This window comes from Musca domestica, unplaced genomic scaffold (assembly GCF_030504385.1).
Source record: "Musca domestica strain aabys unplaced genomic scaffold, Musca_domestica.polishedcontigs.V.1.1 20, whole genome shotgun sequence".
NCBI classification, from domain to species: Eukaryota; Metazoa; Arthropoda; class Insecta; order Diptera; family Muscidae; genus Musca; species Musca domestica.
In genome coordinates this window covers 13,888,914-13,961,002 of record NW_026712250.1, presented here as the reverse complement: position 1 = coordinate 13,961,002, position 72,089 = coordinate 13,888,914, and the positions used below count along the sequence as shown (strand labels likewise).

Sequence of the window (72,089 nt, the reverse complement as noted above, 5' to 3'; positions counted from 1 at the left end):
TTTGAATGGTAGTGTGACAATTCACAATAGTGTATTGTTGGATTGCTTGTTTAGTATTTTTATGCCATGTTCGTATTGGCAGTTAAATAATGTTTCGTAAATATGCAATTTACATATTTATAATATAATTTGCATCCGGTGGCCAAAGCGTTATAAATCGAACACACACCTTATGCAAGGTGACTTTAGGGAAAATAAATACTTGCATAGCCGGAAGGCTATAAAAATATAAGGGTGGAAATACATAAAACGCATATTTGGCTGGCTTCTTCGTAGATGAACAAAGGAGTTTTAGGTTGACTTAGTTCGACTTTGGCCCTAGGCTCCTTTGTTCATTTTCGAAGAAGCCAGCCAGATAAGCGCTTTAGGTATTCCCACCTTAAGGCAAGAAACATATTACATCTATTTCTACACCATTTTGGTTTTATTTTCAGAACTGAGCACCCTTATAAAATAAATAATACGCCATGGCCGATAAACGTGATGAAATTTTACAAAAAATCCAAACGGGCGCCTACAAATTAGTACGCAATCTACGCGGTAGGAGTGATGTATGGGCTCTCTATGACCTTATATTGCATGCAGATAATAATACTATTGTCGAGGGATTTGTCTATTGTCGGATCTGTAAAAAAGTTCTAAAATACATTGGACGAACCTCATCGAATTTACGTCGTCATATATGTTTTATGCAATGGTCGCGTAGACATGATTTAAAAACTAACATTTCAAAGCGAAGGAAAAAAGAGGAAAATACCGATGGTGAAGATGATGATGAAACAATGGGCAATGATAGCGATCTATTCAGTGATGATATGGAAAATTATGATATGAAAGAGTTCATAGCCGAAGAGAACAATATTGAAGAACCAGATGATGATATGATGAAACAATTGGTAAATAAGGGTATTGCATTGCATAAAATTAAACAGGAGGAAATATTCTTGGAGGACACTGAACTATCGACGCATAACGAATTCTATGTTGAGAATAATTTACAAAGAAAAGATGAAAGGCGATTTAATGCAACCGCGAACAATGAAAATTACAATAGTTTTATAATGGGTCCCCGTAAAAAGGCAAACTTCTATGGACCCGGTACCAGTAGCTTTGTGGTCCATGAAATCAAAGAGTTCTTGGCTGAGGATAAAACTGAAATATTAAAAAGATGCCTAAATTGGCTCATAGAAGACTCACAGCCCCTTGACACAATAGATGGCAGTGGATTTAAGAAATTCTTTAACTTTACCCTGAAAATGGGTTCAAAATATGGTGAGCGTTTGGCAATTGAAAATGCTTTGCCAACACCATTGGATCTCAAAACACATCTACAACAAATGGCTGAAATGGAAACCCATAAAATGGCAAATTTGATGACTAACAAAAATTATGGTTTCAGTATTTCATTATATATTTGGAGCGATTTAAATACTAAAAGGTATTTTATAAAAATCTCCTTGCACTACATAAAAGATATTCAATTATGCAAAATAGTTTTGGGTGTCATAAGTTTACGTTTCGATGAATACAACTCGGAGACTTTAAGAGATCATCTGGATAGATATTGGAAAAAATTCAATTTAAATTCAATTGGAAATGTGAACACAGTATGGGTTACAAATAAACAAGAAGATGTGTTAAACGAGCCACAGGGCAAACAAACAATACTGTCATGTTCCACGACCTTATTTCGGCAAGTATTGGATGCTGCCATGGGTCCCTGTCCAAAGGTTGTTGACATTATTAAAATCTTACCCAAAACTAAGGAACATTTAAAATTATCCTCCGCCGGTAGCAGTCATTATGATTTACTAAATTTAATCAATGAAAATTGGAAAATTATTGAAAACATGACTCAGAATGAATTGGATACTCTTGGCATAACCCCGAAGATCTTTGAAATAATTCAATCTCTAAATGATTTAATTGAAAAATTCGAGATTATTTTCAAAGCCCTGCAGGATCATAATATGCCTTCCTTGTATTTTGTTCTTCCCTCGATAAATCGTTTAAAGGCCCTGTGTGAAACGTCTCAAAATGATTCCATTGAAATTGGCGATTTTAAATCACAAGTTTTGAAATTTGTAACAGAAATTTGGCTACCCAGTCTCAGCATTTATCATAAAGCGGCATTCTTTCTCTATCCCCCTGCCAATCGAGAACAGGCAAATGATTTAGACGACATCAAAGAATTTTGTCTACAAAAGATGAAAGATATCAAAGAAAATTCCGAACAGACTTCAAACACTGCGGATACTGAAATTGTGGAGACCAAGACTTCCAAAGAAATTGATTTCTTCTTTTCGGATCTATTAAAATGCTCTAGCACCCTCGACCCACTTGAGGAGGAATTTCGCCTATATTGTCTGGAGAATGTAATAATCCATGATAGCTTCAATGTTTGCCAATGGTGGCATAATAATTCTTCCAAATATCCCATACTCTCACAACTGGCCCTGCAGCTAATGACAATACCTGCGAGTTCACGGGGAAGTGAATGTTTGAGAAAATTAAACAGTCAAATAATCGAAAATCCCGAAATTTGTAGTGATTTATTGTTCTTAAAATCCATGTACAAAAATAAAATGTGAAAGTAAACCAAATGTATTATTAAAGGAGATTTATTCGTTGTATTTAGTTTTATAATGTAAAAAAGATATTTTTATTGATTAAATTTATTTTTTTACTTATTAAAAGTACATTTAAAGATATAAAATTTCATGTAAATTAAACGTGACTCATAAATTTCTTCTGTGGTAAAATTAACTGTGATTGGTATTTATCGCGGTTAACTTGATTAAATGTTTGCATGTCCACTATAAATGGTGTTGAAATGATTTTTTCTATATATGTAGTTATTAAATTTGGAAAAATCTCAGTTTTATCAATTACTCGAATAAAATTATTATCATGAACGATAGTCTGTACTCTACTTTACAAAATAAATCTTTAGTGTTATTGTGAATGATGTGGTCTAAAGAAAGCAGCTGTTTTCTTAACGGCGATGGCTTGCCAGCAACGATCCTTGTACACTGCATTCAAGCAAACATAAAATTATTAAACATTAGTAAAATTAACAAATAACACAATAACAAAATAAATAAATACAATAATAATAGGAATATTTATTAACGTTTTTGCATACAAATGATGATTCCCAAATGAAGGTTCCCGTAGCTTCCGTATTAATTGCATTAAAGGCGGGAACCGATGAAGGTGGTTAGCAAGGGGTAAACTCAAACTTTGCTGAAAAACGTATTTAAATATTTTAAAATTCAATATTAAAAACCGTTTTCAACATTAGTTTCTCTTTTATACTTTTAAGAACAATCCCTGTAACTTAGACGCAAGAAAATTGTTTCCGCAATTGGAAAAGGGTTATCGGAACTGCAACACAATTTTTCTTTTAAAAAAATTAGAAATATTTTAAAAATCTGACTGCTTTCAATATTGTTTTGTTTTCCTATAGCTTTCCAGAACAGAGTACATGACTAAATACATGTTGCTGTAGCAACTGTGTCTGTTTCGTTGATAGCTGAAGGCGTCTCGGAAACCGCGATAAAACCTTCCTCCTGAAAAAGCATGACAAAGAAAATGTCTAACAAATCAAGTACATACATTTCATTTTGAAGCAACTCTATCTACCTAGATTGTCTTTACCCTGGACTTTCGGATCAAAAATCTGGTGTCCTGGTCCCGTCCCACAAGAAAAAACATAGTTTCCCGGGATCAGGGTAAAACTACCTACCACTGGAAACAATTTCAATTGAAACAATTGAAGATTTTTTTATTAAACTGGTGTTAAGCCTAATTTCTTTATTTTTAAAGACAATCGCGGTGTTAAAATATCGAGTAACTATTCCCAATTGTCATGGAAGCCAAAAACGAAATACTGCTGAGGACTATAAAACACCACATCTAAGCATTATTTTGATTTATACAAATTACGGGTATTGAAATTAACCCTGCGAAATGAATTTCTCAATTGCAATTGTATCCTTTGTATGTATAATAATTATCAATGGATTATTTAGTAGCAAGCTCGTTCCTTTTTAGGGTTCAAACCACAAGCAACGTCTAATGATGCATATTGCGATATGGTACGATATAGAAACATAACTAGCATCAGGTGTATGCAATATACACTACGAATTACCCTATATTCCGTCAAACCTTACCATCGAGACTTTTCGGCTGTATTTTTAAAGGCTCATCTAAAATTGTTGATGACTATTGTTCGATATTGCTCAAGGATTTTAATGTTCGAGTGAATTCAAATCGTGATAAGGAGGCATTTGCTAGTTTTTGCAAGCAGAGAATCGGCACAAAAAATATATACATTGGCTAATATAAATAGGCGAATGTAACTGATTCATTGCCGAAAATGTATGGAAATTTTTACATATGTTACAAAACGGAAATCAGTTTTAAAAATGAACGTCAATGGGTGTTACATTACCCGGAAGAAGATGATAAGGAGCTGGCCGTGGCTGTGTCGTGGAGAAAGAGAAAATGTACCTTAGGGAGTGAGTGGGATACAAAAGGCCTGTCTCTGTATGAAGATTCGAAAGTGAATGTCAAAGGAAAATACCCCTTCCATGAGTGTTTTTCTCATATTTCATCAAATGGCGGCTTTTCTGTATACAGTTTCGAATCGCCATACAAAGATAAGCCCTTTGCTGTTGCTTAGTTCATTTTTTATTTCAGCTTTTGGATATATATACTTTAAAACGACCGAAAAGTTTTGCCCAAATTGTGAGTAGTTATGAAAAATCAGACGAGCGCAAATCAACCCATAAAACAGAAATTACACTGTCTTTACACGGTGCAATTTTTAGCTGGCATTTTTATCAATTCTCTTTTAAAATTTCTGCGTAAATCTTCGCGCCTTTACACGGTGGCATTTTACGATAATAGTGCTTGCCATTTTTTCTGACATTTTATTTTATTCAGTATTTCGTATAGAGCTAATTGTTTGTAACAGATATTTATAAAGAAGTGATTTAAAATTAAATGTGTGAAACTAAAGAAGAAATGATGGAAAAAGTTATTGAGGTGTTAAATATAGCATTATTAACTTTTATTTTAACTTTCTTTTTTTACTTTTTAATACTTCCGATTAATTTTCATATAATTCACTATACAATTCAATCACTAAAAACATCACATCACAATAAAAGAGAGGCATCAAAAATATGAAATGTCAAAATCATAAAAAATTCAGAAGAAGCAAAAAGAGAAATGCAAAGAAAATGGCATGTAACCCTGTGCGGTGGCTTATCGTGCCATTTTTTCTTCTATCCTTGTCTCTCTACACCTTTTACCAACAAAAAAAAAATGGCATGGTTAAAAAATGTCACCGTGTAAAGGCAGTGTTAGAAGTATAAAATGGTTAAAAGGGGGGATACATACGCAGCCTGGCATTGTTTCATGTCATTAACATTGAATACCCTCCACCATTTGGAACGAATTTGGCAATTTTCAAAAAATAAAATCCGTTAAAAATTCTGTTAAAATCTTGAAAATACCGAATATAGCCATTATATTCTACACGACGACGTGGACCTGCAAAAGCAACTTTTGTCATAAGCCATTACAATATTCTATTGCGAAATTTGAAAAAAAAAACTAATGAATAATGTAGCTAAAATCGTCAAGATACCAAATATAGGGAGGTACTATTATATCGGGGCTATATGAAGACGTCTATCACAAGCTGTTGTATCCATTACGAACTTCAAATACCAAATTTAAAACATTTCCAGTAAAAAATGTCGCTAAAATCATGAAAATACCTAACATTGGAAAGTACCGTTATATGGGGTCTATACGAAGGCGAGGACCTGCATGGACAATTTTCTGTCTCAGGCTGTATTATCCATTACGAACTTCAAATACCAAATTTGAAACAATTCCGGTGAATATTGTCGTCAAAATACCGAATATAGGGAAGTACCATTATATAGGGTCTATACGAAGACGTGAACCTGCACAGAGAATTTTCTGTCTTAGGATGTAGAGTCCATTTCGAACTTCAAATACCAAGTTTGAAACAAATCCGGTGAATAATGTCGCTAAAATCATCAAAATATCGAATATCGGTAGGTACCGTTATATGGGGGCTATACCAAAACATGAAATTACATGGCCAATTTTCAATACCAAAAGGCCTGCAGACATAATATATTTTTGAGCAAAATTTTATCAACCTACTTCATTTCGTTCGGAGGCTAGAGTGATTTCCACAGACGGACGGACATCGCTAATTCGACATAGAATTTTATGCTTATCAAGAGTGTATATACTATGTGGGGTCAAAAACGTATATTTCGAGGTATGACAAACTTAATATACCCTCCATACTATGGTGCATAGGGTATAAAAAAAGCCCACAGATCATAGATGGGCACGCTAGCGTTGCCATCTCTTATTCTCTTCATGAGTAAAACATCAACAAACAGACATATACGAATAATTTCCTACAATTGTTGTTATAAAATAATTGTTGAACTTATTTTAATTATATTTTTGCTAAAAAAAATATTCAATGAATTAAATTTCAATGCAGGAAAATTATTTTAAAATTCTCTTAAAAATACCGCTTTCATTATTTGCCCATCTGTGTCACAGATGAAATGCACACACTCACACATACGCAGCCGTATGTGAGTATGCCACCCAATATGCATCGTTTCGGATACTCGAACGTAATGAATACATTCAGTATCCGCAAACTACTCTTAGGGTAAATAAGTAGAAATTTGTTTTGCGCTTGAGTGTGTTTATGTTCATCGCACAAAGAGTAATAAATTGGCATCATCATTTCTTGAGCAGACGGACACTACAATAATTGACAAAGTAAAAGAAAAGAAAACGACAAATTTCATTTGTGGTAAGTAGTATTCCAATCCTACATAGGAGTATTAATTTTGTTAAATTTACTGTACAATGAGTATTTGGGTTTCTAGTTGTAGTAATGACAATTCACAATATGTGCAAAAGATGTTGCTATAGTTTAAGTGGGGTATACACATAGGAACACATTTTAGCAAACAATCGTTTAGGCATTCTCTTTGAATGGTAACAGTGACAATTCACAATAATTAACATATTTTTTGGGTAAAGGGTTTTCCATGATAGAAAAATAGAGGTAGACGCGTCGACACACCTGCTGGGACACTGAACTATCAAATCAATTAAAAAATGGAAATATTTGAAAGGAAAAATTATTAAAATTTGTAAAAATTGTTAAAAAAATCCCTATCACAACGACTTTCGATTGGCCTCGTGTAATAAAACATATACAAAATCTACTTATTTTTGAAGAAATTTAAATTTTTTTTGACTATTCTTCTACCATGGTTTTGTTCAAATATCTTATACTTGGGCCATTACCTAGTTATTGCGCCATGGTTTTGATTTTGAATTTTCCAATAACATTTCTGAAACATTTTATATATTTTTTAAATATTTCTAGATTAACTGGCAGGAAATTATACATCAAATAATACACCATGAGCGATAAACGAGGTGAAATTTTGTACAAGATCCATACGGGCGAATATAAATTAGTACGCAATAACCACCGAAAGAGTACTATATGGGTTATGTTTGACGTTATATTGGAAAAAGACAATAAAACTTTGGTCGAGGGATTTGTTCACTGTAGCAGCTGTCGGAAAGTTCTGGCATACTATGGCAAATCCTCATCGAACTTACGGCGTCATACATGTTTTGCGCGATGGTTGCGAAAAAATGATTTAGAAAATAGCAGTATGAGGAGGAGGAAGAAAGAAAAGAACCAGTCTTTATTAAATACCGATTATGAGGATGTCGATGATGAAACCATGGGCAACGATAGCGATCTATTGAATGAAGTGACTATGGAAAATGATGATATGGAAGAGTTTGTTACGGAAGAGAACAATGCTGAAGACGTAGATCATGATGTGATGAAACAGTTGATGAATAAAGGAATTGTTTTGCAAAAAATTAAACAGGAGGAAATATTCTTGGAGGATACGGCATTAACGACGAATAACGAATTCCAGGTTGACAATAATTTAGAAGAGAAGGATGAAACACAATTTAATGCAACCGCAAACAATACTTTAATAGTGGATCCCCGTAAAAATTCGAATTACAATGGACCCAGTACCAGTGGTTTTGTGGTCCATGAAGTCAAAGATATGAAGGGCGAAAATAAAAATGAAATATTAAAAATGTGCCTTAATTGGCTCATAGAAGACTCACAACCCCTTGACACAATAGATGGCAGTGGATTTTAGAAATTCTTCGCCTTTATTCTGAAAATGGGTTCAAAATATGGTGAGCGTTTGGCAATTGAAAATGCTTTGCCAACACCGTTGGATCTCAAAACACATCTACAACAAATGGCTGAAATGGAAACCCGTGAAATGGCAAATTTGAAGACTAACAAAAATTATGGTTTCAGTATTTCGCTATATATTTGGAGCGATTTAAATACTAAAATGTATTTTATAAAAATCTCATTGCACTACATAAAAGATATTCAATTATGTAAAATAGTTTTGGGTGTCATAAGTTTACGTTTCGATGAGTACAAATCGGAGACTTTAAGAGAACATCTGGATGGATATTTGAAAAAAGTTAATTTAAATCCAACTGGAAATGTGAACATAATATGGGTTACAAATAAACAAGAAGATGTGTTAAACGAGCCACAGAGCAAACAAACAATACTGCCATGTTCCACGACATTATTTCGCCAAGTATTGGATGCTGCCATAGGTCTCTGTCCAAAGCTTGTTGATATTATTAAAATCTTACGCAAAATCAAGGAACATTTAAAATTATACTCTGCCGATAGCAGCGATTATGATTTACTGAAATCAATTAATGAAAATTGGAAAGTTATTGAAAACATGACTCAAAATGAATTGGATACTCTTGGCATAACCACGAAGATCTTTGAAATAATGCAATCTCTAAATGACTTAATTGAAAAATTTGAAATTATTTTTAAAGCCCTGCAGGATCATAATATGCCTTCCTTGTATTTTGTCCTTCCTTCGATAAATCGTTTAAAGGCCCTGTGTGAAATGTCTCAAAATGATTCCAATGAAATTGGCGATTTTAAATCACAAGTTTTGAAATTTGTAACAGAAATTTGGCTACCCAGTCTCAGCATTTATCATAAAGCGGCATTCTTTCTCTATCCCCCTGCCAATCGAGAACAGGCAAATGATTTAGACGACATCAAAGAATTTTGTCTACAAAAGATGAGAGATATCAAAGCAATTTCTCAACAGACCTCAACCACTGCGGATTCTGAAATTGTGGAAACCAAGACTTCCAAAGAAATTGATTTCTTCTTTTCGGATCTATTAAAATGCTCTAGCTCGCTCGACCCACTTGAGGAGGAATTTCGCCTGTATTGTCTGGAGAATGTAATAATCCGTGATAACTTCAATGTCTGCCAATGGTGGCATAATAATTCTTCCAAATATCCCATACTCTCACAACTGGCCCTGCAACTAATGACAATACCAGCGAGTTCACGGGGAAGTGAATGTTTGAGTAAATTACACAGTCAAATAATCGAAAATCCCGAAATTTGTAGTAATATATTATTTTTAAATTCCTTGCAAAGAAATAAAATGTGAAATTAAACAAAAAGTATTATTATTTATTTATTATCAATTTGTACAGTAACAGGCGGTTCCAAAACTTCTTACATGACTACTCTAATGTAGATATTATATTTATTCATTGTATTTAGTTTGGTAATGTAAAAAAGTTTTATTATTGTATCAGTTAAAGGTAATTTAATAATCAAATAAAGGGCTTCTAGTTTATTACAAGTACTTATAAAAATATAAAATTTTAAATAAATTAAGCATGACTCATAAATTTAGCGTTTGACTTGTATGGTAAAATTCAGTGTGATTGGTAATTATCTGTGCCATTATGGGTTTTGATGCAAGCTTTTTAATCAGAGTACCAAGAGTTTATTATATCTAAGGTTTGTATGTCGACTATCAATGGTGTTGAAATGAATTTTCCTATATATGTATCAATTAAATTTCAGTAAACTCAGATTTACTAATAACAGTAATCAAATTACTTTCATCAATGATAATCTGTACTCTACTTTACAAAATAAATCTTTAGTGTTATTGTGAATTATGTGGAAAGCAGCTGTTTTCTGAACGGCGATGGCTTGCCAACAACGATCCTTGTAAATTGCGTTGAAGCAAACATTAAAATATAAAACTTTAGTAAAATTAACAAATAACACAATAAATAAATACAATAATACTAAGTATAATTATTGACGTTTATACATACAAATTATGGTTACCAAATGAAGGTTTCCGTACCTTCCATACCAATTGCATTAAAGACGGGAACAGATAAAGGTGATTAGAAAAAATCAGACTTTACTGAAAAACGTATTTAAATATTTTAAAATTTATTATTAAAAACCGTTTTCAATATTAGTGTCTCTTTTATACTTTTAAAAACAATCCCTGTGACTTAAACTCAAGAAAATGTTTCGGCGATTGATAAAGGTGCACAAGAACCGGCAACACAATTTTTCTTTTACCAAGAAATATTTTAAAAATTGAATGTTTTCAACATTATTATTTATTATTTATTTTTTTTTATTTATATATTTATATTTTTCAATTTTTAGTTTAAGATGCGAAATCGAATTTACATAATTTTGCTCCCCAGCCCCTTTATTTGGTTTGATGTCACTTGATGATAATCTGGGACCCATAATTAATGACGCTCACTTTTTTAAACCCTTATTTGAGGGTTTGTCTGGTAAACTAACGTATGGCCACTTGAACTGCCAAAGTATTCGCCCATCGAGATTCAATAATAAAATTGATGAGCTTCGATCCTTGCTGGTTGGTAGTGGTATCAGCATTTTTGGTGTCACTGAATCTTGGCTTAATTCTGCAGTCTCATCGAAATCGTTGGTTGTTCCAGGATATAAGCTGGTGCGGAGTGATCGTGTTGGTCGTGTTGGTGGTGGGGTATGTCTCTATATTGGTAGTGGCATTCCTTATAAGGTAGTTTTTCGTTCAAATAATTTTGGTGTTTGTGAGTCGGTGTGTGTTGAGTTGAATATTGGGGCATTGGTTTTGCTTGTGGCGGTAGTATATCTTCCCCATGGCGATGTTCAGTCTTTCTGTGATGTACATGAGAGTTTGTTTGATCGCTTCTCTAATATCATTGTCCTTGGCGATTTTAACTGTAATTTATTTGTGTCTTCGAACTCTGTTTCGATGAGAGGATTATGCAGATCATTGGGGCTAACTATTGTGCATAACATGAAACCTACCCATTATGATTTGGCCCATAACTCTACCTCGTTAATTGATTTTTGCCTTACTAGTGATAATTTGTCCTTGGGTTTCTCATCTCAGGGTCGATGTCCTGGTATATCGCACCATGCCTTTGTTTTTGGTTCGCTTAACCTGCCTGTATTTTCAGAGGAGAGATTTATTGAGTATCGTAACTTTGGCCGAGCGGATTGGTTGGGCATTTTAAATTTCATATCCGATTTTGACTTCAACCCCTTATATTCCACTTCTGATGTGAATTGTCAACTTTCACTATTTGATTTGTTGTTTAACGCGCTATTGTCTTTCGTTCCTGTTTCTGTTCGTAAGGTCAACCCCAGGAATGATGCATGGTTGGAATCTGATGTGGTAAAATCGGCACGGATGTTTAGAGATCTTGCGTACTTTGAGTGGCGCAAGCGACCTATGGAGGGTAATAGAATAATATATTGTATGTATAGGAATCGTTGTAAGGCTGTGATGAGGAATGAGAGGCGTAAGTACTATAATGATCTCTTTGGTCGTATGAATAATAATCAGCTGTGGAAATCTCTAAAGTCGTTTGGTGTTTTGGGTAGTGATAATGAAGCTCCACCAATTGATGTCAATGCTGCTAATCATTATTTTTCCAGTGGGAATCCTGGTTTTGTGGGTGAGCGTGGTCAGTCTCTTTATAGTGAGGGTCATGTGGGAGATGATGTTTTTCGGTTTTATTGCATATTTTATTCTGATGTTGTAAGGTCATTAAATAAAGTTAAGTCGGGAGCTGTGGGGGTTGATGGCGTGCCAGTAAAGTTTTTTAAACTTATATTTCCATACATTTCCTGTCATTTCCTGCATTTTGTTAACTCGATTTTTATGACATCTACTTTTCCTCGGGCGTGGAAGGTTGCACGAATTGTTCCTGTGCCGAAAACTGGTGAATCATTTGATTTGCCGAATCTGCGTCCCATTAGCATTCTACCTGCTATGTCAAAAATCGTTGAGCATATTATTAAAGAAGCGATTGTTGACTTCCTTGATGATCGTAGGCTATTGAGTAGTTCTCAGTTTGGTTTTCGGCGGCGATGTAGTACGACCACGCACTTATTATATCTTACTGACATGATCAGAGATGTATTTAATTCATCTGATGTTGGGTTATTATTGGGCCTTGACTTGTCAAAGGCTTTTGATTCGATAAACCATTCCCTTTTACTTGACAAGCTGAGGTTTAAGTTTGGTTTTTCATCTTCTGCGTGTCGTTTAATGGCTTCATATTTGGAAGGTAGGTCTCAGTTTGTTGTTCATTTGGGTGTTTCGTCTGAAGTTTGTAGTGTCCAATGTGGAGTCCTGCAAGGTTCTGTACTGGGACCGTTGTTATTTATTATGTTCATTAATGACATTGTGCACTCAGTTGTTGATGACAGGTGTTGTCTGTTTTTGTATGCAGATGATATTCATGTTTTCTTCAGAGAGGCTGATATTGCTGGGTTGGAAGGGTTGGTTAATTCTATTGTTTTGTCTCTTTCGTCGTGGATTTCGCTAAATGGCCTTATGATTAATTGGAATAAAACTAAAGCTATGCTGTTCAATGATCATGGTAATGGTGGTTCTCTTAATATTACTGTGGGTTCTGTGTTAGTGAAATTTGTTGATGAAATGAAATGTCTTGGTGTTATAATTGATCGGAAGTTGGACTTTAAGAGACACATTGATTCCTTGCTTTGTCGTATAAGGTTTCAGCTGCGGAGGCTGTATTGTCTTAATGCTTATTTGCCTTGTCATGTTAGGAAGAGAGTGGTTGTATCCTTGCTGCTATCGCAGGTAAATTATTGTCTAGAGGTAGTCTCCGGTACTACTTCTTCTCAAATGCAACGTATCCGTAGGGCGGTAAATTCGATTGTTCGTTATGTGTATGGCTTGCGTCGTGGTGATCATGTTTCTTGTTTTGTTAATGATCTCCTGGGATTGCCATTTAGCAGCTACGTTGATCTTCGTATTCTTCAATTTCATTACAGTGTTATGTGCATTTTTGACTGTCCTCTTCGTGACAACTTTTTGTTTTGTAGATCATCTCGAAATCCTCAATTGTTGTGTCCAAGGTTTTCGTCCTCCATTGGTGAGAGATCATTTGTGGTTAGGGCGGTGAGATTGTGGAATCAGCTTCCTTTGGCCTTACGTACTTTTGCCCATACCAATTATCTGTTTAGGGTTAAAGTAATTGAATACTTTCGCCTAAATATGTAGGCTATGTTTTTGTAGTGGTTGCGTCGGTTTATTATGGGTCTTTCTTTTTGCTTTTCTTTTTGTTTGGGCTGGGGAGCCACTATATTATCTTCTTAATTTTATTTGTAGGGTATAATGTTAGTTACTATTTATACTCTGTTTTGTGAGTAATAAAATAGTTATCTCTTATTTTTAGCTCGTTTCTGCTACACTTTTTCACTGCTCTACTAGACTATTGTTTAGTTGGTGATGGTGAATCGAGGTGTAGGGTTCGAGCTTCTCGTGAATTATTAAGATAAATTATTAGGTTTAATATGTTATTTGTTAAGTTTGAATTAATCATTCAATTTGTATTATGTTAGGGTATTGTAGATAGATAATATAAGTTATGGGCCCTGTGGGCTTATTTATATTTCTTTGTAAGGTAAATAAATGAAATGAAATTATTTTGTTTCGGGATTTTCGATTATAAATACACCTTGTCACATATCCTATCCTGGAAAGCTACAGGATAGGATATGTGACAAGGTGTATTTATAATCGAAAATCCCGATATTTGTAGTAATATATTATTTTTAAATTCCTTGCAAAGAAATGAAGTGTGAAAAAATGTGTATTATGAACGGTAATTTCTTAATTATATTTAGTTTTGTAATGTAAAAAAGACATATTATTGTAGTGATAAGAGCATGGTAGAAGAATATAGACCATCAACGCGTGGGAAATTGATATGTCAAAAATTTTAAAATGTTATGTTTCCTTATACGACGCAAATAGGAGGTTGTTATAATAGGCATTTTCAACAATTTTTACAAATTTCAATAATTTTTTATTCAACATTTTCAATTCAAAAATCGGTTTGACAGTTCATTTCCCCAGCAGCTGTGTCAATGCGACCACCTGTATTCTTCTACCATGGATAAGATCTAATCATGGTACAATAAGGAGGTAGAACAGCTTCGTAAAATTGCAGAAGTATAGCCTTGAGGCTATGCCCGCTTCCAGCCAGACTCATTCAAAATTATATGCAACGAGTTTTTTTTTTCATATTTTTCCCTATTTTAAAATGAGTTAAATAGCGCCAAAAATGAATGATATGCAAGGATTTTCTCTCAAAAATATAATCCAAACTTTTCAATCTTTTAATTTGATGGCTAAACTGGTTAATAACTTTAATGCGCGTGCCGCAATGTACGTGTCTTCCAATGATTGATTTTGAAAATATTTTGTTTTCATTTTTCAAAACAATAAATACATACACCAAATTGGCAGAAGTCGGGCACACTTAGCTGGTAGCTTTATCTTACCTTTTTATTGTACCATGAAAGCTAATATTATATTTTAAATAAAAAAGAACTTGGCTTATTAAAAGTATGTTTTCAAATATAATAGCACGTAAAGCGATTGACATAAACAAAATGTGGATATGTTTTGTCATAATAAGAGCACCAAAATAAAAAAAAAATTGTATTTAGGAGGTAGATTTGTTCTACCTTCTGTAATTATGCCATGCGTGTTGTGCTAATTTGACAAGATTTCGTTTCAAAAATAGCTCAAATAAAACCATAAATGTGATCGATAGTCTGTACTCTACTTTATATAATTATGCTTAAGTGTCATTGTGAGTGCTGTGTCCAAAGGAAACCAGCTGTTTTTTTGAACGGCGTAATATTTTTAAGAGGGGCCTTGCAAACTTTTCATTGACCCAAACAAAAAAAGTATTAAACATAATAATATTAACAAATAAAACAATAACACAATAAATAATAAATATCTGCATATATTTATTGATATTAACGTATTTAACCATTACGTTCCATTGGCTTTCGTACCAATTGCATTGGAGACAAGAACAGATGGAGGTGTTGCAAAAGTGGACAAAATCAAACATGACTAAAAAGTATTCAAATGTATTAAAATTTGTTACTAAAAACTGTTCTCAGGATTAGTGCCTGGCTTATTGTCTTTAAAAGAATAATCGCTTAAAACTATATAAATTGTTTCGGTGGATGGGTAAATAAAGACATTTTTAAAAAATGTATTGTTTTCAAAATAAACTCTTTTGTTTAGGTTCCCGGAACTGCACTCTACGGCTGCACTTTGTTGTTTTTGCAATTGCATTTGTTTTGGATGATAGCGATTAAGGCGTTTTGCAACCAGCAATAAAAATTTCCTCCTGACAACTGCATTCGCTTTGGATGATGATAGCGGTGAGCGCGTCTGGGGATCAGCAATAAATCTTCCCTCCTGATAAAGTATGCCAAAGAACACCAATTCCAATGTATCAATATTAACTTTTTTCTTTATTAGATATATCTAGGAACTTGATCTCACAAATTCAAAAACCCCTTCCCAATTGCCATGGATACCATAGACGAATCTCAACCGAGAACTGCCATGGATACCATAGATGAGGCTCTACTGAAAACTGTAACCCACAACATTCAAACAGGTTTATACAAATTGCGACTATTGGACACAACTCTGCAGACTGTGTTTCACCACTTCAATTGCATTGTTGATGAGAACAATAAAATCATCAATGGATTGGTTAGTTGCAGACAATGCTGTAAGCTTGTACAGTTCCAGGGTTCAAACTACAAGCAACGTCTAACGTTGCACATGATAGTTTGCGTGCCGGATAGTGTTCGAAACGATATAGAAACTAAACTATCCTCGGGTGTATACAATATACACTACGAAGTTAAACGTGGCTCGCAATTCCGTCACACGCTTTTAGCGAGATTTTTCGCCCGTATTTTCACAGACTCATCCAAAACTATCGATGGCTATGTGTGGTGTATTAAATGTTGGAAATTACTCAAGGAGGTTTATCTGCGAGCACATCCATGTTATGATCCCAAGGCATTGCTAGCTATTGCAAAGAGAGAATCGGCATTGAGAAAAAGCATATACATTGGCTATTATAAGCTGTCGCAAGTTTCCGATTCATTGCAGAAAAGTATATGGAAAAATTTCGCATATATCACCCTGAAGAGACGGCAATCAGTTTTTGAAATCGAATATGGTATAAATGTTGAATGTGATTACATTTATTGTCGCCATTGTCAAAGGGTTTTGCATTACCCCGAAGAAGATGATGAGGAGCTGCATCTGTATCTGCATAACTGCGGCGTGGAAAAAGACAAATTGTTCCGAAGAAAGTGAGTAGTGGATTGCAAAAGTCCTACTGCATATTGTATGACGATTCGAAAGTAATTCAAAAAGAAAAAAACATTGTTCTGTTCCAGAACTGCAAGAATATAAAAGTTTTTACTGCGATAACCGATTTTCCCTTTTATAAAATCGACCAAAATGGCAAACCTAGTAGATTTTTGCAGGTTGTGGATAACAGCATATGTTTGTTTGAAATTTCGATTTTCTAATATTAATGCTCTGTTCCAGATATATATGATATCATAAAGGGAAATTCGGTTATCGTAGTAAAAAATTAACATTCTTGCAGATTAAGATTCTTGCACTTCGGAATCGTCACACAAAAGCAGCCAATAGCTTATATAGCCAATTCTAACCCATGTTTCTGTTTCAGCTTGCAATCCTCTATAAAGTATGTGGCTTACAAAAAATCAATTGAGAATCGTATACGATTGTTTAGATATGCCCTGAAACCCATAAAAAGCCAGAGACTGTTCATAAATGAACGTTTTGCCCATATCATACTGGAAGATAATACCCAACTAAAAGATATGGTCTGTTGTTATAAATGCCTGAAGGTCAAGAAATATACCGAACCCCTGGACATTTTCTATTTGTTTCAACATTCATGTTGTTGTGTCCAGAACCAGGATACCACGGGCGATGAACTGATAATACGTGCCAAAATGGAAGCTAATATTAGAGAAAATTTAAAGAACGGCAATTATCGCACCGAACAGTTGACCAATCAAAGAAATGCTATGTGGAAGGTGTTTGCAATTATCAAAACCGAAGACGACAAGACATTGGATGACTTTGTCTATTGCCTGAAATGTCGGGAATTATGTGAATTTAAAAACAACAACACATGTCCCGCACACAAATGCCTGGAAAAATACAAAGCCAAACAAATGGCCAGACGTATAGCCATCAATTTGAAATGTGGCAAATATAAATTGAAATTTGTCGAGAATCGCAAGAGTCGTATGTGGAAGGTTTTTGCAGTTATCTGTGATGAGCAGAAACCCATCAAGAATTTTCTGTATTGTCGGCAATGTCAACAGGCCCTTGAAGTGAGTACGGGCAGTGAGAAGGAGAGTATAGCCCAACATGAATGCCTGGTGAACTATGAAGTGGTACAAGGGGGACAAGGAAATGAATCGAAATTACAAAAAAACGAATGTGATAATAGTGAAGAGCTGAAGGGGAAAGGATCTAAACGTTTATATGAGAATGACCTCGAGTCTATTAGAAATTATGAAAATAAAAGGCTGAAAGTAAAGGAGAAATCTGTACCACTAGAAACGAATAATGAATTCGAGCCAGGAGACTGTGAAAAAGGGACAAGAAAAGAGTTTCAAGAGGATAAAACAACAGCTCCCAGATGCTATGGGCAACGGGAAAACATAAAATCAAAAAACACCATAGGATACGATGCAGAATCAGTTAATAGCAAAAATATAGAATCTCCACATCGAACAGAAGATAATGAAGTCGTCTTCGAAAAGATCCCAGGGACTCAAGAAGACAGTTCCTGTACCTATAAACTTTGGTATGAAAGGAAAGCAAGCAATAAAAGCGATGATGATAAGAGACAAGAAGAAAATGTGGAAAAGATAGAAATACAATTAGAACCAATGGAAAATGAAGAAGCATCAAGTGCAGACATAAGCAAGGTTGTGGAGGAAATTGAAAACGATAACAGCCTAAATGTTGATGAACAAATTCCAGACACTTCATGCAATTCCCCTATGATACAATTAGAGGGAGTATCTGAAAATAATGAGCCTCAGGACAGCGTTTTAAATGCAATCAACAATGAATCGGGTAGTGTTAATAAAATAATACACATTAAGGATGAACCCATACATTTGGATTCAAATTTTGAATTTATTGGTAGAAATGAAGAATTTTCTGTTGTTTGCTGTCGTCATTGCCAGACTTTGTTGACATACAGTGAAGCAAATCTGGGTTATCATCAGTGTGTGGAAGCGGGGAATGCCAAAAATAGCATTACCAGTTTGAATCCTGAAAGGCCGAAGTGCTCCTCGGCCAGTGGCACAGCTGTTACAACTACCATTGCGTCTCAGGGAAATTCTGAAGAGTATTTTGTCATACAAGAACTTGAAGATACTGCAGAAGTTCGGATTAAAGAAGAGATTGAAAGGGTAACAGATAATGAAATAATAGATAATTTTGGAACGAATTCGAATTATGAAAAAATTGGCTACAAGGAAAACAGCCGAGATAACTTACAAACATCGAAGAAAATTTCCAATATTGTTGACAAAAAATTAAATACCAATTCTGACATAACAATTTCCTCTGAAGAAATCTCCAGTGGTGATGAAGAAAGTTGCGAAAGTATTGGAGACTTGCAAAATAATTCAGACTTTGAACTTAATGTGGGGGAAATTTCCAATAGTGAAGAGGAAACATCTTCCGAAAGTGACATAGACTTGCAAAATGATTCCGATTTTCCTAAGTTCAACAATGATGAAGAAAAAAATAATAAAGAAAATTGCAATGATTACATGGATGTGGAAACGAATAATGATGAGGAAAATGAAGGAAAACTCACAGATGGTGCTGAAGAAAATTGCCGCCAGGATGAAAATGTATTGCGACGCAGTGATGGAAACTCGTCCCACAACGTTGATGAGAATTCCAATGATTGCATAGAATTGGATATCAAATTGGAAAAAAGTGATGATTGTATCGAAATAGACAATAGTGAAGATGACGACGACGAAGAAAAGAGACTTGATAAAAGCTCTAAAGAAAAATGCAATTCAAAGACCAAACACTCCGCGAAATTGTCAGCAACAAAAAGTACAACAGAATATCAATTATTTTCAAGCGATTTTGAAAATATTTACCATGGAAATTATGCCGAAACAGAAGATGAAATTTATATAGAAATTGAAAGTGATTAGCAAAGCCAATCACAAGTTATTTTTGTAAATATCTGTATGTAAGGTCTTTTCCAAGTAGCCATTAATAATTAAACTAAAATTTGGATATTTAGGAAGGTAAGGTATGTAAGGTCTTTTCCAAGTAGCCATTAATAATTAAACTAAAATTTGGATATTTAGGAAGGTTATTGTTAAGTTAGTTGATAAAAGGATATCTTAAGTTCACATTTTACAGACAAATAAAATACGAATAATTTATTTTAACGTAATATTCAGGTATACTTCGTTCCGCAGGAGTTAGACACATACAGACAAATGAATAAAGGTATCCGGGAAGCATTTTGTTTTTGTATGATGATACGGAAGTGAATGCCAAAACATTTCAATTAACACTTGAATTTGGTCAACAAAAAATCCCGGAAATAGTAAAAGGGGTTCTGTAATCCCAGAAAAAAATCCATGATACAGTTACAGGCGAACGTAAAAGCATTTTACTGAGAATTTTCAGACAAAAAACTATCCGTGATGAGGTTTAAGTGTGATAGTATGATTTCTGGAGAGCTGGAGAGCACTCCAGCATTTAAATGTGAATAAATCTTTTGTGTCGTCTCGTCCATCGCTCGATACCATGATACCGGTAGCCTAACCCGACAAAGTCAAGGAAGTGGACGCAAGAAATCAGAAACAACATCATCAGCAGAAATGATTCGAAAAGTAAAGAAAGTAAAGTCTTGATCGAAATCCGGGTCGCAGTGGCCGAAAAATGAGCTAAACATATCGCAATATTCCATTTGGCAAATATTGAAAAATGAGCTCGGGGTAAAGCTATTGAAATTCCAAAAAAGTGCAAGAACTTACACCGCGACAATAACAGATAGAAAATAGACTCAAAAGACCTAAAGAGTTGCTACGCTTGGCCGAAGAGGGGTGAACTGCCGAATTCAGTTTTCTCCGATGAGAAAAAATTCGGTGTCCAGGAGTTATATGAACAAACTAAATGACCGTGTTTACTTGTCAAAGAGGTCAGCTGAAAATGTGGATTGGTGGTGGCCACCAGAACTCAAGCGCCGGCCATGGTGATGGTTTGGGCCACCATAACAGCCGATGGTCGCTCTCCGCTCATAATAATCAACCGTGGCATCAGAATAAATGTCGAATATTATCGCGAAAATATTCTGGAGGGTGTATTAAAGTCTTGGGCACGCAAACATTTTGGCCGCAGACCTTGGACATTCCAACAGGACTCAAGACCATCGAATTCAGCATGCGCCACCCAAGAGTAGTTACAAAATGAGGTTCCTCGCTTCATTTCCAGCGCACAATGGCCACCAAAATCTCCGGATACGAATCCGTTGGACTGTTTTGTCTGGAGTATTTTGTAAAGTAAGTTTGGCACTAAAAAATACCTAAATGTCGATCACCTCAAGCAAGCGCTTCGCCGGGAATGGACCAAAATACCGCAGTGCGACATTCGGGCAGCGTGTAACGGTTTCATTGGCCGTTTGAAGGCCATAATACGTGCCAAAGGTGACCAACTCGAACAGAACTAAACTTATTCTTTATACTTTACCGCAGACCGGCCTATCGCGTTGTAAGATATCAACAAGGTTTCCTTATTACGTACGGTATTATCTCTATGCCATCTTGAGGGCGTGGAATGTCAGAAAGGTAGAGGTTAAACAGCTCCGGTGCTATCACCCACCTTGGGGAACTCCCTATTTCACTACAAATGCCCGACTGTGTTTCTGAATTCCACGTACGACTGGCGTCCACACATGTAGTTTACTATACAACCTTTCAAACTTGGCCGGATGGCGGTGCGTTTAATGTCCTCGAACAGTGCGGCATGACTGACTGTATCAAAAGCTTTTGATAAATTAAGTGCCACCATAACTGTCCTATCACACGGCCAATTCTGGTTGAGTCCTCTGCCGATATGTTTGGAAATGGGGTGTAAAGCTGTTGTTGTGCCATGCAATTTCCGGAATCCGTGTTGATTGGGAAACACTCTCTTATGCTGGGGAGGAGTAAAGCCTGAAGCGTCTTTGCCACTGGCGATAAAAGTGATGATTTATTAAACCATATTTAAATAAACTCTAAAACCTCCGAACATTTATTGCAAAAAAATATTTAAATTGTCCCATTTTGGCGGGTAATTTTATGTAAACATCAATCACAACTGGCAATCATTTACAATAGAGTTTAAATGTGACTTCATATGTTTGTTATTGTGAATTACTAAAACAGGGACGTAATGCATGTCATGAGTAAATGTTTCGTTAAAAAACGCAAAAAAGTTAACCCGGGTTTCCGCTATTTAAGTACGTTTTTTTATAAAGAATATACCTCTAATTTTATTAGTTATATTGATTTGACAATTTTAAATCCCACAACATCTGTCGCAAAATAATATTTATTTTTAAAATTGATTTGTAGTCTCATTTTGGCGGGCAATTTTATGCAAATATCAATCACAACTGTCAATCATTTACAATAGAGAAATGAAATGAAATGTGACTTCATGTGTTTGTTATTGTGAATTAGTAAAACAGAGGCAATGTATCGTCAAAAAACCGCGAAAAGGCAACACGATTTAGGTTCTGTTGTTTTGTTTATCGAATCATTTCAGAAGAGTATTTTCTCTGCAATGAGAGCTTTTTCTTTAACGGAATTTCTCACAAACACCGGCACAGTAAATATGTCAATGTATGTGTGGGAGCATATCTGCCAGACATTTCATTTCGAATTGCTTCAGTCAGTGCAAATTGGAAAAGGAGCGAACGTACGCAAACGTTGTGAACGGATAAAACCAAATGTAAATGCCTTGTTTTTTGCAAGAGAGGCAACAAATCAGCAACAATTTTGTAATACGCAATAAGAGAGTAAGTAATTTAGAAATTGCAAATATTTTGTTGACAAGTTTGGGAATTGATTTTCTTACTTATATTCTCTACTGATGTACAACGAAAATACACACAATCACAAATTTGTTCGTGAGTGACCAATACAAATTGGAAGAATTTTGTTTGGGTATTTTTCTCTCTCATAACATGTGAAGTTCTCTCATTGGGTATCACACTCTTTGCAAGTGTTGTCAGCTGGAAATTATGAATTAAAAGTATGAAAACGTAAACAAAAATGTTTAGTTTGAGTTTTTTTCAATCACAATAGTATTTTTGGTTGCTACCATGGTAGAAGAAAACAGGTCAAACCAATTTTGGAATTGAAAATGTTGAATGAAAATTTATTTAAATTTGTAAAAATTGTTGAAAAATGCGAATTATTCTAACCTACGAATGACGTCGTATAATAAAACGTGTAAAAATCTACTTATATTTGAAAACAAAAACATTTAAATTTTTTTGAGAATATAGGTAGATGCGTCGAAACAGCTGCTGGAACAATAAACTGTCAAACAAATTTAGGAATTGAAAATGTTGAATGAAAAATTATTTAAATTTGTAAAAATTGTTGAAAAACGCGAATTATAATAGCCTCCAACTGACGTAGTATAAAAAAAAACATATAAAAATCTACTTATATTTGAAAAAACATTTAAATGATGCATCTACCTGTATTCTTCTGCCATGGTTTCAACTTGGAAGGGATGTTGCATTTTCCACGATTATCTAGAGATTGCTTGAAGTGTTGAGAGATTAGGACCAACAGCTAACAACTATACATTCAGGGGAATGTGTGAAATCATTAACATTAAATATTTTAAGGACTATACTTTTGCATTTTCAATTTAATAATCCAAATTCCAAAAATGTATATTTTTGAAATTAAAATAATTTATTGAAAATTAATTATTTTATTTACATTTTTGGGCACATAACTCTGACACTTATATTACGCGCAAAAACAAATTTGCATGTGGTTGTTGTTACAATTGTTCCAGAACTGCCAGAATGTGTAATTTTTTTCTGTCAACTGTCGGGTTTACCCGACTTTTGTACTTTCCTTATTCCCTGGAGTAAATACAAAGCGAAAACAGGAAGGGAAGATTAAATGTCGGACGGAGCCGACTTTATAATACCTTACATCCCTTTACATATTTAGTAGAGCTTCATATAACAAATTGGATGCACAATATATATGGGAGCTATAGCTATATCTGAGTCCAAATTTTCACCAAATTTGACATACTGACAAATTCCATCCCATTTGATCTAATATTACACGTTTGGTGCACAATAAAAGCCAAATCGGACGAAGATATATATATGGGAGCTATATCCAAATCTGGAGCAATCTCAATAAAATTTGGGTAAGGTATTTCTGTGCTGTATTTGATTAATTTCCCCAAATATCTTTGTTACAGATTGCCTTTTACGACTGCGGAGGACAAAAATATCAAATCGGATGAACAATATATATGGGAGCTATAGCTTTAGCTGAAGCGATTTCGATCAAATTTGTCATAATTGTTTCTAGGCTCAATTCGGCTGGATTTGCCAAAATTCAGGTCATTTGGACTAATATTGGCCATTTGGTGCACAATTATCCCGAAATCGGTTGAAGATATATATATGGAAGCTATTTCCAAATCTGAACCGATCTTGATATAATTTGGCAGGGGTATTTCTGGGCTGTATCTGATATCTGATACCAAACATCATTGTTGTGGGGTGCATATTAAGAATTTGGGGGACTTAAACAACAAATCGGATGAAGAATATATATGGGAGCTATAGCTATAGCTGAAGCAATTTCGATCAAATTTGTCATAATTGTTTCTAGGCTCAATTTGGTAGTAAGTGCCAAATTCCATCATATTTGGAATAATATTACACGTTTGGTGCACAATAAAAGGCAAATCGGACGAAAATATATATGGGAGCTATGTCTAAAATTTGTCCGATTATCTCCAATTTCTTTGGGGTTCGTTCTTGGCTCAAACAAATTACTTGTGCAAAAATTCACCTGGATCGGGCAATAAATGCGACCTTTACTTTGTTTAGAAAAAATACATGGACAGACAGATGGACGGACAAAGAGACATTTATTAATTAATTGATTAATTAATTTATTTATTTGTACTATGACATTTATACAAATAAATAATGAATAAAAAAGTCTACTCAGAATGTGATTCTATGCAGATCATCAAAAGGAACTATGGATCTACCTCGTTTTCCTGGTCTGTTACAAACCAATGCCCAAAGACATAATACCCTGATCACCTTGTGGCGTAGGGTATTATGTCTTTGGGCATTGATTTGTAACAGGCAAAAGAAAACGTGATAGACCCATACTTCCTTTTGAAACAGATTCGAAAACAAAACATGAATGATCCATTCCATCCAATTTTTCCTCTTTTGTAGATTAACTAACTTTTGATTTGATCCTTCAAAATGTCATCGGAAACCTTCCATATCGAAGAGATTCAAATTGACACAACCAATGATAATGATGATGATCTTCATGATGATACGGTCCTAAATGAACAGACTCTGTTCAGCAATTATTTCGAAACAAGTTGCAAAGCAACGGATCCCTTATCCCTTGGCGATGAGGATGCTCATCGCGGTAGTGAAGAAAGTAGTTTAAAAAATTCGACTGTAAATATAACCGATCCCATTTGCCAAGATATTACATTGAAAATCAAAGAGGGTCTCTATAAACTACAATGTAAATTGAATACTACATATCAGCCCTTTTGGCGGGCATTTTATCTGATACGCAACGAAGACGATGAGATCCTGGAGGATATGGTATGCTGTCGCAAGTGTACACGGGTTTTTAAATATGCTCCAGAAAACGAGGAGATGCTGTGTAATCATGTGTGCCGCAATGGTAGCAAAAGGTGTGTTGAGATCCATGGTAGAAGAATACAGGTAGATGTATAAAAGCTTGGAAACATTGATATGTCAAAAGTTTTGAATGTTTCTTCAAAAATTAGTAGATTTGTATATGTTTTCCTTTTCGACGGCAATCGGAGGTTGTTATGATGTGCAAGTTTGAATAATTTTTCATTTAAAAAAATTCAATTCCATAATTGGTTTGACAGTTTATAGCCCCAGCAGCAGCCACCTGAATTCTTCTACCATGGCTGAGATTGTTTCCTTTTTCAAAATCTTAAGTTCTAAAGACCTTTTATTTGAAATGGTTATAATAAGATTGTCATTTTACTAATTGGAATCCTCCCCCTTTCAGTTCTAGCAATGACATGAAAACAAGAATTGGCATGTCCCTCAAGATACGAAATGGCGAATATAAATTGCGAACTTTTCCCAAGCACAAAAGTAAACAATGGCAAACTTTCGCCTTGATTGTCCGCGAAGATGGCAGTCTGTTGGAGGACTACATCTGTTGCAAACAATGCTATACTGTTCTGAAGCATAGCATTCAACGTCCGGGAAATACAAAGCACAAATGCTATGGAAAATGCCTAAAACGTGTTCCAATTGAAGGGGATTCAAAAGATGCGGATGATGATGGTGGTGGTGGTGTTTTGAAAAAGCCACGAGAATCGAAAGTTGTAATCAAATGTCCAAGGAAAAAGCCCAAATTTAAGGCGAGTCCTGGAGCTAAACAAAATTTCTCCTACGAAATGGGTTTGATACAGAAAAACGTGGAACAAAAACTCAAGAAGGGAGTATATAAACTACAATCGAATCCGGATTCGAAGGCCGACATATGGCAGCAGTTTGCATTTATTGCCATGGAAGATGGTGATTCGTTTTTAAATGGTTTGGTATGTTGTCGCAATTGTCGTAACCTGGTGAGGTATGATAAAATACTGGGAGAGGTGAAATTGCGTGAGCACTTTTGCCACAAGGATGATGACTTCCAGCCGGATGAAGTTAATTCTCCACAATGTATTACCAAAACTCCCTGTACTTTAGTTCGACCCCAAAAAGTTTCTTCAGTTTCTTCTCCTCCCCAAAATACTCAACAACAGAACGCCACATTTCCCCGTATTTCCTCTGTAACATCCATACCACCTACAGAGGCTGGGGATAACGACGAAGAACCCACATCTTCGGTTTATATTAAAAAGGAACCTGAAACCTATTTTACAATTGAAGAAATCCCCGAACACCCTGGAGAAACCGAAATGGAGAATGAGAACATATTCCATGAATTTGGGGAAACCATAACTGAAAATGAAAACATGCTCCAAGAAGTTCCGGAAATCAAAATCGAAAAATCAGAAGGAGAGGAAGCAAACCAATCAAAAGAAGAGCTGCTAAACTCTTTGGCCACCCTTGACTTGATTGTAAAACCAGAAGAGAAAGTGGAGGTGATCGTAAAACCAGAAGAGGAAATGGAGGAAAACATGGCTACTTCCATCGAAGAAAACATAGATTTCCAATCACCCACAAATGCAGAAGATGTCGCTCAAATAATAGAAGAGAATCTTTTTAAAGGCATCTATAAGCTCTACTTTGAGCCCAATGCCCAGCTTGAGTTATGGCAGACATTTGCCCGTATTTTGAGATCAGACGAAACGGTGCTCCAATCTTGGTATTATTGTCGTAAATGTCTGCAATTAGTTCGAGCAGATAATAATTCCATGGCCATACTTGAAAATCATCCCTGCCACAAAAAATCCCTGGATGACGGCAAAATGGAAATCCTCAAGAACATCACCGAATACCTGGCCGAAGATTGTATACCCCTTCGAATTTTACAGGGTAGGGGTTTTCGTAAACTACTCAACTACTGTCTGCAACTGGGCACGCAATACGATAGTCAAGTAATAATGAATGATTTTCTGGCCACTCCCTCGTCATTGGTCTCATCGACCCTACGAGAAATGGCTGAAGAGAAAACAAGCGAATTATTGGCTAAATTCAAAGATCTACATTTGTATGGCTGTATATCGCTGGAATTGTATCCCGACAACATATCGGGAAAATTTATGCTCATTGCCAACCTACATTATGGCAAAAATTTCGAATTTTCCAACTTCACCTTGGGCGTCAAATCATGGCCGCTATCGGAAAGTAAAAGCAAAACCATACGCCGAAAATTGCAAAGTTTGCTAAACAAATTTGGAATAGAAGACTTCAAAAACATGCCCATCGTTTTCGAGGAACAATGTCACATCAAAGATGCCCTGGCCGATTATCAGATTTTCTTCTGCCACAGCCATATCTTTGGCAAGGTCCTACTGGCGGCAATCAACAATACCATTGAAATGCAAAATTTAATCAAAACCTGTAAGGGCATTAAAAAGGCAGCCAAACACCTGGACGGAGCAGACATAAATTTCGAATGTTCGCCCTTTAATGGCGACAATAACTCCAGTTATGCTCTAATCAAGTTAATCACCCAAAATTGGTCACAAATCAAGAGGCATTACAAAAAATTACATATCAGCGAAACGATTTTGAAAACTTTACAAAACATTGTGGATTTGTTCAATCGATTTGAGAGTGTTTTCAAGAGACTCCAAGCGACCGAGAAGCCCTCAATATGTTTTGTGATACCCTGTCTGAATGTTGTAAAGAGTGTGTGTAAACCCGCAAACGGCGACTGCTTGGAGATACGCCAATTGAAAATTAAGATTTTGAAATTTTTAGAACCCATTTGGCTGAAGAACATAAATATATGGCATAAAACGGCCCTATTTCTCTATCCACCGGCTAATCAGGAGCAGAAACCTGATATCCTTGCCATACGTAACTTTTTCCTGGAAAGGATCCAAATACTGGCAGCCAGTCAAGCCAAAGATAGCACGACTGATAATTTAAATCATAACCAAGATATGGCATTCTTTCCACACCTGGGAAACACAAGTTCTATGAATGTAGAAACCTACGATTCCATGGCCCAGAATGCCAACAAAGAATTTGATGCATATCTCCAAGAACATGTTGTTATAAGTAATAGCTTTAATGTTTGCCACTGGTGGTTGGCAAATAGCCAAAAATATCCTTTACTCTCACGACTGGCCTCATTTGTTCTAACCATTCCGGCCAGTTCGAGAAAATCCCAGCGCATCCATCCCTCAGCACGCAATGCAATGAATGAACAAAGCGGCGGGCTAAGACATAAAGATTTGGGTAATTTATTATTTTTAAATTCCTTTAATGGAAGAGAGTTGTAAACCTGACTCACGGAAGACCTAACCTAACCTAAAAAAATGTTAAAAATATTTTTAAAAATTTTGTTAAAAAAAAATGAATAAAAAATGTAAAATAGTATCAGTCGGTTTTGTCAACAGATTTATACTTACAGGGTGAGATAAAAAAACAGCAACAAAGTCAAACGCCATAATTTTTTTTTTAATTTTATTGAATAAAGGCAAAAAGGCGGAAACAGACAATTTGGTATTTTTAGTGCCAACCTTGCCTTCCAAAATATTCCAGAGACAATTGTCCAACGGATTGGTAACCGGAGATTTTGGTATCCGGATTTTTCCATTGTGGGCTGGAAATGAAGCGAGGAGCTTCTTTTTTATCCATTCATGGGTGGCGCGTGCTGTGTTCGATGGTGTTAAGTCCTGTTGGAATGTCCACGTGCCCAAGGCTTTAATACACCCTCCAGAATATTTTCGCGATAATATTCGGCATTTATTTTGATGCCACGGTCGATTAATACGAGCGCAGAGGGACCATCAGCTGTTAGGGCAGCCCACACCATTACCGAAGGTGCCCATTTTCTGCTGACCTCTTTGGCAAGTAAACACGATCATTTTGTTTGTTTACAAACAACTGGACAACGAATGTTTTTTCATCGAAGAAAACCAAATTGGGCAGTTCAACGCTCTTCGGCCAAGCGAAGCAACTCTTTAGCTCTCTTGAGTCTATTTTTTTTCGGTTGCGGTGCAGGTTCTCGCATTTTTTGAAATTTCAATGGCATTACCCCGTGCTCATTTTTCAATATTTGCGGAAAGGCATTCCATCATGAATAACATTTTTTCTGGAAAATTCTCACCAAAATGCTTTTGTATGCTAGTAAACAATTTAATGGGCTGTCACTGGAATAATTTTAACAGCTGTTGGACGAGTGGCTTGGAAATGACAGCAGTCTGAAATTGATTGCAGTTTTTTCATCTCACCCTGTATTTTTGACATTTTAGAATTTGTGACATTCCAATGTGCATCTTCCTGTTTTCTTCTTCTACCAGTTACGCAAAAATATTTTAAATATAAATTTTATTTTAACAATGACAGGGGTTGTCAAATGCAACTCAGCAAATGAGTCCTTCTCTATTGTTTTGCCATGAGTACTTCCTTGTAAATGTAGCCTTGGTAAGAAACTCGGGCAAATACCGCTCTCAGCTATTAAAATTACATCATAGCTAATTTTTTAAAAGCAGACGCACTTTACAAAATCTTTAGCCGAGTTATCCGTTGTTTTCGATTGTTAAAATAATATTCATAGGTCAATTATAAACATTGTCCGGCTAAAAATATGTGTGTAAATAGACGTTAATTTTCTGTCTTAAACTGGTTCCCTCATTTTTCCTCTTTGGGGTTATGCCATCATTCCACTTCTTCCATTCTTTGCTTTTCCTGTTCAATCGATTAGTCAATAGTCGATCTACACCGCCCTAGTCTGGCTCGGATTAGAGTAGCAGTTGACGTCGGGTTTTTTTTCGTGCACATTAAATAATAATAAAAAAAACAGTTAAATTCCATTTAATTTGATAAATTAATAACACCAATTCAATATAAAGTAAATAAAATATAAAAAACATTTCAAATAGTTATTAAAAACCCAAAGCTAATAATAATTTTGTGGTGGAAAAAATTGACTTTTATTATTTTTTCTTTTGTGTATGTGTGAGAAAGAGATGACAATAGTTGTGTATGACTGTTTCAATTACTCGCTATTGTTACGGGCATGGATTGCAATTGGAAAAATTAACTGCATTTTTAGACGTCAGTAGTTTTTTCTCAGTCATCAGCTATTTTTCCTTTTGTGTTGCGTTTTTTACAAAGGAAAAAAAATAATTTTCATTAAAAAAATATATAAACATATTTCAAAAAGGTGCAGAAAAGCAACAAAACACTGGTTAACATATAAAATAAGTGCTTGGATTTCATGGACCTTTTAATAGTTGTGTTTCTTTATTGTTTCCTTTCTTTGTGTGGCCCCATTTGTTAATAGCCTTGAACTCGGATGTTCTTGTTGTTGGTTAAAAAACACAGCGTTTGTTAATGTGTTGGTGTGTATTGATTAAAAAACGTAACCAATTTTCAGGGGATATAAAAGGTTTTTCTTTTATATAAAAAAAATATCCCCGCAATATAATGAAATAAAAAAAGAAGACGAATTCCAACATACACATACACCAAGGGGCAGTTGTGTGCCTCTGCTTTGTCTTTCTCGGTTCTTTTACATTTTATTTTTAATTTTAGTAGTGTTTATTAGAGTGAGTGTGAGAGGAGGTGTCAAATAAGAGAGTTGTTGGAGAGTGAGAAATTAAATAGACCTATTGTGAATTATTCCAATATTGATTTACACAAAAAAAAATCTACGTAATTGTTTTCGGATTTTTGTAAAACGAAATAAAATTGAAATCAAAAGCAAACTGGGGAAAAAACCTAAACAAAGAAATTTTAGTTAAAATCGGAGAGTCATTGAGATAAAAAACGGCCCTTTTGTGAGTACAACAATAAACAGCGCAGTTTGTCTCTGTTATTCACAACAACGAAAACAACAACAAGCTGAAAAGGTATTGAGGTGTGCAAAAACACAAACACACACACACTCTTGTCCAACAATAATAACACCCAACCAGAAAAAAAGGCAACAAAAACAAACATTGAAAGCTATCGAAAGAAATATAACTTAAACAAGGTCAAGTGACGTTTGCTGCTGCTGCTGCTGCTTCTTCATCATCGTTATTCCCAAATAAACAAGAACTACAACAATAAGAAATACCACCCCATTATTCTTAGCTCGAACAACAGCTGTTTCCTCTTTTACAAGACATTTTGCCAAAGTTCTTCAGTGCAAAATTATATATTATTTTTTAAAGCACACACTTGGATACTAAATATTTTACCCTTTTTTGTTTATATTTTAGCTCAGGAAAACTAAAAGAACTAAATTCATTGTTTTAAAATTTAAGAACAACAAACAAACATCGTCGTCATCGTTTGGTTGTTTCCCTGTCATCCGTCTCCCTTTGCTACATATATATTCTAAACAAAAGCCCAACAACCACAACAAAACCTAATCATCATGGATTCCGATGAAGATTCATTTGAAATGGATTCTGGCAATGTGTCATCCGGTGATGATGATGATTTCGCCATGGATGTCATGGATGAAATACCGCCATCGCATGAACGTCAAGCTGAATCTGATGAATATCATTATGAAGTTTTGACCACAGACGAAATTGTCCAACATCAAAGGGAGATCATCGATGAAGTTAAGGGGGTAATAAAGGTGAGTGCAAAAAAAAAAAAATAACTACAAAAAATATAGTAAAAATTATTTTTGGCATCATATAGTCTAGAGAGAGAGGGAACAATTTGTCACAAATATATGTCAGGGTTTAAATGTATTTTTGAAGCTAAAAATAACAATTGTTATTTTCGTGGAAATAACAAAGTAGGTGTAATTTGGTCTTTTGAAGCCGTCCGCTAGTGTGTACTCAACTTCAGCAGAGAGAAAGGTTATTCACTTTGAGAGTAATGATCATTTTAGTTACTGTGACCAGCTGTTTTTTTCACATTGTGAATCATCATTCTAAATGGTATTGCAATTCAGGGAAAAAGAATAAAGCAGAAAATTAGACAAAAGACAATGAAATAAATGCAGCTGATTTTATGGAGGATATATTTGAAACTAAAAGCTAACAGCCTAAAGTAAAAGTTACAGAATACTAATCTAACGTAGTTGAAACACATTTTAAAGGTCATCGCTGATAATGCTATTGTGAATGATAACTATAAAGGAAGAATACGCAATTGAAAGGAAGTGTATATTTTTTAGTGAAAAAATCTAATACTGCAACAAATAAAGTAAATAAATGCAACTGCCAATATTGGTAATCGATTTTAAAACTGCCTTTCCGAATATACATACTTTTTGTGAATTTCTAGTTGCTGAAAAACATTTGGTGACTTTGTTATTGTGAATGATTGTTGACTTTATTTAAATTGAAGGACTGTAAATTAAAGATAATAAAGAAACTTTGCAAAGAAATTAACTAAAAACGGGCGATAAATTTAAAACGTAATTCAAAGCAACACAAATTGGATCTTATATCCGGAATGACCCGATGTATTGTTTTTTAAACTAATCAAGAACTTACACTAAGTCCCCTTACATCTATAAAAGCGCCATGCTTTTGGATCAAGGGAGACCCCACATATGTTTCCGTCTAGCTGTGAGACATCAAATCCGTGTAAATAGAATCCGAAGGAGAATAAGACATACATTTATCTATTGTTGAACATGTATGTACATATGTACGCATGCTATGTGTTACGTTTTAAATTAGGCCAAGGATAGTAATGGTTACATGGTCACTATGTAACAATATGCTTTGGTTTGCAGCATAAAAAAAACCTGCGATGGCCACATTACTCTTAAAGTAAGAAAACTACTTTTGTGGGCAAATTCTAGTTTGGTTGTCATCAACTTAAATAGCACTGGAAGGTCTAAACTTATAAAGCGGACGATTATATTTTTTATTTAATTATTTATTTATTATTTTTTTTATTTCAGCTACAACCAACTGTCACACGAATACTTCTAAACCACTTCAAATGGGACAAGGAAAAACTTTTAGAGAAATACTTTGATGGTAACACAGATGAATTTTTCCGTGGTGCACATGTTATAAATCCATTTAATAAACCTGCCAATACCAATAAAAATAAGGTAAAGAGATCAATTACCATATTCAAAACAAAAACCCAAAAATACTAATTTCTTTCATTTACAGAATTCAAAGGCCAACACAGCCGAAGAATGCGAAATTTGCTTTTCCCAATTGCCCTCAGATGTATGTATTTGTATATCGTCTACTTTGATGGATTTCCAATTCTAAATCATATTTTTTTGTGTGTGCTTACAGTCCATGGCTGGCCTAGAATGTGGTCATCGTTTCTGTTTGAACTGCTGGCGTGAATATCTAACAACGAAAATTGTTACTGAAGGCCTTGGCCAATCGATTTCATGTGCCGCCCACGGCTGTGATATATTGGTGGATGATGTTACGGTTATGAAACTGGTACATGATGGTCGTGTCCGTGTCAAATATCAACAACTGATCACCAATAGTTTTGTCGAATGCAATCAATTGTTACGCTGGTGTCCGTCCATTGATTGCACCTATGCAATTAAGGTATCCTATGTGGAGTCGCGACCGGTACGCTGTAAATGTGGCCACAAATTCTGTTTTGTTTGCGGTGAAAATTGGCATGATCCGGTCAAGTGTCGTTGGCTAAAGAAATGGATCAAGAAATGTGATGATGATTCGGAGACAAGTAATTGGATTGCGGCCAACACCAAAGAGTGTCCCAAGTGCAATGTTACAATTGAAAAAGATGGCGGTTGTAATCACATGATTTGCAAGAATCAAAATTGCAAACACGATTTCTGCTGGGTATGTTTGGGCTCATGGGAGCCACATGGCTCATCGTGGTACAACTGCAATCGTTATGATGAAGATGAAGCCAAAGCAGCACGCGATGCTCAAGAAAAGTTTAGATCATCATTAGCAAGGTATGTTGGATGAAATTTCAAATACTTTCCAAATACGCTAATGGTTCTCTTTTTGTGTTGCAGATATTTACATTACTATAATCGTTATATGAATCATATGCAATCTTTGAAATTTGAAAATAAGTTGTATGCCTCTGTGAAACGTAAAATGGAGGAGATGCAACAGCACAATATGTCATGGATTGAAGTAAGTGAAAAAAGAATGAATGGTTACATCATAATTTTTTCTTGCATTTCTTTGTCATATCTTCCAGGTGCAATTTCTGAAAAAGGCCGTTGATATCTTATGCCAATGCCGTCAAACTCTCATGTATACGTATGTTTTTGCGTATTATTTAAAGAAAAACAATCAATCAATGATATTCGAAGATAATCAAAAGGATTTAGAATCTGCGACAGAAACATTATCGGAATATTTGGAACGTGATATAACATCAGAGAATTTAGCTGATATCAAACAAAAAGTTCAAGATAAATATAGGTAAGTGAAGATAAAAAAAATAATTGGAAATGGATGGTATGCAGGGTGAGATAAAAAAAAACTGCAAAAAAAAAAAAAAAAAAAAAAAAAAAAAAACAACGTAAAGGAAGGTTTGCAGGGGTGAGAAAGTTCGAGAAAAAAGTCAAACGTCATAATTTTTACATTTTTTTTTTCAAAATTTTATTGAATGAAAGCAAAAGATGTCGGAAATAGCATCAATTTTTAGAATAAGTTTAGATTTGTTCGAATTGGTGGTCAGCTTTGGCATGAATTATGACCTTCAAATGGCCAAAGAAACAGTCACAGCCTGGCCGAATGTTGCTCTGCAGTATTTGGGCCAACCCAGCGAAGCGGGATGCTGAAGTGATCGACACTTTGGTGCGCCAACCTGATTTGCTAAATATTCCAGACACAATAGTCCAACGCGAATCGGTATCCGGAGATTTTTTTGGTCATTGTGCGTGGGAAATGAAGCGAGGAACCTCATTTTGTAATCATTCTTGGGTGGCGCGTGCTGGTTGCGATGGCGGCTGAGTCCTGTTGGAATGTCCAAGGTCTGCGGCAAAAATATTTGCGTGCACAAGGCCTCAATACACCCTCCAGAATATTTTTGCGATAATATTCGGCATTTATTCTGATTAATACGAGCGATCACATTCGACAGCATGTTCAAGTCGTCCGCACAAGCCACAGCTATCTGCGACAAGATGAAAAGTAGGAACAAGGTCCTCAAGAAACCTTGTTGACCTCTTATAACGCGATAGGTCGGTCTGTGGTCAGCTATGCGGCTCCAGTGTGGTTTAGTGCTACGCAGTGGAAGCAAATCCTTCTCATGACACCAGTGGACCATCTACATGAGGAGGCGGAAGTCCTTCCCTTACGCCAGCATAATAATATGCTTTCGTTGCAGTACCTGCTTGGGTGTTACCGTGAGAGTTATCCCAACCATCATATGGGTGACAGGGTGCCTTCTCATGACACCAGTGGACCATCTACATGAAGAGGCGAAAGTCCTCCCCTTACGCCAGCATAATCATATGCTTTCGTTGCAGTACCTGCTTGGGTGTTACCGTGAGAGCCATCCCAACCATCATATGGTGGATAAATCTCCCACCATCCAGGCGTGTCAGGAAGGAGGACATACACGATCTAGAGAGGGAACCTCAAGAGATAACCTCTAGATCAAGAAGCCTATCAGGCAGGTCTGAGTGTCCTTAATACCGATGCAGTTGCGGATGCTATTAGCAGCCATAAAATGAATGCGGTCCTTGGAGTCCACTCCCCCCATCCATTGTTCTTCAGCTGCAATGGATAGGGAGTGGAGTCAGCTGCCTAGACAAACCAGTGTAGTTTTGGCACAATTACGTTCAGGATGGTGTAGTCGTCTCAATTCGTATTGGGCACGAATTGATGAAGATGTACGTGACGCCTACCCGGCATGTGATACAGGCCCGCACAATACGCTGCACCTCTTTAATTGCACAGCCAAACCTATCCAACTCACTCTAGAAGATCTCTGGCTACAGCCCTTCAAAGTAGCGGGATTTCTAAACCTGTGATGGAACCCGATTAGCAGAGCACTTGCATGTACTACTGCTACAACAACAACTACAACCATGGCCGGCAGAAAAATGGACGAACACGAATACATGTTCTGCCAGAATGCAGCCCTTAGAACCGCAACAGAGGGCCTTATCATGACACCTGTCGATCACCTACATGAGGAGGCGAAGGCCTTACCGGTGCGACAGCATAACAAAATGCTGTCAATGCAATACCTGCTTGGGTGTTATAGACAAAACCATCCGAATCACCATCTTGTGGATTGGCAACCTCCGCCCAGGCGCGTTAGGAAAGACCTTCATGATCTAGAGAGAGAGAGAGAGAGGTATAAGAGAGAGCCTCTAGTTCAACAGGCCTATCAAGCAGAACTGAATAGTATTCACTCTAATGCGGTCTCAGAAGCCATTGAAGGATATAGCGTGAATACTGTGCTAGGAGACCATCCCCCTCCCGTCGCAGCTGAAGAACGAGGGTTGCCCCGACAAACCCGAGTAGTTTTGGCTCAATTACGATCCGGATGGTGCAGCAACCTAAATTCTTAATGGGCCCGGATTAACAGCGACGTGCAGAACATCTGCCCAGCTTGTGGCACAGGCCCACATTACACGCTGCACCTATTTCGCTGCCCAGCCAAGCCTACTCACCTATCTCCAGTCTCGTTATGGACACAACCCATACAGGTTGCATCCTTTTTCAGACTGGACTGGAGTCAGAACCTGATTGTAGTCAGAAAATGGAAACCGAACGAACGAACAGATATATGAGCTGCTACAACAACAACAACAACCATGGCCGGCGCTTGAGTTCTGGTAGCCAACAGGAGGTGCACATTTTCAGCTGACTTCTTTGGCTAGTAAACTCGATCATTTTGTTTCGAGAAAACCAAAAATCGTCAGTTCACCCCTTTTCGGCCAAGCGGAGCAACTCTTTAGCTCATTTGAGTCTATTTTCTTTCTGTTGCGGTGTAAGTTCTTGCACTTTTTGGAATTTCAATGGCTTTACCCCGAGCTCATTTTTCAATATTTGCCGAATGGAATATTGCCATATGTTCAGCTCACGAGCCATTTTTAGGCCACTGCGACGCGGGTTTTGGATCAAGTCACTTCTTTACTTTTCGAACCATTTCTGCTGATGTTGCCTTTTTTCTTTCGTCCACTTCCTTGACGTCGGCGGGCTATGCTACCAGTATCGCGGTACTAACCACAAAAGATTTATTCACATTTAAATGCTGGAGTGCTCTAACGATAGCTTCTTTACTTTTCGAACAATTTCTGCTGATGTTGCTGTTTTCTTCCGTCAACTTTCTGAATTCCTCGGGCTACACTACCAGTATCACGACAACGAGCCGCAAAAGATTTATTCACATTTAAATCCTGGAGTGCTCTAACGATAGCCACTTTTGGTTTTCCGGCCAAATTTAAAGAAATCACACTATCACGTTTGTATGCCATCACGAATAACTTTTCTGCGGGAAATTTTCAGCAAAATGCTTTTGTACCCTTGTAAACAATATAATGAGCTGTCACTGGAATAATTTTAACAGCTGTCGGACGCGAGGCTTAGAAATGACAACAGTCTGAAGTTGGTTAAAGTTTTTTTTTCCTCTCACCCTGTATATATTTCCTATGAAGTAGTATCATGTTATCGATTATTTTTTAATACAGATTTCAAAAATCTTTTTTTTTTAATTCTCCTCTTTTTTTGCCTTTCCTTGCAGATATTGTGAAAAGAGATGTACAGTACTTTTAGACCATGTGCATGAGGGCTACGAAAAGGACTGGTGGGAATATTTGGAATGACGAGATATTCAAGAACCGTTGCTAGGGCGATATGGTGGTAATAAATTGAATAAAAGAAATTCGTTATAATTCTGCAACAACAACAACAAATCAAGCCAGCAGCAGCATGCAGTGTAGAGCAAAGAAAAAAGAAAACATGTAAAACAACCAAGCAACCAGAAAAATAATAATTAACAATTCAAACACATTTTACTATATATACAACAACAACAACAAAAATAAATAACAATTAAAAAAACAAACAACAAATTTAAATAGTTATAACAAAACCAATAAAAAGAAAATAAAGAAAACAAAAATAAACACCAACCAGAAAATAAAATTTGAAGGGATGTCGTCGTTTTTGGTCTGGAAAATGGACAAAAGCAAAGAGAGAGATCACTTGGAAGATACCCAAAAAAAAAAGAAATCAATAATAAAACAAAATTAACTAAATTTTAGCCTAAAGATAACAAAAAAAATGTTGAGAAATTTATTATTCATTGGAAAATTGCTATGAACCGAGAATAGAGAGTATTGTCAATAAAACCAATAAATAAACCCCTAACCATGACTCACATGAAAATTGCTTAGTATTAACATTTAAAAAAGAAAAAACAGAGATATATTTCAATTGAAAAGATATGAGCAAATTTATTTTGTTGCAAAAAACCCCCAAGTGATTGAGATTTTGTTGGTTGAACAAAAAATAGGCATCTTTTTCTTAATGAAAAAAGTAAAGCATACTTTTAGGCTATCTATGAAATTAGTTTATTCTTAAAAAAGCAAATTCTTTTGACAAAACTTAAACCATCTCATATTTTAGTTGTTGTAGGCTTCTACCACACACAGACACACACACACACAAGAAGAAGAAGAAGAAAAAACAAAGCTTTACAGTTCTCGTTTTTTTAGCCTCTAAAAATGTCCTTTTAAATTTTAATGCCAATAATTTATGGAAATTTCTATTCCCTTTCGCTTTTGCCCATACAAAATAATGAAGCTATTTATGTTTTCACTTTCCGAACATCAATAAAAATTTAATTATTTTTTTAAAGCAATGATTTAAAAATAAAGTTCCCATATGTTTTTAAACTTAAACCTATGAGAATTTTTACTCCTGCCTCCTCCTTTTTTCATTTCACATTTTATTTGTTATTAGCCTACATTTGAGAATATATTTTTAACTATCTTATGGTCTGTTCCAGAACTACAAGAATTTTTACTACGATAAACGATTTTCCCTTTATGATATCGAAAAAAAATGCAAAAATAGTAGATTTTTGCAGGTTCTGAAACAGAGCATAAACTTTCATTTGTCATTTTTTTTTAAACTCTTTCAATTTACTCTACACTTATTTTATATTTTGTTGCATTAAATAATTATTATTACTATAATTACATCAATTTACATGTAAATAGTTCTCTTTGTCTTATTAAAAAGAAAACTTAAATAAAAAATAAAAATAAAAAAATTGTATAAAAATTTAAAATATTTATGTGATTTTTTTTAATCTAAGGGCTATATACAGGGTGAGATGAAAAAACTGCAACCAACTTGAGAATGCTGTCATTTCTGTCGAGGTTTCCGTCATCGACCTCGACTTTAAAATGGCGCCTTAATCGATAGTTGTCTCTTCTCTAGCTTTAATACTAAATTTGAAACGAAGAAGATTTTACACAAAATTATTGCAGATAACAACATATTCTGTAGAAAGTGTCACCTATAACAAATATATAGAAAATATGAGCGATTACAAGCTTTTCCATAGAATTTATCACCGATAACAAGATTTTCTATGGGAAATAAAGAGTGATTTGTTAAGAGCTTGATAACTTTTTTTTAAAAAAAAAACGCATAAAATTTTGCAAAATCTCATCGGTTCTTTATTTGAAACGTTAGATTGGTCCATGACATTTACTTTTTGAAGATAATTTCATTTAAATGTTGACCGCGGCCGCGTCTTAGGTGGTCCATTCGGAAAGTCCAATTTTGGGCAACTTTTTCGAGCATTTCGGCCGGAATAGCCCGAATTTCTTCGGAAATGTTGTCTTCCAAAGCTGGAATAGTTGCTGGCTTATTTCTGTAGACTTCAGACTTGACGTAGCCCCACAAAAAATAGTCTAAAGGCGTCAAATCGCATGATCTTGGTGGCCAACTTACCGGTCCATTTCTTGAGATGAATTGTTCTCCGAAGTTTTCCCTCAAAATGGCCATAGAATCGCGAGCTGTGTGGCATGTAGCGCCATCTTGTTGAAACCACATGTCAACCAAGTTCAGTTCTTCCATTTTTGGCAACAAAAAGTTTGTTAGCATCGAACGATAGCGATCGCCATTCACCGTAACGTTGCGTCCAACAGCATCTTTGAAAAAATACGGTCCAATGATTCCACCAGCGTACAAACCACACCAAACAGTGCATTTTTCGGGATGCATGGGCAGTTCTTGAACGGCTTCTGGTTGCTCTTCACTCCAAATGCGGCAATTTTGCTTATTTACGTAGCCATTCAACCAGAAATGAGCCTCATCGCTGAACAAAATTTGTCGATAAAAAAGCGGATTTCCTGCCAACTTTTCTAGGGCCCATTCACTGAAAATTCGACGTTGTGGCAGATCGTTCGGCTATTCATGATGAAATGTCAAAGCATACTGAGCATCTTTCTCTTTGACACCATGTCTGAAATCCCACGTGATCTGTCAAATACTAATGCATGAAAATCCTAACCTCAAAAAAATCACCCTTTATGAACAATAATGATATTCGGCCCAATTACGGTTGTCGCTTCTATAGTCGTCGTCGACTTTATGTGCAAGTTGCCCTCGACGTCGCTTCAATTCAAAAATGATATTATGGTAAGGCATAGAAGCGTCATCGACATTTCAAAATAAAAGTTGGCAACAATTAAAAACGTTGGCAACACTCATTTGTCAGTAACAAAAAAGATAAACATTTTTGGTATTTTGAATTCTAATTTCGACTCTTTCGGAAAAATAAAATATATAGTGCGCAAAAAAAAAAAAAAAATGAATATTATAAATGTGTTACATATCTTAAGTTCAAGTGAGGATGAAGAGGAGAATGTATTAGTAGGGCAGCGGCGAGTGCTAAGGCAGCAAACAAATATATTTGCATTGCCTGACTCTTGGTTGGTATGTTCCAAAAGTTTATACTGCTCTTTCAAGAGTTCAATAGTTTCTACTTTCCTTGATGACATTTTACCATTGTTTTTTTCTGGGCGATCGAGAAGCTTTAATGGTAGTTACATCAGTCTCGTCATCAGCATTATCCACTTGCTCATTTTTATACCCTACACCACAAGGTGGTCAGGATATTATGTCTTTGTGCATTTGTTTGTAACAGGCAAAAGGAAACGAGATAGACCCATAGTTCCTTTTGATGATCTGCATAGAATCACATTTTGAGTCGATTTATGCATGTCCGTCCGTCTGTCCGTCTGTCCATGTATTCTTGTAAACAAAGTACAGTTTGCATTTATTGCCCGATTCAGATGAAATTTTGCACAAATCATTTGTTTGGCCCAAGGACGAACCCTATTGAAATTGGAGATAATCGGTAAAAATTTAGATATAGCTCCCATATATATTTTCGTCCGATTTACCTTTTATTGTGCACCAAACCTGTAATATCAGCCCGAATAGTATGGAATTTTGCACATACAACCAAATTAGGCCTGAAAATAAGTATGCTAAATTTGATCGAAATCGGTTCAGGTATAGCTATAGCTCCCATATATATTGTTCATGCGATTTGTTATTTTAGTCCTCCGCAGACGCAATATGCACTCTGTAACAACAATATTTGGGGAAATATATCAAATGCAGCTCAGAAATATCTTTGCCAAATTTTATCGAGATCGGTTCAGATTTGAATATGGCTCCCATATATAACTTAGTCCGATTTACTTTTTATTGTGCACCAAACGTTTAAGTTTTAAACCAAATGGGATGAAATTTGACACATACGACCGAATTGAGTCTAGAAGCTAGTATGCCAAATTTGGTGAAGATCGGTTCAAATATAGCTATAGCTCCCACATATAATGTTCATCCGATTTGTTACCCACAGCCGTAATATGCACTCCATAACAACGATATTCAGGGAAATATATCTAATACAACTCAGAAATATCTTTGCCAAATTTTATCGAGATTGGCTCAGATTTGGATATAGCTTCCATATATATCTTTATCTGATTTCAAATTAATTTTGCACCAAATGGGCAATACAAGTCCGAATTTAAAAGAAACAAATGCTTCGGCATATTTAGTCCTTTGAATTTTAAATTATAATTATAATCATAGGGTGTATGATTGAATTCTCCCATAAAAAACTTTTAATTTTTATGTGGAGCTCAACTAAAGGTGTGTCTGGTTACTTTTCCAGCAGGAATTGTCCAGCAACTTCTTTCTGAGAGAGTAAGGTAGTTTTATTCTCTTTTGCTAGGAAATTGCGAAAAGTAAACAGACGGTATTCCTGCAGAAGCTTGCAACTAATCAGCTGATTTGTCAAAACAAACCAATTTGTCCCCCATTAAAAGAATTAAACGAAAGGATTTCACATGTTTTATAAATAAAAAGGAAATTGACAATAAAATAAAAATATGAGCAATAAAAGGAAGATAGATTTGATGTATTCCGCGGAATCCTGTAAACCTGTTGCTAATGACATTTGTCTAAAAATGTTGGAAATAGTCTTTTATTTTTTATTATTACATATTAGTATTTATGTTTTTCACATTTTGTAAAGTTGTTCTCCAAAAACAATTAGTCTTGCTAATTCCAAAACAATATTTTCAAATTAAAATCACAAAAAGAAATAAATAAACAATAGAAAATATCTGATTGAATGTCGATGAATGAGAAGAAGAAGAAGAGTTGCAAGAGATTGCAAGAAGACATTTGTCCAGCAAGAATTTGCAAACTCTCACTGAAAGAACTGTCAAAATTTCTCTCTCCAACCGCTCTCTTTTGCAGAACTTTCGGGTTAACAGACGACTTCCAGTAACAATTTGTAACAATTGTTACAAACTTTAGGGTAACCAGACACACCTTAAATTAGCAAAGTGGTGTAGGGTATCATATTACTGTGAATGAAATTACTGATGTTCGTAACATTTTCTGCAGATAAGAAAGAAAAAATTTAATATCCTAATTTTTTGGATATTTTTTGTGAAATAAATTATTGTTATTAATTAATGTTAATGTTATATTGTGCAGACAATTTTTTTATCCCCAAGATTTTGTGTAGAAAATTTATTTATCGAATTTATTTTCTACCGAAACTCGTGTTATCGGCCATATTCCTCAAAGAAAAAAATTATGGTTGTGGTGCTCCAGAACTGCAAGAATGTAAAATTGTTTTCTACGACAAAAGGAAAAATCCTTTACGATATTGAAAAAAATTTCAAAATTAGTAGACTCTTGCAGGTTCTGGAACAGAGCAATGGTTTTTCGTATTTGTTTCATTTTTCAACGATGTTGTTTTATTTGGTTTTATATTTTTTTGTTTAAAAATACATACAAATGTATTATAATAATAATTGTTTTAATATTATTTTTATGTGTATATATATATATGTAAATTCTCTCACTATATATGTATATAGTGTATTATTAGCATATATTATATAGATAGTATTTAATGTATATAATTTACAATATTACCTAAGCATAAGAACAATTGTTTAAAAACAAATATTTTAAAAATACCAAATTTGGTGTAAGATTTGGAGCCGGATGATGATAGTTAAGATCTGCTAGGGCAAAAATCCAGCAGCAGCTGAAGATTACAAGACTATCCGTTCATTTGTCCGTTACGACTTCATTTTTTTGTTTTTTTGGTTTCCTTTAAAACTTCACTGTATGTGTGTGTGTGTGGGTGTGTGTGAGTGTTGGCTTGTATGTCGATGTATTCGTGTGAGCGCGTGTGTTTGTGTAAGTGGGCATGATGTGTGGTGTAGGTGGTGGTGTCGCAGCTAACGGACAAATTCTGGGTGGGACTGTTTTTGTTCCGATTTCAAATTGGAATACAAAGCTTTTGTTTATTTAGTTCAGTTCCTTGCGTGTTGTGTTGGGCAAGAGCAGACACATCAGGCCACCACCCATCAGGAGCACAGCCACAATGAAGGTTGGGGCAGGACAGTATTGATCCAGCAGCGTGGCAATGACAATATTACCAATGATACCACCCATACGGGCGGCAACCATGGAAATGGCCACACCGGTGGCTCTCAAATGCGTGGGAAATACTTCAGTGATCAGACAGTCGAGGGCGGCATTGGCAGCAGAAATGGCACCACTGAACACGGCCGAGACAATCAAATTCTGGGTGGAGTTGAAGACAAAGTACATGGCAGCCGAACAGACACCGGCCGTCATGGTACCGAAGATCAAGAAGAATTTACGACCCAACAAGTCCATACCCAAGATGGCAATCAAGTTGGCGGGCAGAGCGGAAGCCAAGGAGATCAGCGACTCCATAAATACAGCCGAGGGAATGTGCGATGAACAGACGGCATCTTCGTGGTTGTCCTTGCCGACCACATATTCGGTGACGGTACACACACCGGCCTTCTCGCCGGGGAAATTGGAGCTGTACTCCTCGAAGCGATTGAACAGCTCGGGGAACCACATCATCAGACCGTAGTAACCAATGTGGAAGGTGAAATTGATGATGATCGAAACCAGGGTGAATTTCAAGATGGGCGAGGTAAACAACTGTTTGCTGTGATCCACCATACCCGACAACATTTTCGAGTATTTACCCTTGACCGAGTCGCGGGCCTCCTGGATTTCAGCCATCAGTTTCTCATCGATATCCAGTTCGGTGACGGGATACAGTTCGGGCGCCTTTTTGGTATTGGTCACAAAAATGCCACGGAAAATGGCCATAGCCTTATCCTGTTTACCCTTGGACAGCAAGAACTTGGGCGATTCGGGTAGATAGAACAAGAGGAAGGCCACCACAAAGGAGGGCAGGGAGCAAACCATCAAGAAAATACGCCATGAGTTGTAGGTGAAGAGGGGTGTGACAAAACCAATGCCGGTTGGGATGATGAGCCAGGCGAGGCCGGCCACAAAGAGGTTACCGAAAGTCCAGAAGGCTGCCATGAAACTCAACATGGAGCCACGTTTCGATTTCGGTTGGAATTCGGCGAAATAAGACCAGATGACAGGGCCACTGCCGCCAAGGCTAAGGGAGGGTGGGAAGGAAAGAAAAATATATTGGAATTATTAAAAATGAAAAATTTGAAGGCTTAAAGGTGAAAATGAAGAAATGAGGAAAAATTGCTCTGTTCCAGAATTTGCAAGAATTGCCCCGTTCCAGAACCTAGTCTAATTGTTTTGCAATTTGCGCCTAAAAGTATGCTACATATATTACAAAGATAAATGTGGAATAAGTCACTTTCAATTAATAAATGTGGATTTTTTAAAAATATATTTTTCCAAATATGAACCAACGTGGATTTTTTTAAATTATTTTTTTTTTCAAATATTAACCGACGTGGATTTTTTAAAATTCATTTTTTCCCAAATATTAACTGACGTGGATTTTTAAAAATTATTTTTTTTTTCAAATATCAACCAACGTGAATTTTATATTTTTTTTTTTTTTTTCAAATATTAAACAACTTGGATTTTTTAAAAATTATTATTTTTAAATACTAGCCATCGTAGGTTTTTTAGAACTTATTTTTTCCGAAAATTATCCAGCGTGTATTTTTTTAAAATTATATTTTTCCAAATATCAACCAACGTGGATTCTTTAAATTTTTGTTTTTTTTTTAAATATTAACCAACGTGGATTTTTTAAAAATTATTTTTTTTAAATATTAACCAACGTGGATTTTTTAAAAATTATTTTTTTTTAAATATTAACCAACGTGGATTTTTTTGAAATTATTTTTTTTAAATATTAACCAACGCGGATTTTTTAAAAATTATTTTTTTTAAATATTAACCAACGTGGATTTTTTAAAAATTATTTTTTTTAAATACTAGCCAACGTAGGTTTTTTAGAACTTATTTTATCCGAAAATTATCCAGCGTGTATTTTTTTAAAATTATATTTTTCCAAATATCAACCAACGTGGATTCTTTAAAAATTATTTTTTTAAATATTAACCAACGTGGATTTTTTAAAAATTATTTTTTTAAATATTAACCTACGTGGATTTTTTAAAAATTATTTTTTTAAATATTAACCAACGTGGATTTTTTAAAAATTATTTTTTTAAATATTAACCTACGTGGATTTTTTAAAAATTATTTTTTTAAATATTAACCAACGTGGATTTTTTAAAAATTATTTTTTTAAATATTAACCAACGTGGATTTTTTAAAAATTATATTTTTCCAAATATCAACCAACGTGGATTCTTTGAAAATTATTTTTTTTAAATATTTTGGATTTTTTAAAAACGATTTTTTTTAAATATTAACCAACGTGGATTTTTTAAAAATTATTTTTTTTAAATATTAACCAACGTGGATTTTTTAAAAATTATTTTTTTTAAATATTAACCAACGTGGATTTTTTTTAAATTATTTTTTTTTAAATATTAACCAACGTGGATTTTTTAAAAATTATTTTTTTAAATATTAACCAACGTGGATTTTTTAAAAATTATATTTTTCCAAATATCAACCAACGTGGATTCTTTGAAAATTATTTTTTTTAAATATTTTGGATTTTTTAAAAACGATTTTTTTTAAATATTAACCAACGTGGATTTTTTAAAAATTATTTTTTTTAAATATTAACCAACGTGGATTTTTTAAAAATTATTTTTTTTTTAAATATTAACCAACGTGGATTTTTTAAAAATTATTTTTTTAAATATTAACCAACGTGGATTTTTTAAAAATTATTTTTTTAAATATTAACCAACGTGGATTTTTTAAAAATTATATTTTTCCAAATATCAACCAACGTGGATTCTTTGAAAATTATTTTTTTTAAATATTTTGGATTTTTTAAAAACGATTTTTTTTAAATATTAACCAACGTGGATTTTTTAAAAATTATTTTTTTTAAATATTAACCAACGTGGATTTTTTAAAAATTATTTTTTTTTTAAATATTAACCAACGTGGATTTTTTAAAAATTATTATTTTTAAATATTAACCAACGTGAATTTTTTAAAAATTATTTTTTCCAAATATTAACCAACGTGGATTTTTTAAAAACTATTTTTTTTTTAATATTAACCAACGTGGATTTTTTAAAAATTATTTTTTTAAATATTAACCAACGTGGATTTTTTAAAAAAATATTTTTTCGGTTACCATTAAACGTATATTTAAAAACAAAGACTCAATAAATTTGAATTGAAATTGAGAATTGCTCTGTTCCAGAAACTCCAAGAATCTACTGGTTCTGAAATTTTCGGTTATCGGTTATCGTTATCGGTTATCGTAGTAAAATCTTTTACATTCTTGTAGTTCTGGAACAAAATAAATTTGAATATGTTACTACGATTACCGATTTTTCCCTTCTGAGATCGAAAAAAATTTTAAACTATTAGATTCTGAAACGGAGGACTCTGTTCCAGAACTGCAAGAATGTAAAAGGTTCTACTACGATAATCGATTATCGCTTTACGATATTGAAAAAAAATGCTAAACTAGTAAATTCTTGGAGTTTCTGGAACAGATCAATTAAAAGTGACTTGATCTTTGTAATATTTGTAGCATACTTTTAGGCGTTTCCACAAAATGTTATGGAAAAACTAAAACTTAACACGAATGCAGCATAAATTTGCAAATATATTCCAGGTTCTCGGTTCCAGAACCTGGAATAAATAAATAAATGTATAAAAATTTGAAAAAAGATGTTGCGTTTAATATTTGATACTTTCTGAAGGGAAGTTTCTTTAATCCGCTGCATAATTTATTAAATAATTGCTATGAAATTTGTGTTTCTGACATGTCAGGGGATCAAAAATATCAGTTTATTTTCTACCTTAATGAATGTTGTCAGAATGGTTGGTTACATGCCATGTTTTGAAATGAACTCGTCCGGCCGGCACACTTTGCCAAATTTAACGAATTAATTATCAACTAGCGATGGGCAGCATGCAAGCCCGGGCAAGCAGGCAGGCAAGGCATTCAGCCTTTGTGTTAGTTCATTAGTCGTAAACAAGGCAAAGTCAGGCTATTTTTCGATCAATTGAGGTATTTTTACAAAAACAAATAAAAAACGCAACAACAACAATAACAACAATTGAAAATGTGATAAATTTAAAAAATCTCATTTCCAACATATGCTAATCAAATTATCACATTCAATAGCTGATGAGTCATGATGGGAAGAGGAGGGGTTGTTTTACTTACGCAGCACCGTTGAGGAATCGAAACAGCATAAACCATTCGTAAGTTTGCGAAAATGACGAAGCGACAATGCAAAAACCATTCATAAAAGAAATGACGATCAATACTTTCTTACGGCCCATCGAATCAGCAATGCTACCCCAAAAGTAGGCACCGACCATCATACCAATGAAGATGATCGAATTCAGCCAGCCTTTGGTCTCGGTATTCAAATTCAAATCGCATTGCGCTGACGGCAGGATGAAAGACATACTGATAACGTCCATCTCTTCGCTCGTGCTGACCAGACCACAGATGGCCAGCAGAATGTAATGGAATTTGCCATAGCCGCACAGCTCAATGGCCTGTTCGAAGCCGGCTTTCATGCCGCCGGCCGAACGGCCGCCATTGGCTTTTTCTAAATCATTTTTGTCCACTTCATAGGCGTCGTTGATGTGATAGCCGAGATCCTTGGAATCGGTGCCCAGGCCGTAGGGTTGGATAATGGAACGATTGTCGACTGTGCTTGTGTTGTAGTTTGGTTGTTGGCCACTTTCTACATTATAGGCTGTGAGGGGGTTGGAGGAGAGAGAAAAAAATATTAGTTTCTTGTGGTAATTTTAATTATTTACAATTAAAGGTAGAATTAGACCGCCAGATTTGCCATGGAAAGGAAATTTATGCTGAGCAAAACATGTTTATTCAAAGATTAAAAAGAACACAATGGCGCTTACAACGAGGTACATAATTCGCAGAGGTTTTCTTTCATTTCTAATTAGATGTTTTTTAACGAAGTTATTAATAATTAATTTGTTTATATAATTATATTAATATATTATTATATAATTAATAAATAACACTGTGATATGACAAATTTGAAACGAACGACCGCAACAGTTTCCCGAGTGTTATCATTTTGCAGTGATTAGCAGTCACTCAAAGAACAAAGGCGTTCAATAGTTTTACTCGCGACGCCGTTAGTATTTTTTTGGCCAGACTTCGACATGGGATCATTAATAGGAATTGGGGAATACGTTTTTTTGTGTTTTTTTTTTTTGCAATTTTAAAACAAAAGAACGCAACAGTTTCCCCGAGTGTTATCATTTTGCAGTGGTTAGCAGACACTCTAAAGACGTTCAATAGTCTTTCACTCGACGCCGTTGGTGTTATTTGGCCAGACTTTAATATTGGATCTTTAACGGGAATTGGGGAATTAGTTTTTTGCGTTTTTTGTATTATTTTGAATAATTTCCTAGTCTATATGTGTTATAAATAAAGATAAAGTCGGTTAAAGTGATAAAAAGAATATTAGGCGTAGCGGCAAGCCGAAGAAAACAACTGATGTATGAAATTGACGTTGCATTTTTAAAGAGTAAAACAACGTCCATTTTTACACCTGGCACTCACCACTCTAGACATATGGCCAAGGGTATAATCAATAATAACAGAGTTTCAGACTTCAGTACGTTGCCATGGTTGCCCATAAATTTTTTTGATGTCTCCAATCTAGTTATGTTTCTTTTCGCAAATTTAAAAATTTTTCCGTTTAGTTTTCTCTTCCCTACTGGGATGTCATTCACAGTAAAATGTTAACAGTTAATGATAAGTTGCAATACATGGGGTACCTATGGTCAAACATGTGGTACAATAACGAGTCTTTTTTAGATATTTACGAAATTTTAAAGTTGTTTACGTTTTGTTTATTATTTTATTTTTATTTAAATTGACTTAAGCCTCATTTACAGCGAAAAGGTTTTCATTAAAGGCGTAAATGTCTCTATTGTTGCCACTTTGTTCAACTTTCGTACTGAGAATTCAATCACAATAAGATTTTTAACAGCTAATAATCAAATGTGTTAAGTGGGGTACCTATGCTCAGACAGGTGGCGTAAAAATAAAGCTTTTTTAAAAGGAATTTCCTTTCCATTTGTAATTATGTAATAATCCATCAATTTTCAAATACTTACAGTTACTGGAGTTTTTATTAGAGTCACCTTCTACCATTCTATGAGTTCGATTTGTTTAGAACTTTTTCTCTCGGCGGCTTCCGCACAAAAATTTAAAGAAGAAAAAAATGCAGCAAAAAGAAGCAGATAACGCCACAAACAGCTATGGATGACGTCCACAGAAACAAATTTCGGATTTACAAACTAGTTAAACTAAATTGTTGACTAGTTCTCACAAGAGGTCTTTAAGTTCTGCAATGAGAAGGAGAGGAAGAGAGAGAGAAACAATAATAAATTATTAAAACAAATTCGAATAAATTGAAAAGGTAAATTAAATTCAATTAAATTTCAAGCATCATTTTCATTATTGTCATGCGGGAAAAGGGAAATGGAAATGAAAAGATGCTAATAATTTCAAAAAAGAAAAAATAAGAATAAAATAAAATAGGAAAAATATTAAAATAAAAATAAATTAAAAAACATCAACTGTTCAGAAATACAAAACGCAATTCGGCAATGGAAAAATTGAAAAAAATATGTATTTTCAGAACTCAAGCTAAATTGTGTTATAAAGGTGAGGCTATATAAGCAGCTTGGCATCATGGCTAGGCATATTATTGTCAAATTATAAGGGGAAACGGCGTCAGGATTCTAGTGCGGCTATGGTATGTCACAAAATATGTCATGCGAAGACTTCAAGCTATTTATGTTCCCACACCTGGAGGGCACGTTTAGACTACTAATCCACTCGATTTCAAATGTCACTTCCATAGCGTAAACGTCACGTATAGCGTATACGTCACGCCTTTCAATCTATGAGATTTGCACGGGGGGATTCAGTTAATAAACTTCAATTTTATGTGCATAAATAATTAATTTAGAGATTTGAGAATTTATTGAAATTGTTTTGTTTTTTGTTGTTGTTGTTGTTTGTTTTTCGTAATTAATTGCAAATAAATCTTTTGTTGTTTGACTATTTAAGCGCCAAAACAGTAATTCATTGCAACATGCACCCCAGACCAGTTGGATTGGAACGCTGGATTCGATGCCAATTGGAATTGTTTGAATTTTTGCAAACAAAAAAGAGAGAAGGCATAATCAGTTCCTGTTTGCCTTCAGAGCGAACAAAAAACAAAAAAGTGCAAAAAAAAAAACTGACAACAAACAAATAATTTACAATAAAAAAAATTCTATGGCTGTTTGTTACAACAACAAAAAATCCACACAAAAAAGAAACAAAAAAATGACGTTTCAATACACAGCATCGTTGACACAATTAGAATACGCAATAAATTTGTCAGACACAGACAACGAGATTTTCAGTATTTTTTTTTTTGTTGAAATTAAAAAAAAAATAATAAAAAATAAAATATTTTTTTATTATCATTTTTTGTAGCCAGTAAAAAAAATAAGTTATAAAAACCTGGCTGCATGTAATAAATCTTCGGCTGAACTTGAAAATGATATTATATCGGAGGAGACAGAATAAAAATAAAATAAAAAAACAAAAAGAAAAAAAATATTGAATAAAATTTTGTTTTGCGGAATTGCAAGTTTTGCAGCGAAATAGAAAAAACTTAAACAAAACATATTTTCTCGTTAAAGACATTTAAACATTTATTTTATTTAAATATTTTAAATAGCCCAATAATTAAATCGAAATTTCCAATGTGTGTGTCTGTGTTTTGTTTTATTTGCACTTGCTTTATATTAATTCAATAACAAATAAATTTCTCAATTATTGGAGTTCAATATGCCCATTTTAAAGCAGAACGTGCGTGAAATTAATAAGGTTATTATTTTTTTAATGGGAAGAGAAGTACGGCTTTTTAATTAATTTTTTTTGAGGATTTCTTTATTTTTTGAATTCATGGGATTTTTTTCATTTACAAATATTTTTTGATTTGAGAAAATTAAAATGTATTTTTTAATTAAAACATTTTTTTTTAATTTAATAAAAATAGAACTAAAAAAAATAGAAACTAAAAAATGACCAATCACAGATTTGCCTAGTTCTTGAAATAACAACAGAGTGTCGGTCTTTGATCAATTGAAAGGATTTCCCTTAAGAAATTGACATAAGCCTCATTTACACCGAATATGTTTGCATTAAACCCCTAAATGTTTGTTTTGTTTACATTTCGCACTAGGACTCCAATCACAATGAAATGTTAACAGCTAATGATCAACTGTATGAAATGGGGTACCTAAGGACGAACATGTCACATAGTAATAATAAATTGGCCTTTTGTTTATGTTTCAATTTGCTATTTCTTTATCTTTTGCACTGGTATTTCATTCACAATAACCAAGTTGACAACTTATCTAATAATCAGCTGTGATAAATGGTTTTGGGGTAAGGTATTCCAATTGCAATAGCAATTTCAACAAATAATCTAATAGAGGATTTACATACCAATAATAACTATGATTATTTACATTACGTGACCAATCACAATAGGTTTGTCAAATACATTAAATCACAAAAAATCGGTATTTGATCTATTGAAATTATATCCCTCATGATATTGACTTAGCCTCGCTTAAACCAATTTTAACATTTTTGCTCGTTTTGTTTACGTTTTGTACTGGAATTTCAATCACCATAAAATGTTAACAACTAATGATTCACTGTATGAAATGTGGTACCTAAGGACGAACATGTGACGTAGTAATAATAAGGTGATCTATAAGTGACTAATCACAATAGATTTATGAAATTCATTAAATCACAACAAATCGGGCTATGATCTATTGAAATGATATCCCTTAATATATCAACTTAGCATCGTTTACACAAATTTTAACATTTTTGCTCGTTTTGTTTACATTTCGTACTGGGATTTCAATCACCATAAAATGTTAACAGTCAATGATCGCTTGTATGAAATGGGGTACCTATGGACGAACACGTGATGTAATAATAATTTAACGAATTTGAATAAATTTTCATTCAAAGTTTTTAATTTCAAAATTGAATATTCATGATCAGCATAAAATTATATGTCGATTTAGCGATGTCCGTCCTTCTATACGTTTGTGGAAATCACTCCAGCTTCCGAACGAAATGCAGTAGGTTGATAAAATTTCACTCAAATGTGTATTATGTCTGCAGGACTTTTGATATTAAAAATGGACCATGTAGCTTCACGTCTTCGTATAGCCCCCATATAACGATATTCCGTAGTTTGTTGATTTTAGCGACATTATTCACCGGAATTGTTTCAAATTTGGTATTTGAAGTTCGTAATGGATGCTACAGCCTATGACAGAAAATTGTGCGTGCAGGTCCACGTCTTCGTATAGCACCCATATAAGCGTTACCTTCCGATATTCGATATTTTGATGATTTTAGCGACATTATTCACCGGAAATGTTTCAAATTTCGTATTTGAAGTTCGTAATGGATGCTGCAGTCTATGACAGGAGATTGTCTGCGCAGGTCCACGTCTTCGTATAGCCCCCATATAACGGTACCTGAAGATATTCGGTATTTTGATAATTTTGGCGACATTACTCATCGATTTTTTTAAGTTTCGCATTTGAATATTGTAATGGCTTATGACAAATGTCGCCTATGCAGGTCCACGTCGTCGTATAGACCCTAATATAACAGCTACATTCGGTATTTTTAAGATTTTAACAGAATTTTATTGTTTTTGAAAATTGCCAAATTCGTTCCAAATGGTGGAGGGTATTCAATGTTCGGTCCGGCCCGGCTGTAAAGCTGTTTTACTTGTTTGCTTCTTTAAACACGCAAATACATTTGGTATTGTTATTTCCAAAACATTAAGAAATTTAACAGTGTATGGTCAGCTGTGTTAGGTGGGGTACCTATGATGGAACACACAGCGCCGTAATAATGTTTTCTATAACATTTTCACATCAAATCAAATGAAATTCACAAAAATGTTTATCTTTCATAATGTTATTTAAGAAATTTTGATAATTTTTAATAAAAATTGAACTGAAAAAATTACTTCTGTCTCAATTGCAGGAATTGTTTTTAATCGTCTTTAAATTCAAGACTTTTGCTCGTTTTGTTTACATTTCGTGATGGGATTTCAAGCTTAATAAGAAATTGAACAGTGTATGGTCAGTTGTGTTAAGTGAGGTACCTATGATGGAACACTTCAAATTTTCTTTCGTATTTTCAAAGCAAATGAAATTCGCAAAAATATTTATCTCTCGTAATATTATTTAAATAAGAATAAAAATTTTAAAATTTTTCAATAAAAATTGAACGGAACTTTTTAAATTTTTTTTAATTGAAAAAAAAAATGAAATTTTTTTGTCCCACAAACTCAAGAGACTGATTTGTTTTTACGTCTGTAAACACTCAGACTTCCAGATTTTTCATTGTTTTATTTAAATTTTCTATTGGGTTTTCAAACACAATAAGAAATTTAACAGTGTACGGTCAACTGTGTTAAGTGGGGTACCTACGATGGAACACGCAGCGCCGCAATAATATTTTCTAGAATTTTTTTAAGTCAAATGAAATTTAAAAAAATTGTTTGTCTTTCGTAATGTTATTTGAATAAGAAAAAATTAGAATTTTAAATAAAACTTCAACTAAAAATATTTTTAAAAAATATACATTTTTTAATTAAAAATAAGAAAAAAAAAACAAATTTATTTCTGTCTCACAAACCCAATTGCCTGATTTGCGTTTTTTATAAATAACCCTCCTGCATTTTTTTTGTTAATGACCAACTGACAAAAATAATAATTATGCCGAGTTTTGTAAAACAGAACAATAACTTGTTTAATATTCTGACATCCGTGTTTTTTTCTTGTTGTCGCAAATTACATAATTAGGCCAAATCATTTGTAAGCAGCATACAGTACAGCTGTCAGTACAGATTTGTTTTTAAAATGAATTAATTTATATTAATAAATACACGTGTTGACATTATTTGTTTACAAATGAGAAAGTTATTATTAAACAAAAAAGAAAAAAAAAACATATGTTTCAATGGAAATTACTTGGCTGAATTAATAATTATTTAAATTTCAATTTTTAGTTGAAAACAAAAAATAAAAAAAATTAAAAAATCAAGTAAAAAGCACTAAGTTTGATCCGTCCACCACCATTTGGCAGGATCTTGAAAATTTTTAAATTTTACTTTCCAAAGTTTTCCTTCAAAAGAGAATAACACTACCTTAAGGTAAGGCTACATCAGCAGCTTGACGTCATGGCTAGTCATATAAATCTCTAATTATAAAGGGAAACGGCGACAGAATTTGAATGCGGCTCTGACATCTCTTTGTGATATGTCACAAAATATGCCAGGCAAAGACTTCAAGCTGTTGATGTACTCTCATCTTTACTTTCTATGAAAGAGAGCAGCTTGGCATCATGGCCATAGACAAATTAAGATATAGACAACGAAAAGTTAGTTTGGTCTTTTTTTCCAGGTGGCTCTCATCATGTTTTGCATAGTCAACATGCTGATTTACGCGTTCAAGCCACTCGACTTCGAAAACACATTTTATCGCTTTTCAAGAATTTTACTTGATTATTCCGGAATTTTTCGATGTCATCACGTACTTTTCACATATCTTTTATTCTGAAATAATTTTCAACTGACAAATATCCTACAGTTTTTGTTATTTTTAACGTTTTAGAATTGAGTGACTTCAAAATTCCCACTCAAACCCCTGAAACGATATAGGCGACATCTGCTGATCCGATTTTTTCGAAGATAAACGGTGAGAGCATTTCGTTGTCTATATTTTCATTTGTCTATGTCATGGCTGGCCATATTAATGTCAAATTATAAAGGGAAACGGCGACAGAATTCGAGTGCGACTCTGACATCCTTTTGCGATATGTCACAAAATATGCCATGCAAAGACTTCAAGCTGTTTATCTCTCTCTCCCTTTAACTCTCTCAGAAAAGTAACCAAACAAACCTAAAATTCTTTTCCACTGGCATTTTATGCAAATATTTACAAAAATAGCATATTCCATAAAAATCTCTTCTTCTTTGTTTCTTTATTATTAGGCGTTTTCCTCCCCCCCTTCCCCAATGACTCCTAAGGAGAGTTATTTTTATTCCTGAAAATATTTCTCAGAATCCAAATGTTATGTTTATGGGTCAGAATGTAATTTGCATTGGCTGCAAATTAAAAAGCCATAATTTTTTTAATGATTAAACATTTACTGCTTGTAATTCCTTCTGAATGAAATCCCGAAATAAATTTTGTTTCTCATTTTTTTGTCTGCAATTTTCAACTCAGCATTGGCCCTAATTGGCCAGAGTTTAATTTGTTTTTTTTTTTTAATTGACAATTAATTGAATTGATACCAGTCAGGTCTGGTAATTTCTTGGTCTTTTCTTCTTTGTTTTTGTTGTTTAAAATTTTAAAATTTTTTCTTTTGAAAAAAATTATTCTGCCATAATGTCACGTGCCCAACAACAACAACTAAGAACTTGTGTCAATCGAAACTACCAAAGAAGACACAGCCATTTTGGGTTGGAGATAACGCTGCTCTCTCTCACTATCACACGAACGAATTGCTCCGAAATGACTAAGAACAGTAACAACAACAACACCATGCAATTAGAGCTCGAAAAAATTAATAATAATTTTCATTAAATATATTCCGTTTGGAAAAAAGACTGCAGTACGTGTTCGAAGCTTTAAATTTAATTAGCCACTGAATTATAGATCCACAATGGTGGGGTGGGAAGTGTGTGTGTTTTTGTGTGTGAGAGAGAGAGACAGAGACAGAGAGGGGTAGTAATTAACTACTGATCAAAGCTTAATAATTCCAAAGCAGTGTTATTTTTATTTTTTTGAAATAAGGAATTTTCGAATTAATTTCATTTAAGGGCAGTTTTAGAAAATTGCTCCAATTTAGTTAAGAATTTTATTAAAAAAAAAAATGATAATAATAATAATTAATTGAAAAATAATTAACTGAATTACATTTTTTATAGAATAAAAGCGATTGCTCAGACTCAATGTGATAAAAAAAATCTAAGACAAAAAAAATTTAAATAAAAAAAAAATAATTTTGAAAAAATTGAAGTGTTTGTGAAAATTAAAATTTGGCTGAATATTTTTTTTTGCAAATGATTTAAAGTTTTCCTTAATTGGCGGTTATTGAAAATCTCTTCCAAAGACATAAAAAGAAGAAAACAATGATATATTAAAAAAAAAAAATAAAAAAAAAATCTATTTTTTTTATTTTCGTCTGCTAAAATGGTTTTTTGAAGGGAAAATAATGAAATTTTCAAAAAAAAAAAAAAAAAAAAAAAAAAAAACATTTTTTTGGACAAATAAAACCTGAATGAAAAACGAAATGTTCAAATAATGCAAAAATTGAAATATAAAACAAGTAAAACAGCAGCGGTCAGGCCGAACTTTTAATACCCTAAACCATTTGGAAGTAACTTGAAAATTTTCTAAAAACTTCCGTAAACTACCACTTAAATGAAAACTATTATATGGAGACTATACGAAGACGTGAACCTGCATAGATAATTTTTTGTCATAGGCTGTAGAACCCATTACGAACTTCAAATACCAAATTTGAAACAATTCCGGAGAATAATGTCGCTAAAATCATCAAAATGCCGAGTATCGGGAGGTACCGTCATATGGAGACTACATGAAGACGTGAACCTGCACAGACGATTTTCTGTCATAGGCTGTAGCATCCATTACGAACTTCAAATACGAAATTTGTTCAAATACGAAAGGAGTTACAAACGGAATGACAAAGTTAATATACCCTCTATAGAATGGTGGAAGGTATAAAAATATTGAATTTTTTGAAAAAAAATGAATAAAGTTTTTAAAAAAAAATTTGAAGTTTTTTGGAAATTTTTGACAAATAAAACTTGATAGAATGCACTTTGTTGCTGCTAAATTGCAATTTTTTCAAAAATGTTGAAATAGAGGAAAAATTGGGCAAATATGTTCAAATAGACGAAAAATGAATTAAAGGTTTAGTTTTGGAAAAAATATTGAAATTATTCGAAATTGTTGACAAATAAATCTTAGCTGAATAAGATTTTTGGCAGCTGAATTGCAGTTTTGCTAATTTAAATTTTGAAAAAATTATTGGAATTTTTTGTAAAAAAAACCTGATATAATAAAATAATTTGCAGCTGAATGCAGTTTTTTGGCAAATATGTTCAAATAGACGAAAAAATGAATTTAAGGTTTAGTTTTGGAAAAAATTTGAAATTATTCGAAATTGTTGACAAATAAATCTTAGCTGAATAACATCTTTTGCAGATGAATTGATTTTTTTTGGCAAAAAAGCCAAATAACCGAACAAAATTTAATTTTGAAATAAATATTGGAGTTTTTTAATGATTTAATATGATACTTTGTAGCTGAATTGCAGTTCAAATAATCCAAAAACTGTAATTTCTGAAAATTTTGTGAATTTTTAGACAAATAAAACCTGGTTTAATAGCATCATTTGAATGTAAATTGTAGTTTTTTTTTGGGAGAAATGTTAAATAACCCAAAAAAAATATAAATAATAATAATTAAAAAAAATAAATTTTGAAAAATTTTTTGAAATTTTTGACAAATAAAACATCTAAATTGCATTTATTTGGGCGAAAATGTTTTAAATACAGCCCAAAACCCAACAAAAATAATTTTAAATTTGAAGACATATTGAACATTTTGAAATATAAAACAAAAAAACTTGTCGAGTTTTGTTCAAAAATAAAACAAAAATATCTTCAAAAAAAAAAAAAAAAAAAAAACAACAAAAATGCAATAAATTTTTTCCAATTTTTTAAATTTTTTTTTAATTCTCAACTCTTTATAATTTTTCTTCTCAAAATTTGATAAACAATTTTTTTGTTTCAAAAATGCAATAAAAATATAAAATAATTTCAGTTTCAAAAAAGAAAACTTAGCAAAAATTGATTTTTCTATTTTTTTAATTCAAAAAAATTTCTCTCTTCTCAAAAATCATAGCTATGATCAAAAAATATTTCTTAAAAGTTTGTTAAAGTTTTTGTCAAAATTATAATATATACTTTTTTATTTTTTCCCAAAATTTTGATTTGTTTTAACATTTTTTTAAATATTGTACAAAATAGTCAAAATGACAAAAATAGTCAGAATAGTTTCAGTATCAGTATCAAAAACAGACTTAGGAGAATTACAATTCTGGAGTTTTTGGTTCAATTTCTTCCGGAACATCTTGAAACTTGGGTGAATAAAATTTAGTTTATTCTCTAAATTCAATATTGAAAACTTTTTTGGGGCTTCTGGATTTTTCTTTAGAATTTTTTTTTTATTATTTTTTCCAATTTTTCTTTCAAATTAATTAAAAGCAAAATTTTGATACGTGACCTTTTGCAAAATATTTGATTTTGTTGTTCTTATTTTTTATATAATTTTTGTTTTGCCATAAAAAAGTCTTGTTTACCTTTTGTAATATTAAACAAAAAAAAAACGAGATTTTTTTTGTTCGATTTTTTGTTAATCCTCTGTAATGATGACTTTTTTGTGGAAATTTCCAAAACACTTGCACTGCTTTCTTTATTTTATTTATTTTTTTTTTTTTGAAATTCACAAAAAATTCCTGGGGAAAATTTGTTAAAGCTCTCGTTATAAATATATGAAAATTTCAATTTTCTTCGTTCCCCTTATAGTTCTTTGCAAATTTAATTTTTTATAGTTTATTTCGAATTTTATGGGAAACATGAACTGTTTTTGTTTTGTTTTTTTGGTCTGGGTTTTGGTTTTACTCAATCCAGTTGTGGAGGTTTGTAATTTAAGTACAACTTGAATGTTTTTTTGAAATGGTTTTTAATTGGAAATTTATTTTAATAATAATTTTTTTAATCTTTTGTATTATTATTATTTTTTAATTAAATTTTTGTTAAAAAAATTATTATTATTATAATAATTATTCTTTATTTTATTATTATTTTTTTCAATAGTTTTTAATTTTTTTATAGTTTTATATTTAATTTTATATTTTATATATTTTTTATATTTAATTTCTTTTTATTTTGATTTTTTTTTCTTTAAAAATTTTTCTGTTCTTTGTTATTTTTTTCTTTTATTGCAAATCTAGAGAGCCGTCCCAGTTTGGAAATATGTTTTTACGCGCCAAACAGCAAATTGTATCTGAAGTCTGTAACCTGGCCTTAAATACAACGAAGAGTCTGAGTCGCAGAATGTGCTGAACGAACGACTGACTGACAGACAGATAGACACTGTCTCTGTTACGATCTGTGAACGACAATAACAACAACAGAAAGAAAGAAAGGTTTACAAAACAACATTATTATATTATTTATTGGGCTCCATGTTACTCAGCTCTCACTCTCATGCAACTCACACACACACTGTCTCTCTCTCCCTCTGTCTCTCTTTGAAATGCAACAGTTGCAGAGCAAATCAATGATAAACGCATTAAGTCTCTTTGATCTCTTTAGCCATTGGAAATGAAAAACAACAACAAATTCTCTATGATTAACATATTTAATAACTTTCATTTATTTATCTGTTTTTCGCTACTTTTTTTTTTTTTGAAAACACTCTTCCCACATGCTGTCAAACGACTTTTGCGATTGAGTTATAATTCTAATAAGATTCACGCGATCAGAATGTGTATTTAACTGGTTTTCTTGCACGGCTGACATAGGCAAAACAAACAACAACAACAACGAAAAGGTTTGTGACTTTCACACGATATGTGGAAAGAAGAAGAAGAAGTGCAAAAAACCCATAAACAAAAAAAAAAATTAGCTGAATTGCAATTTTATGGCGGGAATTCAACAAAGAAATAATCGTGGGTATTTAAAAATTGTAGATGAATAAAAAAAAAAAAATAGAAAAAAATTTAAAAAAAATCCGAAATATTGGTCTATATTAGAAATTAAATAGTAAAACAATTTTGGAAAATATTCTTTTCCTTGAAATTGAAAATTTAAAAAAAAAATACTTGAAAAAAAAAATGAGAAAAAATTAAAAAAAAACTCCGAAATATTGGTCTATATTAGAAATTAAATTGTAAAACAATTTTGGAAAATATTTTCAAAATATTTTTTTCCTTGAAATTGAAATTTAAAAAAAAATTACTTAAAAAAAATTAAGAAAAAATTAAAAAAACCGAAATATTGGTCTATATTAGAAATTACATAGTAAAACAATTTTGCAAAAGAATTTTTCAAAATATTTTCTCCTTGAAATTCAAAATCTAAAAAATACTAAAACAATTTTGGAAAATATTTTTTTTTTACTTGAAATTAAAAATTTAAAAAAATACTTGAAAAATAAATAAGAAAAAATAAAAAAAATCCGAAATATTGGTCTATATTAGAAATTATATATATATAATATTTTCTTCTTGAAATTCAAAATCTAAAAAAATACTAAAACAATTTTGGAAAATATTTTTTTCCTTGAAATTGAAAATTTAAAAAAATATTTGAAAAAAAAATAAGAAAATATTAAAAAAAAAAATCCGAAATATTGGTCTATATTAGAAATTAAAAAGGAAAACAATTTTGGAAAATATTTTCAAAATATTTTTTCCTTGAAAATGAAAATTAAAAAAAAATAAATAAAAAAATAAAAAAAAATTAAAAAAAATGCGAAAAATTGGTTTTTATCAGAAATTAAATAGTAAAACAATTTTGGAAAATATTTTCAAAATATTTTTTTGATGCTATTTCCGCTATATTTTTGATGCTATTTCCGATATTTTTTGTTTTTATTCGATAAAATTAATAAAAAAAAAAATTGAAAATTATGGCCTTTGACTTTGTGGTACTTTGTGGGGTCTAAAATGTATATTTCGAGGTGTTACAAAGGCTTAATATACCCTCCATATTATGGTGGAGGGTATAATCACAGATGACCCATGTAACGGCATTTTCAAAATTTTACAACCTGAAGTAACCAAAATAGAGATGGGGAAGTCCCCCCCTCCCCTCTTCCACAAATTTTTGGAAACTTTCGAAATAAGAGTCCTTGGAATCTCTGGAAATTATTTTCAAAATATATATATTTTTTTTTAAATCGAAAATTTTCCACCTGTCGTTTATCTGTCGCAATTTGGGGCCAATGAATTTTGTTTGGATTTATTTGAAATTACTCAGCTGCAATATTTTGTTTTTTTTTTGTTTTGAAAATTCCCCAAAAAATTCAGTTAATGGCCGAAGGGTGATAAAAGTACAAAACAACACTCAAACACTTGGGTTTTGAAAATACGTTTTTTTTCGAAGTATTGAATATTTTTGTCAATAGGACAAAACAAAAAAAAAAAAAATAAAACTCTCCCCCAAACAAATGCCGGATGAATGCAAATGACTTCATTATTGAATTTATTTTTGATGAATTGAAGATTTTTTGATGAATTGAAATTTTTTCAGAATTGAAATTTTTGTTTTCAGAATTTTAAAAAATTAATAAAAAAATAAATTGGATGAATTGAAAACAAAACAAAAAGCTGTGATTTGTAAACAAATATTTGAAAAATGCTAATCAAAAAAAAAAAAAAAAAAATAATTTCAATGAAGCCAGGGAACAGGGCAACAACTGCGATTGGTACAGCTTGGCGGAATTCGATTTTCCTGGCACTTTCCAAGCACTCTACTTTCCTGCCTTCCACTTTTCCCCTCTCCCCCACTATTTCCCTTTGAATTTTCATATCTCAGTCAAACCAACTGTAATTAGTATTGAACTGTTAAATAATTTCCAGATGCGAGCGAGCGAGCGACTGAGCTGGCCTTTGTTTGCCTCTGCCATTGCAAATAAAATTGAAAGTTTTATTGTATTCAAATAGAAATTTTTGTTATTGTTATTATTTTATTTTTTTCAACAAAAAACAACAATAACTTTGTATAACAAATAATGCAATTTGATAAATAATTAAAATAAAATTTAATTTAATTTTGAAAAAAAAAATTAATTTTTTTGGATTTTCCCCTAAAAATTAATGATGAGTCAGATTTAGATAATATATGAAAAGTGTAATTGAATGGAATTCATCCAAATAGCCCTTAGAGTGTATTTAAAAAGCAAAATATTGAGAAATATTTTGAGAATTTGTAAAAATATTTAAAAAAAAATACTCTCTAAATTCAAAATAAAGATTTTTGGAAAAAATTTCAACCCATTAGATTGTATAATAATAGCAAAATATTGAGAAATATTTTGAAAATTTGTAAAAATATTTTTAAAAAATCTTATTTTTTAATTTCAAAATGGTGATTTTTGCAAAATTTTTTGAGAATTTTTTAAAATAAAAAAAATCAAATTTTCAATTTTTTTTACCAAAAAAAAAACAATTTTTCCTAAAATTGCAAGGAATTTTTCCTAGTTTTTTAATTTCAATATTACAATTTTTGGAAAAATGTCTGATTATTTTTTAGGTACAAAAAACTAAATTTTTCAATTTTTTTACCGAAAAAAATTAAATTTTTCCTAAAATTGCAAGGAAAATTTCCTAGTTTTTTAATTTCAAAATTATAATTTTTGGAAAAATGTCTGATCATTTAATGGGTACAAAAAATGCAATTTTTTATTTTTTACCGAAAAAATTCAATATTTTCCAAAATTGCAAGGAAAATTTCTTACTTTTTATTTCAAAATTAAAATTTTTAGAAAAATGTCTGATCATTTTTAAGTACAAAAAATTCAATTTTTTCAATAATTACGGAAAAGATTTGGAAAGTCGAGGTAAAAATAGAGAAATTTTTGTAAATACTCAAAATTCAATTTTTCCTAAAATTTCAAGGAAAATTCAGCAGATTATGAAATTAGAGCAAAAAACAGAAGACCCATGCAACGGCATTTTCAAAAATTTGCAATGTAAAGTAACCAAAGTAAGGATGGGGAAGTTCCCCCCTCTTCCTCACATTTTTGGAAACTTTCGACATAAGATTCCTTGGGATCTGTACACTTTAGGTATATAGTGTCTTTGACAATATTGGGCATAAATTAATGGGTAATATTTTGGCGGAAAATTTTAACCCTCAAACCAGACAATAAAGTTGTTTTGGGAAGTTTCCCCCTCTTCTTCACATTTTTGGAAATTTTCGAAATAAGGTTCATTGGACTCCGGACACTTTAGGTATATTGTGTCTTTGGCAATATTGGAGATCAATTAATGGCTAATATTTCGGCGAAAATTTTAACCCTCAAACCACACAAAAGAGCTTTTTTTTGGAAATTTCCCTCCTCTTCTTCACATTTTTGGAAATTTTCGAAATAAAGTTCCTTGGAATCCAGAGACTTTAGGTATATAGTGTCTTTGGCAATATTGCAGATAAAAATACGAGGAATATTTTGGCAGAAAATGTTAACCCTCAAACCACACTAAAATGGGGTCTTTTTGGCCTTTTAACCCTCGCTTTGGGCTTTTTTCCAAATTACGCTTAAAAAACTCCCTTTAAACGCGATCGTAGCAGGTGAAAATATTCCACAAAATAATTGGTCATGAAATTCGACTATGGGTTCTAGAAGACATCAAAGGTCTAAATCTTACCCAAATGCCAGAAATTCATTTATAAAAAAGCACATTCTTGCGATAAAACCTTACTTTGTGTGAGATTGTGCCAAAATCCCAAACAAAACATCGTTTTAGAAGGATAATGTCAATGACGAAAATATTCCTCATCAAATTCCAGTATAAGTTCCCAAAAGAAAGAAATCGTAATTTTCATTGGAAATTAAAAAAAAAATAAATAAATAAAACATCATTAAAATATGCCATAATTTTTTTGATGCATTTTTTCCCCAGACTTTTTTCGAGAGGACGACTGAAGGTGATATAAAATGTCGTTTTAGGCAAAAGTTATTAAAGAACGAAATATTCTATACAAAATTTCAATACTAATCTCAGAATAAACCCTTGATCTATGTATAATAGTTTTTAAGGAAAATTACATTCGAAATTTATGTGCTAAAAGTGAAAATAATGTGTTTGATGATGTTTTTACTGCAAAAAAATCGCTAAGAGAGCATCATTATGGAAGGTTGATGTCAAAGACAAAAATATTCCTCATCAAATTTCAGTATAAGTCCCTAAAGAATAGAAATCTCTATTTCCATTGTAGCTCATAAAAATATTAGGATCAATGTTCCCAAAAAACAGAAAATATTCCCTAATTTTCGATTGATTTTCCCCGGACTTTTTTCGAGTTGACAGCTGAAAGTGACATCAAATTTCATTTTAGGCAAAAGTTATTAAAAGAAGAAATATTCTACACAAAATTTCGCTATAAATCTCAGAATAAATCATATATCTAGGTGTAATAGTTTTTAAGGAAAATTACATTTAAAATTTATGTACTATGATTGAAAATTAAGTACTTGCTTTATGTTACTGTTATTTTAACAAATATCCAATCGGATATATACTTCATTTTTGGGGGAAAGTATAAAAAGAAGAATTATTCTAAATCGAATTTCAGTATAAGTCCTTAAAGAAAAGAAATCTCTATTTCCATTGTAGCTCATAAAAATATTAACATCAATGATCCCAAAAAACCGAAAATATTCCCTAATTTTTTGACGAATTTTTCCACGGACTTTTTTCGAGTTGACAGCTGAAAGTGACATCAAATTTCATTTTAGGCAAAAGTTATTAAAAGAAGAAATATTCTACACAATATTTTACTACTAATCTCAGAATAAGTTATATATCTAGGTGCTATAGTTTTTAATTATAAATTAAATTTAAAATGTATGTACTATGAGTGAAAAATAGGTTTTTGGTGTTTTTTTTTTTAACAGCAAAATTCTCCAACAAAACATTAGTTTGGAAAGATGATTTAAAAGAAAAAAATATTCCTTATCAAATTTCAGCATAAGTCACAGAAGAAAGAAAATCTCTATTTCCATTGTATCTCATCAAAATATTAGCATCAATGTTCCAAAAAAAAACCGAAAATATTCCCTAGTTTTTTGATGAACTTTTCCCCTGACTTTTTTCGAGTTGACACCTGAAAGTGACATCAAATTTCATTTTATGCAAAAGTTATTAAAGGAAGAAATGTTCTACACAAAATTTCACAATAAATCTCCGAATAAATCGTACGTCTAGGTATAATAGTTTTTATGGAAATTACATTCGAAAATATGGTACTAAAACTGGAAATTATGAATTTGCTTTATTTTCCTGTTAATATAACACCTATCCAATCGGAGCCAAAATGTCCCTTTCTACTTCATTTTTGGGGGAAAGTATCAAAAGAAGAATTATTCTAGATCGAATTTCAGTATGAGTCTCAGAACAAAAGGAATATGTATATTCAATATTAACCATAAAAAAATTGCCTTCAATGTTTGTTAATAAAAAAATCCTTGTTCATTTCTAAAGCAGCATTTAAGTATTTTTTCACAATTTGCTGGAAATTTTATTTTAAGTATATTTTTTGAAAACTAAATACAAATCCTTAGAAATTGTTTAAAAAAAATAATTTTTGAAATGATTTTTAATTTTAATATTAAAAATAATAAGAAAATATTTTGAAGAATTCATCATCCCATAATCCTCAAGACGTTGAGTCATTGTTTTTAAATATCACAGCCGGCATATCATGCTGGGTACTGGAGTTATTTTCAATTTCACAATTTTGTATTGTCTTAAACCTTATTAATTATTAACTTTTATTCTTGTTCTTGTTTTTTTTTTCTTAATTTTTTCCACTGTTTTTTTTTCAATTTTTTACGCACCTTTTTTATTTTTTTTTTGTTGAAATTTTTTTTGGTCAAAATTCGCACTTCACTTTCGCAAACTCACGAATGGTTTCAGCCTTGCTGGACTTTGGTGTCGGAAGGGGGGTTTGAAAAGGATTTAACAACTTTGAACAACTAGTACGTTAAGGCGGTTATTGAGCTCCTAGCGGCTCCAAAAACCAGAAGTTAATGGTGATGTTTGGGTCTGCAGCGGGGCTTTTTATAGCTGGCATGAAAAGAAAAAACACAAAATCAAAGAAACGAAATGAAATGAAAAGAAATGCCAAAGAAAGAAAATTTCTGGGTAATTTGGTTAAGTTGCCATATCTCAGTTGTGGCTGATAAATTTGTGTTCTGGTGTTGTTGTTGTGCTTGAAATCACTCAAAATTTGTTGTTGTTGGTACCGCTCGCTTGCTCACCTGTTGTGAAGCTGTAAGCGGATCCTTATCACTTCATAGCCATGTTCTGATATTGTTGTTGCCGATCTTGTTGTTGTTGTCATTGTCACCCGAATACGTATTACGTAGATGTACTCCGGGAATTTTATGATTTCAGTTATAAATCTCAAAAAGATAAAAACAACAACAACAAGAACATCAAAAAAAATTAAATGAAAAAATTTCAAGAGAGAAAAAACAATCTGCGTAGTTTTGTTTTTCTAAATTATTTTTTTTTTTGTTTAAAACTAAAAAAACAAATATTGAAATGTTAGCAATTACCAGTTTAGAATGGCTAAAAAAATAATACATTTCACTTTTTTTGTTGTTGTTTATTTTTTTATTACATCGTCTGGTAAATTCAAGGATGTCGCCGCTCATTAACATAAACAAGAAACTACATTATTCTCATTATGTTTTAGATGTGGATTTATTTCCGATTTAAATGTGGATTAAAAAAAAATAAAAAAAAATCCAAACTGCAGCTACCGCCTATTTGAATTTTAAATGAGAAATAATAAAAAAGTATTAGAAAAATATTTTTAAAAATATCAAAATTAAAATGAAAAAAAAAAAAAATAAAAATTTCTAAATATTTAATTTTAATTTGGATAATTGAAAAAATAAATGACTTTTTCTTGACATCTCTAAAAAAAATTGGAAAAATAATTTCTAAGGGTTTTTTTTACTTTTTTTAAAATATAAAACAAAGTTAATTGAAGGAAGAAATCATACGAAAAAATTCCAGGGCTTTAATTGAAAAACATTTTTTTTCGAGTTGCCACCTGAAAGTGACATAAAATTTCGTTTTAGGCAAAAGTTATTAAAGGATGAAATGTTCTACACAAAATTTCACTATAAATCTCGGAATAAACCATACCTCAAGGTACAATAGTTTTTAAGCAAATTTACATTCAAAATGTATGTACTAAAAGCGAAAATAATGAGTTTCCCGGTGGTTTTTACTGTAAAAAATCTCCAACAAAACATGATTTTAGAAAGATGATATAAAAGACAAAAATATTCAAATTTCACTATAAGTCCCTAAAGAACAGAAATCTCTATTCCCATTGTAGCTCATAAAAATATTAATATCAATGTTCGCAAAAAAAACCGAAAATATTCCCAAATTTTTTGATTGATTTTTCCACGGACTTTTTTCGAGTTGCCACCTGAAAGAGACCTTAAATTTCGTTTTAGGCAAAATTTATTAAAAGAAGAAATGTTCTATGCAAAATTTCACTATAAATCTCAGAATAAACTATATACCTAGGTACACTAGTTTTTAAGGAAATTTCCATGTGTGTGTTTGCTGCTGTTTTTACTGCAAAAAAAATCTCTAAGAAAGCACCATTTTAGTAGGATGATGTCAAAGACAAAAATATTCCTCATCAAATTTCAGTATAAGTCACCAGAGGAAAGAGATCTCTATTTCCATTGGATATTAAAAAAATATTACCATTAATCCTTTCCCAAAAACGAAAACAAAAAATTATTTCCCAATTTTTAGATTAATTTTTCCCCTGACTGTTTTCGAGTTAACATCTGAAAGTGACATAAAATGTCATTTTAGGAAAAAGTTATTAAAGGAAGAAATGTTCCACACAAAATTTCACTATTAATCTCAGAATAAACCACATATCTAGGTACAATAGTTTTTAAGGAAATTTACATTTAAAATTTATGTTCTAAAAGCGAAAATAAATTGTTTGCTGCTTTTTTTTTGCAAAAAATCTCAAAGAAAGCATCATTTTGGAAGAATGAAGTCAAAGACGAAAATGTTCCTCTTAAAATTTCAGTATAAGTCACCAAAGAAGAGAAATCGATATTTCTATTGCATGTTAAAAAAAAAATCAAAGAAAAACACCCTGAAAATATTCCCTATTTTTTATTAAATTTTCCACGGTCTTTTTTCGAGTTGCCCCATGAAAGTGACATACAATTTCGTTTTAGGTAAAAGTTATTAAAGGAAGAAATATTCTACACAAAATTTCACTATAAATCTCAGAATAAACCATTGATCTAGGTGCAATAGCTTTTATGGAAATTACATTCGAAATTTATGTACTAAAACTGGAAATTATGAATTTGCTTTATTTTGCTGTTAATATAACACCTATCCAATCGGAGTCAAAATCTCCCGTTATACTTAATTTTTGGGGGAAAGTATTAAAAGAAGAATTATTCTAGAACAAATTTCAGTATAAGTCGCCAAAGAAAAGAAATCCCTATTTCCACTGTATCTCATAAAAATATTAGCATCAATGTTCGCAAAAAAAAAAACCGAAAATATTCCCCAATTTTTTGATTGATTTTTCCACGGACTCTTTTGAGTTGCCACCTGAAAGTGACATAAAATTTCGTTTTTGGCAAAAGTTATTAAAGAAAGAAATATTATACACAAAATTTCACTATAAATCTCAGAATAAACCACATATCTAGGTACAATAGTTTTTAAGGAAATTTACATTCTAAATATATGTACTAAAAGCGAAAGTAATTTGTTTGCTGCTTTTTTTTTACTTCAAAAAATCTCCAAGAAAGCATCATTTTGGAAGAATGAAGTCAAAGACGAAAATGTTCCTCTTAAAATTTCAGTATAAGTCACCAAAGAAGGGAAATCGATATTTCCATTGCAAGTTTAAAAAAATCAAAGAAAAACACCCTGAAAATAATCCCAAATTTTTAGATGAATTTTTCTTCGGACTTTTTTCGAGTTGCCACCTGAAAGTGACATAAAATTTCGTTTTGGGCAAAAGTTATTAAAGGAAGAAATGTTCAGCACAAAATTTCACTATAACTCTTAGAATAAATCGTATGTCTAGGTGCAATAGTTTTTAGGGAAATTAACATTTGAAATTTACGTACTTAAAGTGAAAATAATTTGTTTGCTGCTGTTTTTTACTGCAAAAAATCTCCAACAAAACACGATTTTAGAAATATGTCATTAAAGACAAAATATTCCTCATCGAATTTCAGTGTAAGTCACCAAAGAAAAGAAATCTCTATTTCCATTGTATCCCATAAAAATATTAACATCAATGTTCCAAAAAAAAAAAAAACAGTAAATATTCCCCAATTTTTAGATGAATTTTTCCACGGACTTTTTTCAAGTTGCCACCTGAAAGTGGCATAACATTTCGTTTTAGGCAAAAGTTATTAAAGGAAGAAATGTTCTACACCAAATTTCCCTATAAATCTCAGAATAAACCACATATCTAGGTACAATAGTTTTTAAGGAAATTTACATTCTAAATATATGTACTAAAAGCGAAAGTAATTTGTTTGCTGCTGTTTTTTACTGCAAAAAATCTCTAAGAAAGCATCATTTTGGAAAGATGATGACAAAGACAAAAATATTCTTCATCAAATTTCACTGTAAGTCACCAAAGAATAGAAATCTCTATTTCCATTGTATCTCATAAAAATATTAGGATAATCAGGATAGGATCAGCATTTCTTGATCAGCATAAAATTCTGTGTCGATTTAGCGATGTCCGTCCGTCTGTGAAAATCACTCTAGCTTCCGAACGAATTGAAGTAGATTGATAAAATTTTACTCAAATGTATGTTATGTCTGCAGGACTTTTGGTATTGAAAATGGGTCATGTACGTTTACGTTTTGGTATACATATAACGGTACCTCCCGATATTCGGTATTTTGATGTTTTTAGCGACATTATTCACCGGAATTGTTTCAAATTTGGTATTTGAAGTTCGAAATAAATACTACACCCTAAGACAGAAAATTGTCTGTCCAGGTCCACGTCTTCGTATTGCCCCCATATAACGATACCTCCCGATATTCGGTATTTTTATGATTTTAGCGTCTTTATTCACCAACATTTTTTCAAATTACGCATTTAGAGTTCGTAATGGATGCTACAGCCTGTGACAGAAAATTGCCTATGCAGGTCCAGGTCTTCGTATAGGCCCCATATACCAGTACCTCCCTATATTCGGTATTTTAGGTACAATACCCACCGAAATTGTTTGAGATGTGGTATTTGAAGTTCGTAATGGATGCTACAGCCTGTGACAGAAAATTTTCTATGCCAGTCCAGGTCTTCGTATAGCCCCCATATAACGATACCTCCCCAAATTCGGTATTTTTATGATTTTAACTTTTTTTTTCACTAAAAAAACTCAAACAGAAATGAGGAATTTTTACAGATTTTTTATTTTTTTTTATTTTTTGTTTTTGTAAATTTTTAAGTTAATTTTTTTAATAATCTTTAAAGTTCGTTTAAAGCCACAAAGGTGTATCATTTATAAAAAATATCTTAACCTGAATTCCGTTTTTAAATTCTGTAATAATTCTTGGTTAAATAACATTAATCTTCTGTCACTTTGACATTCATATTTTTTCTGTTTACATTTTTAAGCATCTCGCATTTCGAATTTATTACATTGAGGATTCAAGTGAAATATAAAAAAAACTGCAATGTTAAATAAATATTAAAAAAAAACAAGTAAAAAAGCTGTAAGTTCGGCCGGGCCGATTTTTAAATACCCTCCACCATTTGGAGTGATTTTGGCAATTTTCAAAAAAAAAAAAAAAAAAAATTCGTTAAAAATTTTGTTAAAATCTTAAAA

General features: G+C 32.8%; 3 protein-coding genes across 6 annotated transcripts; 2 read left to right on the top strand and 1 right to left on the bottom strand.

Annotated features, from left to right (window-relative positions):
- The first annotated feature begins 15,263 nt into the window (after nt 1-15,263).
- Nucleotides 15,264-19,887, top strand: LOC101900110 (uncharacterized). The gene is made up of 4 exons (XM_059122499.1): nt 15,264-15,560; nt 15,618-15,802; nt 15,858-16,711; nt 17,098-19,887. Exons 3-4 carry the CDS (start codon nt 15,909-15,911, stop codon nt 19,637-19,639), a joined length of 3,345 nt encoding a protein of 1,114 aa, XP_058978482.1. The 5' UTR covers nt 15,264-15,560; nt 15,618-15,802; nt 15,858-15,908; the 3' UTR covers nt 19,640-19,887.
- A 10,213-nt stretch (nt 19,888-30,100) lies between these two features.
- LOC101900283 (E3 ubiquitin-protein ligase ariadne-1) lies at nt 30,101-39,328 on the top strand. Of its 4 annotated transcripts, none has more exons than XM_005188838.4 (8): nt 30,101-30,253; nt 31,611-31,978; nt 33,266-33,421; nt 33,486-33,545; nt 33,618-34,267; nt 34,331-34,454; nt 34,522-34,748; nt 38,029-39,328. In XM_005188838.4, the coding sequence occupies exons 2-8, from the start codon at nt 31,769-31,771 to the stop codon at nt 38,108-38,110; spliced, it is 1,509 nt and encodes a 502-aa protein (XP_005188895.1). In that variant the 5' UTR covers nt 30,101-30,253; nt 31,611-31,768; the 3' UTR covers nt 38,111-39,328. The 4 variants fall into 4 exon arrangements, with proteins under 4 accessions (XP_005188895.1, XP_058978481.1, XP_058978479.1 ...); XM_059122498.1 differs by having other exon boundaries at nt 30,128-30,253; nt 31,656-31,978; XM_059122496.1 differs by lacking the exon at nt 30,101-30,253 and adding an exon at nt 30,432-30,568.
- Nucleotides 39,329-43,994: 4,666 nt separating this feature from the next.
- On the bottom strand, nt 43,995-67,255 carry LOC101898906 (synaptic vesicle glycoprotein 2B). Its single transcript, XM_059122486.1, has 4 exons — nt 67,053-67,255; nt 50,391-50,621; nt 48,448-48,991; nt 43,995-45,303 (listed from the first exon to the last, which is right to left on the bottom strand). The coding sequence occupies exons 2-4, from the start codon at nt 50,425-50,427 to the stop codon at nt 44,157-44,159; spliced, it is 1,728 nt and encodes a 575-aa protein (XP_058978469.1). The 5' UTR covers nt 50,428-50,621; nt 67,053-67,255; the 3' UTR covers nt 43,995-44,156.
- Nucleotides 67,256-72,089: the final 4,834 nt, after the last annotated feature.

Coding starts and splice junctions, on each gene's coding strand:
- LOC101900283 (XM_005188838.4), top strand. CDS start 31,769: ATGGATTCCGATGAAGATTCATTTGAAATGGATTCTGGCAATGTGTCA. Junction 33,546..33,617: donor TTTCCCAATTGCCCTCAGAT/GTATGTATTTGT, acceptor GTGTGCTTACAG/TCCATGGCTGGCCTAGAATG. Junction 34,268..34,330: donor TTTAGATCATCATTAGCAAG/GTATGTTGGATG, acceptor TTTGTGTTGCAG/ATATTTACATTACTATAATC.
- LOC101898906 (XM_059122486.1), bottom strand. CDS start 50,427: ATGGTAGAAGGTGACTCTAATAAAAACTCCAGTAACT. Junction 48,992..50,390: donor TAATAAAAACTCCAGTAACT/GTAAGTATTTGA, acceptor ACCCCCTCACAG/CCTATAATGTAGAAAGTGGC. Junction 45,304..48,447: donor CGATTCCTCAACGGTGCTGC/GTAAGTAAAACA, acceptor ACCCTCCCTTAG/CCTTGGCGGCAGTGGCCCTG.
- LOC101900110 (XM_059122499.1), top strand. CDS start 15,909: ATGGATACCATAGACGAATCTCAACCGAGAACTGCCATGGATACCATA. Junction 16,712..17,097: donor GACAAATTGTTCCGAAGAAA/GTGAGTAGTGGA, acceptor TTTCTGTTTCAG/CTTGCAATCCTCTATAAAGT.